The sequence below is a fragment of the Sphaeramia orbicularis genome, chromosome 17, assembly GCF_902148855.1.
Source record: "Sphaeramia orbicularis chromosome 17, fSphaOr1.1, whole genome shotgun sequence".
Classification (NCBI taxonomy): Eukaryota; Metazoa; Chordata; class Actinopteri; order Kurtiformes; family Apogonidae; genus Sphaeramia; species Sphaeramia orbicularis.
Genome location: NC_043973.1, coordinates 17,575,420 through 17,646,610, shown reverse-complemented (window position 1 = coordinate 17,646,610; position 71,191 = coordinate 17,575,420). Strand labels below are relative to the sequence as shown.

The window sequence follows — 71,191 nt, the reverse complement described above, 5'->3', positions numbered from 1 at the left end:
TTACTGAGGTTGACATTTGACAGCATTTCAACGATCACATCCACACCTCGGCCCTCTGTGGCTTCCTGGATCAGATAAACACACTCACAGTTCATGTTTTTCTGTCATTTGACTGAGAGGCTCACAGAATGTTTGGCATCGCCGTACGCACCATGATTTTGTCTGTATAACCCTCCTCTCTGTGATTAAAGGCCAGGTGAGCGCCGTTATTCAGGATCAGTTTCATTCCCTCTGGTGTCCCCGCCGTCCCCAAAACTCTAAGACCCAGAGCACGGGACAGCTGGCACGCTGCGATACCAACCTAAACACACACAGGAGAGGGATGGCGACCATATTCTGTTTGATTATGTAATGATGAAAAAAAAGAACAAATAAAACTAAATGACTCACTCCTCCACTGGCTCCATGGATGAGAACTGTCTCTCCAGGTTTGGCATGAGCTCTGCAACACACAGCACAACACATCATAACATCAGGACTATGAGTCATGAACCCCTTCCAGTGGAGATCCAGTTACAAATTGCCTGATCCAGTAGAAATCATGCGCCTGCAAGCTTATCCGCTCCTTTTATAGATGCTTATCTGACTTCTTTGTGTGTCTTTGTGAACAATATGGCCTTAGATTCCAGGAAAAAGCTCAATGATTATATAAAACAGCTGTGATGGAACTGAAAACATGTTTAATGCCTACTTTTTTCCACACAGAAAACAGCAAAAGAATCAAAAATAAGACCGAATTCACCTGTCTACAATGTTTTTAAAAATCATCTGCCTTAGAGATTAAATGTGCTAAATCTTACATACTTTAATAAGATGAATTAGAAAACAAATGACACAGGCACTAGTAGACTGATGTTTTCAATGCATATGATAAATGTTATTGCACATATATTTTGGTTTATGTACATTTATACAATATATTTCAAGATTCAAGAATGTTTATTGTCATTATGTGCACATAACAAATTTTTTCTTAGAGGTACAGTAGTTTACTACTACTAAATAGAAAGAAACCTAAAATACAGTCTGTACAGTCCAGTGCAGTAGCAGTATGTGCTGTTAGGGTGCAGTTGTGTGCAATAAGGTACTAAATTTAAGGTACTATATTTATAGTTCCTCCAGTAGAAAGAACCTGTAAAGTGAATGTATTGTAATAGTCTGACAGACAGTGTTTTGAAGTAGATCTGGCAGCTCTGAGACAAACATTCCTTTTGAGTAAAACACATTCTGTTGTCATTTCTCAGAATTTCACAATTTGACCCATTTTTTTATTTATTAGTGACTCAAACTTGGAAGAGTTTTACTGCTTTTATTAAGAAGGCTGTTTACTTGTAGACTAGTGTTATTAGATTAAAAACTGATAGAATTAAATAAATTCCCCTTTTTAATCTGGGCAGGGCTCTTTAAAAAGGGAAAATCTGCTGTTTTTTCCTTCCTGATGAAGACCAATTCTTCATAAATTAAAAAGATAAATATAAACATCTGGTCTACCGTTGCAGGTGAACTTTAATGCTGCAGCAGTTGAATCTACACAGTATTTTTTCAGTGAACACAAAGATCTGCATCGAGGACATAATATAAAAGATGTCATGGTCTAAAACCCTCCGATGGGTGACGTCTTCCTGTTGTCTTACTTGTGGACCAGGGCTCTATAGGCGGTGAAGTATGGGACCCCTATAGCAGCTCCCTGGGTGAAGTCTAAGTCATCATGCAGTTTGTAGACACAGATGTCTGAAGCTACAGTGTACTCTGCATAACCTCCAGACTCTGTGGCCAAGGTGAAAACACGATCGCCAGCCTGAAACAAGCACACACATACAGTATATACAGTACTGTGCAAAAAATCTGAGGCCACTTCTATTTTTGTTGTTTTTACAGGGTTGAAATGAGCATTCATATTTATTTCTCATTCTCTTTTCTTCAAATAGAACAAGAAAATACTGGAAATATGTGCACAGCCTTAACCCTTTCATGCATAGTGGTCACTACAGTGGACAGCTATTCTACAGCTGTTCTCTTGTATGTACATGGGTTTGTTGTTTTAGTTCCATATCAGCCAACACAATGGACGCTTCTGCATCGTCCCATACACTGCAGTTCATACCATTACTGTAATTTTCCTGTTCTTAATAATTCCGATCTGCAGTAACATATTTGAGTGTATATCAATTGCTAATTGTTATCAGACTGTAATTAACAGTTTTGTTTTTTTGTTTTTTAACAAAAACTTGTTTTTTGTTGCATATTATCTGAGTGAGTAGTAAAAGTATTATAGTATGTTAAAATGTCAGAAAACATCAGATTAGCAGCATTAAAAATATTTTTATTTCATAGTTTTTACACAGTATGTCAGCATATGCATGTTTCTTTGCTTCAAAAATAAAATTCTTAATCTGTTCTGTTGTTTGTACATGCAACCTGTTCTGCTACTCATTCTGTTTGTGTGCTGCCTCTTGGCCAGGTTGTTATTGTAAATGAGAATCAGTTCTCAACCAACTTACCTGGTTAAATAAAGGTTAAATAAATAAATAAATAAATAAAAACGTATGGTGTCCAGCTGTGGGGACATTTTTTTTACTCCATGAAAAGTAGGTTCATAAAAAAAAAAAAAAAATTTCAATTACATTGTTTTTTTTCCATTCGTAAAGAAGAATAAAAACAGTCAGGAAAAAAAAAAATCTTGATTACAGTTCTCATAATTCATGCATGAAAGGGTAAAAAACACACAAAAAACTGAACTAAATGTCTTCTAAAGGATTATGTCATTATTTAGTCTGACCCCTGACCCCATGACAAGATGCAGCACAAACAGTTACAAACATCTGACATGTGTTAAATGAAACCTGGTATAAAACATTAGAAAATTAATGCAATAAATATCACATTGACATTACGGTCCTAAAGCATGGCTCAACTAGTGACAAAGGAAGGAACATGTAGAAAAAGAAAAAAATAAACAGAACACATTTAAAAGGGGGCATAAATGTATTATTGGTAATAATGTAAGAAAACATGATAGATATTTGTTTAAAATACTATTAGCACCCTGTAAAAAGGCTATTACAAAAAAATGGTCCAGATTAGAACCACCTACAACTAACGACTGGCTACAAATTGTGAATGGAATATTTGAGATGGAGATTCTGACCCATAGACTGAGGACTGAAGAAGAACAGTGTCATGATAAATGAAACAAAATGGACAATTTTCATTTCAACGTCACATTACTAAAACAAATCGTTAGTCACAAAGGTTTTTTATGGTCAATGTATCCCAAATATTCCTTATATTTGTTTTGTATTGTACAGAAATCAAACAATAAAAATAAAGTGTAAAAAACGGGGGCATAATAACAATAAAGTAATAAACTGTGAAGGTGGAAAGCCGAGGGTTTAAAAAAAAAAACAACTTTTAGCACATTCTGCTCCTGTCCTGGTTAAATACCTGATTTCTTTACACACATTAACATTTTGTCCTTTGACCTCATGAAGGATCAGTATCAGTTTTTTTCCTAACATTTTTATTTATTTTAAAAGCTACTGATAATGTAAGTTATAGAATTTACTTGAACAAAATCAACAGAAACTAAAAAATACTAGTATGTCATACATCACAGAAATATGATTAATATTCCTGTAATAAAAACAGGTTGGCGTTTACATGGACCTACTGTACAAAGTAGTTTTAATGTGTGAATACGTGCTGTAGAACTGGAGACAGGACATTTTTTACTGGGTTTTGTCTCTGCCTTAGACTCAATCAAGACCAGTCATGAATACAGCTTTAGGGAAAACATCAAACTGACAGTGGATTTACAGGTTCATTTGTTAACTTCATTACTGTGATTTGAAAAAAAAATCTTTCAAACATTTCTTTCCCGTGTAAAACTGTTTCCAATTGTATCTTCTTTCCACTGTGTCATTCACCTCACCCCCCACATCATATTAATCTATAATATTTGAGAAAACATGGCTCCTCTAATGCCCTTACTGTGGATCTACTGTTATCTGTAATGAGCAGCACCAGTCTACTGTACATCTACACGCCCTTTCTTGTTTCTTTAACATCCTGTTGTACATTTCATTCATAGTCAAACCTTTACTGTAGTGACCCCATCTCCAACATCTTCCACGACTCCAGCGACATCAGAGCCTGGCGTGTACGGCAGCGGTGGCTTACGGTAGAACGTCCCAGACCGGATGTAGGTCTCCACCGGGTTCACTCCACAGGCATGGACACGGATCAGCACCTACGTCAGAAATACATCACAAATAATCTCACCTAAACAAAATCATTTAGCAAAATTACCATCCAGTGTCACACCAAAAATATTTTAGAGTTTGATAAAACTTTAAATTAAGTTTATGAGGCTTTTGTAAGATAGATAAGATAGACTTAATATAAAGTTTGTCATTTGTGTACTTGCTCAGGTACATAGGAATTTCTTGTGCAAAGGACTCTCAAGATTAAAAGATACTATCAAGAGTAAAAAGAGAAGAAAATATATATAATACAATAATACAGTGACTTGCAATAAATATCTAAAAATAAATATTTAATACAAATGGCACTCATCTCATTCCAACAATGAAATGATTTTTTTACATATATATTTCAGCTAAAATTTACTTAGGGGGTCAAGTGAGCGGCCATTTTTGTCAAAAAAAACGTTGTAACAAATGCATAGAACTGTGTTGAAATAATGCTAATACATTTGTGCACAGACTACTGATATTATTTGACAGTAGAAGCTATATTTTGAGAAATATTGGATTTTGAATAGCACGTGTATGTGAAAACTTTTGCTGGTGGATGGACGTGACATTACCCATGATGATCTGGTCAGTACCAGTACTTTATTAGTAACAAACTTATATACTTACTATTGCTAATTCTCCTCTTATTCATAAATGTTAGTATTGTGGATCTAAAACAATAACAGCTGACACAAAAACACAAAATGTGGCAGTGGACGGATGTGACATGGTTGTTACAGATCCCATCATACTGATGCTCGGCAGCCATGTCACCGTTTCCACAAATGATCCCTGTGCAAAAACTAGGATCAGAATTATTTATCATATAGTTTATCATTATAATAAAGAGTAAATAACAATATAGAATTGTTATTTCTGTATAAAAATGCTTATTAATAGAAAATTGTTGATTTAAAAAGTGACATGTGACATTCTTAATGTATGTATTGGCGTAACATAAGCAGGATGGATCAGCACCATACTCCATATTGCAACCTGTAAAAATAAAACATGTGATATGTAGGATATAATCTTGTAAGAAAAATTTGGGAATCTAAAAGAAGAGAATATTTGTTTTTCAGGTAAATTCAGTTAAAATATAACTTGGCCATTTGTGACATGAAAATATAGCATTAATTGTGATGAAATTGGACATTTTTGAGCTGAAAACATAGTTCATATGACCATCAACATGTTGCAACAGAACTGAAATCCTGTAAATTTGTATAACTTGCATTTACCAACACAAAGTTCCTTTGGGGATTCACTTATATAGATTTCTTATGCACAGAGACAGAAACAAGACCTCTAAGCAAATTTTAGCTGATTTATATTTATATATGCAGCGGTGGAAAAATGTTTTTGGACACCCCATGAATCATTGAAAGTTGACTCTTCTCTTTTCTGTAAGTAGCTTTAACTGTTTCTCCCTTTGAGTAGTTTTACTGTAGTTCAGGTTCTTCCAGTGTTACGTAACTGACCGTTTGGCAAAGATACTTCAGCTTTAAATGAAGTAATATTTAACTTGTTACAAAATAGGTGCTGTGGTAGAATTATTGCACAGAACATGACTACTGCACTTCAGCAATAGTACCTAAACATTTAATAAATGGCAATAAAAATATCTAAGGTTGACTGACACTTAATATGTTCCAGGTTTAACTTTATTTATTCAGATTTAAAAGATGAAAAACTTTGCACAACTTTGTGCAAAAGCCTAAGACCCTTTAGCATTGCTGTTTTAGATTTACATGTTTCTTTCTGGCCTTGAAATGAACATACATAATTATTTCTACCAGGAAATAAGTGTGCATCATTAAAAACACAAAAAGCTAGAAATAAATGGCTACAAGAGGGGCTAAAACCGTAAGAAACATCTGATGTAAATAAAAACTGTAAGGAAACACGAGAAAAATCAGTGTATTAAATCCAATATTTTCTGAAAAAAAGGGTTACAGATATGTTAAATGAGAAGTTTATAGTAAATATTTGTCACTTTGATAGTCATTTCCTGAAACCTTTGTTTTAATCCTTTCATGCACAGTGGTCACTCCAGTGGACAGTTATTCTCCAGCTGTTCTCTTGTATATTCATGGGTTTTGTCGTTTTAATTCCATATCTGCCGACACAGTGGACATTCATGCACCATCCCATACACTGTAATTCATACCATTACTGTAACGTTGCTGTTCTTCATAAACCTGATCTGCACTAACATGTTTGAGGGGAAATCAGTTGCTTATTATTATGAATATTATTATTAGACTGTAATTAACAGTTTGGGTTATTTAGACAAGCTTTTTTTCATATTTTCTGTTAAAATGTGAGAAAACATCAGATTAGCTGCATTAAAAATGTTTTTATTTCATACTTTTTACACAGTATCTCAGTAAATATGTTTCTGTCCTTCAAAAATTAAACACATGGTTTTCAGCTGAGTGGACATTTTTGCAACTCCATGAAAAATAGGTTCATAAAAAATGTTTTAATCACATTGTTTTTTTTTTTTTTTTTTAAAATGCCTGGAGGAATAAAAACACTCAGGGGAAAAAAATCTTGATTAAGGCTCTCATAATTCATGCAAGAAAGGGTTAATGCCACATATATCCAATACAGCTAAAAATATAAACACAGATATATTGATAATTGCATGTTTATGGTCATTATAACTTTGCAGAAACAACAAACTTAATAGTGACCTCAAACTTTTACAGAGTACACAGCACATATAATGATGCTTTTATGGCCCTGAACCAGGGGTGTCAAACTCATTTTAGTTCAGGAGCCACATTCAGCTAAATTTGATCTGCAGTGGGCTGAACCAGTAAAATAATAACATCATAATATATAAATAATGTCAACAGTTGACATAGAGAAAAGTTTGGAGTTGACAGTCAACTCCAAACTTTTCTCTATTTTAGAGCGAAAAAAGTAAATTTACATTATGAAAAGGTTTGCATCTACAAACTATCCTTTCAAAAGATGTGAATAACATGAACAAACTGAAAAAATAAGTGTAATTTTAACAATATTCTGCCTCAGTTTATCATTTCCACATGTACATTATAACTTACAGATCACAGTGGATCTACAAACACAAAACATTTAATAACAGACAGAACTAGAAAAGCACTCGGAGAGCGCAGACCTCCGTCAAGGCTGATCAGTGCCCCCCCCCCGTGGGCCCCCCCACGCCGAGGAGGTTATGTTTTTGCCAGGGTTTGTTTGTTTGTTTGTCTGTCTGTCTGTCTGTCTGTTTGTCTGTCCGTTACTGTGCAACATAACTCAAGAAGTTATGGACAGATTTTGATGAAATTTTCAGGGTTTGTTGGAAATGGGCCCCCCCACCCCCGATCACCACCAAAATGTAATAATTTCTTCCTTATCCCATTTCCAACAAACCCTGAAAATTTCATCCAAATCTGTCCATAACTTTTTGAGTTATGTTGCACACTAACAGACAGACAGACAGACAGACAGACAAACAAACAAACAAACAAACAAACAAACAAACAAACCCTGGCAAAAACATAACCTCCTTGGCGGAGGTAATAAACTAAACCAAAAAAACAAAAAACAATTGCTTGTTATTGTTACGAAACTGCAATTAACTGTTTTTTGGGGGGTTTTTTAACAAAAAAGTTGGGGTTTTTTGCATTTCATTTCCATGAAGTGAGTAATGACTAGTATTTGAGTATGTTAAAATGTGAGAAAACAGCAGATTAGCAGCATTAAAAAAATTTTATTTCATAGTTTTCACACGATATATCAGTAAATCCATGTTTTATTTGCTTCAAAAACGCATGGTGTCAAGCGGACATTTTTGGAACTCCATGAAAAATAGGTTCATCAGAAAATTTTCAGTCGCATTGTTTTTTTTCACGCCTCTAGAGGAATAAAAACACTCAGGAAATAAATGTTGATTAAGGTTCTCATAATTCATGCATGAAAGGGTTAATATCTTCAGTGTAATTTTTGTATTTCACTCATTCATCCTGCGGGCCGGACTGGACCCTTTGGCGGGCCGGTTTTGGCCCCCGGGCCACATGTTGGACACCCCTGCCTTAAACTGTATCTGCACCAATCTTATTACTTATTAACAGCAGTTTGTCCCTTATGTCTCACTCTGAACATGACACAGTTGAATAATTTTAGTAATTTTATTCAACTTCCTGCAAAACTAGTATCAACAAACACATGGACAGGAGAGGATTATGAGAGCAAATGTGGATCTGCAGACTGAGGTGGGTTTGTTTATTTAGTTAACCCTCAGTTCTATAGTTGTCACAGAATCCTGGCCCTGGTCCGCACGGGTTTGCATCTGCATGTCCTCGTGCTCCTCACCTGTTTGTGTCCAGGTTTGGGGACTGTCACTTCCGGGCTGAGTTTGAGGACCGACGGGGCTCCGAACTCCGTCACCCGGATGGCTCTCATCAACCTGCTGCCCGACATGTCTGCACGAACACGCACTGTGGACTTTCGATCCGTGGATTGATGCACTTTGTGGAAACTTCAAACCGCAGCCTACGCCCACTTCCCCACGGAACCAACTGTTATATTCAGAGTAGGAGCGCCCCCTGGTGGAGTGGAGGTGAACTACTAATGAGTGAAACAGCAGGATGGTACACTGGGGGGTCAAACTGATTTTCTTCCAGGGGCAACATTCCGCCCAATTTAACTCTTTCATGCATTAATTATGAGAACCTTACTCAATGTTTTCTCTTGAGTGATTTTATTCCTCTTTAGGCATGAAAAAAAAAAAATGCAATTGATTTTTTTTTTTTTTTAATGAACATTTTTTTTCATGGAGTTACAAAAATGTCCACTCAGCTGGAGATCATGCATTTAATTTTTGAAGGAAAGGAACATGTATTTAAAACCCAACATCAGAAAGTAAGATAAAATAAGATAAGATAAGATAAGATAAGATAAGATAAGATAAGATAAGATAAGATAAGATAAGATAAGTTAACACTTTCATGCATAGTGGTCACTACAGTGGACAGTTATTCTACAGCTGTTCTCTTGTATATTCATGGATTTTGTTGTTTTAGTTTCATATCAGCCAACACAGTGGACGCTTATGCACTATCTCATACACTGCAACTGATAACATAACTGTAACTTTGCTGTTCTTGATAAACATGATCTAACATGTTTGAGTGTAAATCAATTCCTTGTTATTATTATTATTAGACTGTAATTAACAAGAAAAGTTGCTTTGTTTTGTTTTGTTTTTTTGCATATTATCTCCATGAAATGAGTAATGACTAGTATTGAGTATGTTCAAATGTAAGAACACATCAAATTAGCAGCATTAAAATGTTTTTATTTCATAGTTTTCCCACAGTATGTCTATAAATGCATGTTTCTTTGCTTCCTCAAAAATTAAACACATGCTGTCCAGCTTAGTGGACATTTTGTCAACTCCATGAAAAATAGCTTCACAAAAAAATGTATTTGCATTGTGTTTTTTAAAACCTAAAGAGGAATAAAATCACTCAAGAAAAAATCTTGATTAAGGTTCTCATAATTCATGCATGAAAGGGTTAAGATAAGATAAGATAAGATAAGATAACATAACATAACATAACATAACATAACATAACATAACATAACATAAGATATACTTTATTGATTCACCAAGGGGGAAATTGAAGTGTATACAGCAGTGCAAGACAGTATGCGTCAATACAATAAAAAAAAATAAAGAGATAAAAATATAAACAAGTTTGTTAAAGTGGCTAAAGTGACAAAAATAGCAATAATAGCAATAATAAAGTTATATACTGTGTGAAAACTATGATATAAAAACATTTTTAATGCCGCTAATCTGATGTTTTCTCACATTTTAACATACTCTAATACTAGTTATTACTTCCTTCATGGAGATAATATGCAAAAAAAAAAAAAAAAGATTGATTTTTAATTGATTTACACTAAAACATGCAACTGCAGATCATGTTTATCAAGAACAGGAAAGTTACAATAATGGTATGAATTGCAGTGTTTGGGATGATGCAAAAGTGTCCACTGTGTTGGCTGATATCCAAATAAAACAACAAAACCCATGAATGTACAAAAGAACAGCTGGAGAATAACTGTCCACTGTAGTGACCACTATGCATGAAAGGGTTAATCTGAAGTGGGCTGGACCAGTACAATAATTTTCACTGAATTTCATTTCATTTATTTTGTTCATGGTTGTGCATGTCATGAGCAAACATTCAATAATCATCAAGTGAACAACATGTACACACCCATGCTCGAAAAGGAGCAGGATGAAGAAAATCTTATGTTTCCTTCTCCCTTCCAAATAATAATAGCCTTAATGGTTAGCTATACACAACTAGCTACAAAATCGTATAAAGTCAGACAACCAATCTAATTACATCCAAAGATTTTACAAAATAAATACAAAATGAATACAGAACCAAGTGCAAAACTACATGTCCAGGAAATACAAAAAACCATAATAGCACGATAGCCAATAAATAATGACAACTCCAAATTGTTTTTGTGCAAAAAATAACGTTCAGTTACGCCAATATTTACATTTACAAACTATCCAAACAAAAAGGATGTGACTAACTTGGAAAAAATGGAATTTGTTAAGAAATATAAGCACAATTTTATCAATATCATGCCTCGACTTATCATTTATACATATGCACAAAATATTTAGTAACAGGCAGGAAACTGTTCAAATTGTGCTTAATTTTCTTTTGACATTTCAGGTTGTTCGTATTTGTTCAGGTTATTCACATTTCATTGTTAAAGGATAGTTTGTTAATGTAAACATTTTCAGAATTTAATGTTTTTTGCACTAAATCAAAGAGAAAAAAATTGGTGTTGTCATTATTTATAGGTTATTATGATATTATTTTTGAGTTTGATCCCCTAACTTGCACTTAGTAAATTCATCCTGCATCCTTTGGAGGGCTGGTTTTGGCCCCGCATGTTTGACACCTGTGGTCTAGTGGTACAATAAAGATGACGAAGAAATTAATAGAAATGTTGAAAAATAAAGCAGTTTGTGTTGTGCTCCATGGCGAGTGTGATTACATTTTACAACAGATTATTTTCATCTCAATCTGAAAATGATTTATATATATATATATATATATATATATATATATATATATATATATATATATATATATATATATATATATATATATATTTACATATGCAGTGGGGAAAAACGTTTTTGGACACCCCATGCATTTGAGATATAGTGCATTAAGAATCACCCCTAAGTTACTGAACCCGCAAAGTATTGTTGTGTTGTGTTCCATTGTGGAAATTGTGCAGATTAAACCACAGATATCCATTTATAGGTTATTCATCTGTGGCAGGTAAAAAAAACAAAACAAAATTTGACATGTTACCCTTATTATTTTGTCCATTTTGTCCTTTTTATTGATTATTCATTACTGATAATATTTATTGATTATGATTCGTCATTTGTTATTTTTTTCATTTGTTGATTGTTTTCTTTATTATCTTTATTATCATCATCATCATCATCAAAGTTTTCTTTAGTATTTGTTGATTTTGTTGACTTGATGCCATAATTTTCTCAGAGAGTGACAAAAAAAGTTAACTTCTCTGTACTTATGCATCTGATCTTTACATTTACATTTATGCATTTGGCAGACACTTTTTTCCAAAGCGACTTACAGGGGAAAACCAAAATAAAACAAAAATATATATAATAAATAAATAAAAATAAAATAAAATACAAGAATAGATTAAAGACATAAAGCAGCTGTACAGTTCAAAACAGTGTCGTACAGAAGATTAAAAAGCAAAACTATAGACTAAAAATACAAGAATAGATTAAGAAGACATAAAAACAGCAGTGCAATTAAAACAGCGAAATAAAAATACCAAGTAAAACAACAGAATAACCATAATACTGTAATACATTTAAAATGGAATTTTTAACTTTTACATTTAAACAGACAAAAAATGCTACGATACATAGATGTAAAAAATAGAAAAGTTACAAGAGTTTATACTGAATTCATCCAGGTTTTTGTCCCATAGAGTCTCCTTTCTCTTTTGAGTCCAGAGCTGTATAAGTTTTAGGACCATGTGCACAGACTACGGTTATGTACTACCCATTCGACTGCGCATGTCTGTTCAATCGACTGTTCTGCAGATAGACTTGTTTAGCCTGGTGACGTCATGACGTCTCTCCGCTCATGCATCTCCTTGGTTGATCTCCACATGAGTGTGGCCTATCAGTGTGGCCTGTGAAGTCCTAATGAGGCCCATCCACATGGACAGAGATCAGTGAAGCCGCTCTGGACCTCTGATAACACGGAACCAGGACCACATGAAGTAACAGCGGACAGCCCCACACCCTGACCCGGTCCGGAGACCCCATAAGCCGCTTCTCTGTGCGGTATCAGCATCTGGATGGTGATAAATGTGTTAAAAGTAGAGACCCTCCACAGTGGTCCGTGTGTGTGTTAGCAGAGCTCCATTCAATGTGGACTCCTGGATGTGTGTGATAAGACTGGACCTGGTCCTGTTGGGTCCTCACCTTGGATCTGACTGACCATGTTCACCTATAGCAGACTGCTGGTCCACACAGTGTTAGGTGGACTCAGGGCTCACTGTGTCCGGACCCGGAGCTCAACTCTGACCTTAAGTCAAGGACGGCTGTGGGTGAACCCTCAGACCAGACTGTGGAGCTGCTCCAGGACCCAGACTCCAAACACAGGTACTTCAGGGTCTGCAGTAAAGAATCCTTTTAACCCTTTCATGCACAGTGGTCATTCCAGTGGACAGTTCTTCTACAGCTGTTCTCTTGTATATTCATGGGTTTGTTGTATTAGTTCCATATCAGCCAACACAGTGGACACTTATGCACCATCCCATAATAATACTCTGACATTCAGACCATTACTGTAATTTTGCTGTTCTAGATAAACCTGATCTGCACTAACATGTTTGAGTGTAAATCAGTTGCTAATTGTTATTAGACTGTAATTAACAGGGGTTTTTCTTGCATATTATCTGAGTGAGTAATAACTAGTATTACAGACTGTTAAAATGTGAGAAAACATCAGATTAGCAGCATTAAAAAGGTTTTTATTTCATAGTTTACATACACTATATCACTTTCTCATGATGAATTTTAAATACATGTTTCTTTGCTTCAAAAATTAAACTCATGGTGTCCAGCTGAGTGGACATTTTTGGAATTTCATGAAAAATAGGTTCATAAAAAAATTTCAATCACATAGTTGTTGGGTTTTTTTTATGCGTAAAGAGGAATAAAAAACATGGGAAAAAAGTCTTAATTAAGGTTCTCATAATTCATGCATGAAAGGGTTAATATAGATGAAGACTCTGTAGACTGGATGTGTGTTAATACAGACTGATTTAGCCTGTAGAATGTTATTATTATTGTTTTGAGTTTGGGTTTTCTTGTACCTTTTTCATCTTTATGCTGCATGCACATTTTGTCTTAACCCTTTAAACCAGGTGTGTCAAACTCATTTTAGTTCAGGGGCCACATATAGACTAATATGATCTAAAGTGGGCCGGACCAGTAAAATACTACAAATAATAGGATAAGAACTTATACATAATATCAACTCCAAAGTTTTTTCTTATATTTTTGAGTGAAAAAAGTCAAATTCTGTAATGAAAATGTTTACATCTACGAACTGTACTCAAATCGGACATGAACAAATGTGAACAACCTGAAAGTTCTTAAGAAAAATAAGTGCAATTTTAAGAATATCACGCCGTAGTTTATCATTTATACATGTACATCACAGCTTACAGATCACAGTGGATCTACAAATACACAAAACATTTAGTAAAAGGCAGAATGTTGGTACAATTTCACATACTTCTCTCAAGACATTTCAGGTTGTTCACATTTTTTGGTAAAAGGTTAGTCTGTAAATGTAAATATTTGTGTAATTTTACTTTTTTTACACTAAAACAAAGAGAGAAATTTGTGGTTTTCTTCATTTATAGGTTATTATGATAGTATTTTACTGGTGTGACCCACTTTAGATTAAATTGACCTAAAATGATTTTAAAATCATTGATCGTTTATAACTTAAGTGTAAATTTTGCATTTCACAAATTCATCCCAGGGGCCACACTGGACCCTTTGGCGGGCTGGATTTGGCCCCCGGGCCGCACGTTTGACACCTGTGCTTTAAACCCTAAGCCTAAAATGGTCCATCTGGCCTTTTTTTTCTTATTTTGACCATAAAAAGGTTAGAAAATGTGCTGTGAGTGAGCCTGTTGCCCATTTTTCCAGAGCCCTTTTTTCCAGATCTTTCAAAATCTAGCAATCATTTACAATTTCCTGCATGTAATACTACATACTGCTAAAATGGCTTCTTCTCCAGCTTCTAGTGCAGGTGTGTGTGAAATTACCATAATCACCCAACAAAACCTATAGAATGCAACGTCTCAGGTTTCAGAAACTGTTGGAATTTTTCCAATTACACAAACAGTGAACGAGTTGCATCCATCCAAACTGCATAAGCGCAGGGTGTGTCAGCCATGACATGTCAGGTTTTAAAGTGTTAAATAGTGAACTTCCCTATTGTGGGATCAATAAACTTTTATCTCTCTCTTGTCTTGAAACCAATCAGTGGTGATTTTTTTAGTACTCTTTACTCAAGTTGTTAAGAACACAATTGTACTTTACTGCAGTATTTCCACATTATGCAGTTGCATACTTCTGTTCCACTACATCTAAAAGACAAATATTGGACAGCGTTAGTTATTTTTCAATTTACACATATTCATCACCTTACTTTCCAGTGAAAACTGTGTATTTCCAAATATAAGACAAATTGTATTGATCCCACAACAGCGAAATTCACTGATAAAGGCAGCATCACAAAGTGCAGGGCAAAGAAGATGTGCATGCATAAAGATAGTGCACAAAACAATACAAAAATCATACTAAAACTTTACAGACTGTATAATATTTAAATAAGAAATAAAATTGCAGTGTGTCAGACAGTACAGATGAAGAGTATGTATCAAAAATGTGTTGATTTTGAATCTTTGTGATAAACCAAGTGAATTAACCCACTTGTATTAGCTGAAAATCCAATCTCACAAAGTCCAGTTTTACAAAGTTGTGAAAAGTTGACTACTTAAATGATCTTGATGACTGTAGGTTAAACTGAACAGTAAATACAGTTCCTCAAATGAGCTCAATATTGAATATGTACATCAATAAAATACAATGTACACATTAATCAAGCAGTCATGTGATGACAGAAACATAATAAATAATAGCAAAACACTGATAAGGACCATTTTACTGCACAATCACCTCTAACTCCTCACACTTTAAGTTAATTTTCATATTTGACATCTATCTCACTCGTAGTACTGAGTCATACCTTTCTGAAAGTTGGTGAATCATTATTGCAGCAGTAATTCAGTATTTTCATATCTACTTATTTACAAATGAAAAATACACTGACTTTCCAGCAGATGTTTGCAAAATAAACCAATGCATCTGTTTATTACAGCTTAATACAGTAAGTTATCTATGCTTACATCCTCTCTGTGTGGTTTTCAGGTCCCAGTAGTCTGTCATTCAGGACTCACACCTGTGGAGAACTCAGATCAGACCATGTCGGAGAGAAGGTCACTCTGTGTGGATGGGTCCAGTATCTCAGGTCTGTTATGACTGTTTATAAAGAACTGATGAAGGAATTATTTCATATCAAACAACAAATAAATGAAGATTAGAAACATTACACAAACAAAACAGTAACTGTGTTTTCTGTTTCACATAGACAAGATCTGTTCATCATCCTGCGAGATTTCAGTGGCCTGACACAAATCCTGATTCCACAGGAAGAAGTAAGGATATGAACTATTAAACTCTACTTACCAATGAAAATATAATATTTACCCTGCCCCCTGAAGGGGAGGCAAGGGGTATTGTTTTTGGTTCGGTTTGTTTCTTTGCTTCTTTGTTTGTTAAAACTATAGCAGCAAAACTATTGGTTGAATTTAAAAAAATTTTTTTTCCCATTTACCTATAATGATCAAATTTCAAATCACTATAAAAACATCAATTTTACCTCAATTTACTTAAAACATAGCATAGATCTAGAGATTAATTTTAGACATCACTCTGCAAAATATCTAAGTGATGGCTTGTTTTTGACATTTTTGTTACATTTTTTAATCTTTGTCTTTTCCCATTTACTTATAATGGGTGAAATTTCAAACATCTATAAAAATATCTTTTTTTTTTTTTTTCAATTTGCTTCAAACTTGGCACATATAATTTTTATATTTTAACAAATATTGAAAATGGATGAAAGAACTGATCGATGCCAAAATAAGCTACAACACATTTGAGGGGCATGTTTTGTTGTGGCTGGTACCACTTGTAAATATTTGAAGTTTTATTAACAGTCATATGAATAACTTTAATGACAGGCTGGGATTTTCAACTTTATTCTATTGTTTACTGGTTTCTTTTTTTCTGTGTTTTAAGTCTCCAAATGACTTGAAAGCAGTGTTGTGTGACCTCACAGTTGAGTCTGTGATCATGGTCAGAGGAACAGTGACACGGCGACCAGCGGGTCAGGAGAACAAGGTGTGGACATTCACTGGAACAGGGTTCTTCCTGTACAGAGAATTACAAGAAAGCCACCTCCATCTGACTCTTCACAAAATTCTCACTGGTCTTGTGATGAGAAACACTATTTTACAAGCATCACACTGTGGTTATTTAGTTTCTAAATGCAACTGAAGTAGCTTTTTGAGTTTATTACATATTTCAATCACTTCTCGTCATTGTTCTGTGTTCACACCAGAACATGTTAACAGGAGAAATTGAGGTCCTGGCTGAAAATGTGGAGATCTTCAATGTGAGCAAGAAACTGCCTTTTGAAATTAAAGACTTTGTAAAAGTGAGTGGGTCTTGTGCTCATTTAACTCCACATATCCCAGAAATGGTGCTGGGTAATGCAGTAGAGTATTATTGATAACATGTTCTGTTTTATTTTTAACAGAAGTCAGAGTCTTTGCGGATGCAGCATCGCTACCTGGACCTGAGATCATCTCAGATGCAGAAGAACATGCGACTGAGATCTGAGCTGGTGATGAAGATGAGAGAGTACCTCTGTAATGTACACGGTAAACATTTATTATCTCCTGTTCACTTATTCTGTGGGAGGACTGTGTTTTGGGATGAAAAAAACAATTGCATTTTGTTTGTTCTTTTTTATAATATGACACTTATCATGTTCTGTTTTTTGCAGGATTTGTTGATGTGGAAACTCCAACTTTGTTCAAAAGAACACCAGGGGTAAGATCTCCTTATCAGTGTTATATTTACTGCCCTCTGCCGGGACAGATCACACAGAACTGACACATTTGTTTCCATTGTCCTTTAAGATCCAAATATTCATTCATTCATTCAAGCTTTATTAAGGACACAAAACTTGGTCCATAGGATAGGATAAAACAAAAAAGAGAGAAAAAAAAATAGTACAAATCCATATGTCACTTATACATAAAGGCTCGATCACCACTGAGACCACATTTTAGATGTAAACCTTACAGAACTAATCTTGGGACAGACAAGGGCTTGTACAATTGAGTTTGATAATTTTGTAACTCTGCACATGAATGAATAAATAAAATGCTGTATAGCAGCCGCGCAGCATCGAACATCACAATTCACAAATATCTGACTGGCACTATAATGTCTTGGGACCCTCAACAGTATCCTCATTGAGTCATTATAAGCAACCACCAGTTTGTGCATGGATCTCTTTTTGTAGCTGCACCAGAAGTGTGCAGTATACAGAGGAGAGCAGAAGGTTCTGAAAAGTGCAGTTTTTACATTAGCAGAGCACATATGGAACCTACAGACGAGCATGTTTGCCTGCCCATACAGTTTACATTGCTGCCGGTAAATGTCTCTGTCATCAGTGAGGCCACTCATAATATAATGTCCAAGATACTAACATTAAACTTTATAATAATACTGACTGATGTTTTCCAGGGCATTAAATAAACATAAATACTCTCTCAGTGATACATTTGTGGAACAGTTACAATATATGATCAATCAGATTCTCTAATAACATGATGGGCTGTTTATTCTTCTGCGTTTCAGGGAGCCAAAGAGTTCATTGTTCCTTCCAGAGAGCCAGGCCGGTTTTATTCTCTCCCACAGAGTCCACAGCAGTTTAAGCAGCTCCTGATGGTGGCAGGAATAGACAGGTGGGTACAAAGACCATTACTCAACTCTGTGACTGAATTCATTTGCTCAAAGTTGACATGTAATGTTACATGTATTTATAATGAATGGACTTAATATGTGTGATGTGAAAAAACTACTAATGATGAACACATACAGCATATGAAGAGGCTGCCTGTGTCGTCATATGTGGACATTACATTTTGAATTTTCTACTTCTTATACTTTAGTCCTCTTAAACTCTACCTGTTTCCCTCTTTAGGAGACACTTTTGACAACATTTAGGAAAGTTACAAGCTAGGACACTGTTAATTATCAAATGTTTCTGTGAGGATGATCATGAAGGTGAAGAAAAGTTATTGATAAACCATTGTGTTGCAGAGATCAGTACTGAGAGCAGTGTTTGAAATATAAACAGTGCACTATATAAACTTATTTACATTGGACTTCTCCCTCTTTAAAGTGTGTGAAGCTGTTTGGGTTTGGGGTTGTTTTCTTTACCGAAAAATATCTGTTAAAATGTGACTTTATTACTAAAACAAGTGTTCAGAGAACGCAAACCTCCGCCAGGCACCCCGAACGGTGTGCATGTGTGGATCGACTATTTCTTTTTAAACTATGGAGGTGCAAAACAAATTTCATAATGATATTTCACAAATTGCATTTTTTATGATTTTTGAAAATGGTGCATAAAAAATAAAAGTTAACAGAGCGTAACGAAAGAGAAATGGAGTGGAACGATGTTTTGTACAGAGTTGAAGCTTGGTACCGGTCATGTGTTTGTCAAATTATATTAAATTCCAATCAGTATTTGTTGAGTTATAATGAAAAATGTGTCATAAATGGGATTCAAGTGTTAAATTGAAATGTCCACAGAGTCCACATTCCAAAGTGGATATGGACAATTTTGTGCCAGATACAAGATAATGTTATAAGCTACGGGTGGATCAAATTGGAGGCTAATCGGACTCGTTTTGAATTTTTTATGAATTTTCAAAAATAGCTCAATGATGAGAGATAGGAAAATTGTAGATTTTGTGACCTTAAACTTTGGCCTACTTGGTCCAAAATTTAATGGGTTGGTCCCAGGGCCTAGGCCTATCTGTGGGTACAATTTGGTAAAGATGGTTGTAATAGTTTTCCCGTAAAGTTGCTAACAAACAAACACACAAAGCAAAGTGATCACAATACCTCCTGGCAGAGGTAATAAACCACTCTGACCTGTATTAAAACTGTTTAAGCATCATTTCACAGAGGCTAATAAATTAATCTTTCCAACAAAATAGATATTTCTGCTGTGGAGTACAGGACAAGGCAGATCTGAACAGAATGTGGAACAAATTATGGCTTTTAGCTTTATTACCTGGTTTGTGATTTTTTTTTTTTTTTTAATATCCATATTCACCCACTGAAATGGAGAATTTTATTAATTTTTACACACCAGTGTTTTACCTTAAATAGACTCATTGGACCCTCATATGAGGACATGTGATTTTATGTGATTTTGTTTAGGTTTTACATATTTGATCCTATTAATGTAACAGCCTGGAGAAATTAAAAATGCAGACAAATTCAGAGCACAGGTATCAGGAGGGTGCAGACAAAACTGTTGACTAGGATTTAGGAGAAGATGATTTTGCTTTTACATTTTTCAGGTGTTGATGAACGCAACACTAACTCTAAATGAATGGTAGTTAATCAGGTGAGAGAATCAATTAGCGTTAGCATATATTTAAGCTAGCAGCTAGCTTTACTTTAGAGGAAAATTCTCAATTTATTCTCTTAACGTTTCAGCGTTAGATCACAATTAAACACATTAAATTAAGTTAGATATCGCTCTAAATTAAATGAAATTAGTCAAATGTAAATTATGTAACTTGATACATGTTACTGACATTAGCTTGAGACTGTTTGTGTTTGATGTGGACATTATTGCAGGTATTTCCAGATGGCTCGATGCTACCGAGATGAAGGATCCAAACCGGACAGACAGCCCGAGTTCACCCAGGTAAAACGTTAATGCTAGATGAACTTATGTATGGGATTATTTATGTTATTAAGAGTATTGGTAGACATGTACAATTAGGATAGAGCAGGTCACTGTACATTGCAGACACAATTTCGAAACAGGGTCAAAAGTCGTTTCCACACCGGGAGTTGAACCCGGGTATCCTAACTGCTAGACCATATGGGAAGATATGCATGTAGTTTTGAATAAAGGAGGTGGACAGAAATATATTAATCAAATAACAACGATAAGAATGATGTGATTAATAAATTAGCTGCTGAAGAATACAAACAGCAACTCAGGTTTCCTCTTTTGTCCTTATTTTCCTTTATTCACTCCAGATACTCTTCTCCAAAAGTCAATAAAGGTTTTATTAGTCCATTTTCACCACTACAAAAATAACCAAAAAACTTCAGTAATAAATACTGCTAAATAGGGGGAGTTTGTTCTACACGGGGGCTGAATTAATACAAAAATAGACACTATTTTTTCTCTTTTTAAGGTTTATTTGACAGTATATATCGCATAAAATATACTGTACATCTTGATATATTTGGAAGTAAATTAAAACAAATAAATAAATACATACACCAAAGACAATACAAAAATTATAAAAACATCATTTAAAGTTTAATATCAGAGCTCCTGAAGAAATGTATCCAAAATGAAAATAGTTTTATTCCCTTTTCATTTTTAACACTTTTATTGTGATGCCATAATTTTTCAGTTCTTGATAAAACAGTTATAAATAAGGTTTAGTGTCCGACCATGTCTTCATGTGAATGTGCAGTTTTCTTGGCAGTAACTTCAGCTTCTCTGCTAAGTCAAGTCTGGAACTGAGGCGCATTCCCAGCGTCTGGTTTTCTACAATGTCCATCCTAAATATTTTACATACATACAGTATATTATGAAAATAAACCTTCTTTTCTGCAGAAATTGCAAGACTACCAAACCCACATCTCTGTAATAACATTTATAGTCTTATCTTTGCTGGATATATTTGATTCTGAGACTAATGGATTAGTGATAATTAGGCTATCATTCAGGTTTTACAAATTTGAAAAAAAATTGAGGAAATATGATGAAAAGTCATATGCTGCTTTAAATGAAACCTCTTTATATTCTTTCTAATTGTTTAACATAAATAGAAGCTAAATGAACTACTAATTTGAGTGTTGAATATGAAACCCTGTAAATTAGTATGTATTTCGATTTGCGGTTCAAATGTTTCTATTTGTCATAACATGATCTCTCTGAAAGTTGATCCCAATGTTTTCATTTGCCTTTATTACTACCATTACAGATATTGTGTCTATTTCACACGAATGAGAATAATTTTTAAAACTTTATACATAAAATCATCCTTCTTTGTTGTGGCCAGCTCGTTAACTTTTCTCTGTGTGGTTGAAATTTTATATGATTAAAATAATTATTTTTCACAGTTTTTACGTTCTTGATACTACAGAATATTTTGGGGGGTGGGCTCATGTACATCACCTCTTCTTCATGTCATGTCTTATACTACATTAGTCCAGTTCTTAATCCAGTTAGCCTTTGAACCTGGTTCTGTTCTCCAGGTGGTTTATAGTTTGAACCTGAAATATGAATGCATTGTTGAGAAATAAATTATGTTCTCATTGTTTTTCTCAGGTAGACATAGAGATGTCCTTTGTGGACCAGTCTGGTATCATGTCCCTGGTGGAGGGTCTGTTACAGTACTCCTGGCCGGCAGAGAAAGGTCCCATTCAGGTCCCCTTCCAAACCATGACATATGAAGAGGCCATGAGGGGCTATGGTGTGGACAAACCTGATACCAGGTTCAATATGAAGGTAATTGTCTGCTAATGTCTCTTTGACAGCTGCATATCAGGATGTTAGTTATGCATTATTATAGGATGATTTTTTCCTTCTTCTGCTGTTTTGGATGATATGTTTCCTCATTTACATAATTTGACATACAGATGTCAAAATGACACATACCACAAACAAATCACCATCGTCACACATCATTTAAAAATACATGCAGAAAAGGAAAAAAGTGTGATAAAGGGGCTCTTTAGTAGGAACACAAGATGTACAATTTCAGCACAATTATCCTTTTTCAGAGTGTGTGAAAGCTGTTTAGTCAAAGTGTTTTTTTTTTCTTTTTTTACATAACATTGTTCAATGTTGTAAAGCAAGAAAAGACCACTCTGAAATATCCAGCTATGAAAGATTTAGTCTGCATGTCCACCAAGATTTACATGAGACTGCACCTAACTCATGATTTAGTAGTATGACAATTATCCTTTTTTTTCTCAAAAAGAACAAAGCATTATTGACTTGGGAATATTTTGGGAAGAAATTACGTTTGTTCTAAACATTCCTGTTCAGCCTTTCCAGACCTCAGTGGTGATAAGGGATGTAAAACTGTTGATATTTTGTTTGTAATTAACAAAAACATTGCTGTTACAGAAAAAAAGGCAGGGTTTCAGTATATGTCAACGTTTTATGGTGTATTGACATGTTTTATAGATCATATATGGCTTTACCAGTTTTGTAGATGTTTATTTTAATACAGAAGGACACCTTGGCCTTGCATTTAATTTTAATCACAGCTTGTTACAATAAAAATGTTTGTGACATTTCATATGTAGCTTTAACTTGTACCTGTATCACCATCCAGCCTAAAAACACAGCGATATGACCTCTGCTCTTTATCACCCAGTCATATTAGATAACACGATCTTTGCATTTATAAGAGACATGGATACATCTGTGGGACCGGTAGTTTCTCCATCCTTTTGACCAGTTCTTTGTCCTCATATCTGTCCAGTTAATTGACCTCAGTGAGGTTTTTTCATCCACGGAGATTGAATTTCTCAGATCAGCTCTTGCCCAACCAGGAGGTTCTGTTCAGGCCATCTGTGTCCCCAGTGGAGCGGTAAGAGCCACTTCAGCACTGCATGTCCTAATAGACTGTTAAAATTCTAAAGATCAATCTAATGAATTAATGTTTCATAAATGTAATTAATTAAGTTCATAGTAATATGCCCTTTAAGCAACAAAATGAGACACTGGGATGTGAAATACTTTATTTTCATAATGGTCTGACATTGCAAATAAACTCTTCCTGATGTCTTGTCTGGTCAAAGTTAGCTTGCTAAGACCTACAGCAACTCTAATTGGACAAAAATGTTTCACAACACACTGGACAGAGTAATTTTAATATCTGTCTCAAATTTCTTTCTCTGCTTTTTAACTTCAGAAACTTTTTACAGCTAAAGATTTAGAAGAACTGAAACAAGGAGCCAGGACTCAGTTTGACCAGGTAAGTTGGTTTATTACCACAGAAAGAAAACAGTAAAAACAGTCATGACCATCACCATGACGACCCCAACAGAACAGATGAAGGACAGATGTGTTGATGAAGTTTTTGTCCTCAGGAGCTGAGTCTGGTGCTGGTCAGGGCTGACGGGTCGCTGAAGTCTCCTCTGAAGAAGCTGCTGTCTGTCTCTGCCACAGATGATCTATTACAGACAACTGGAGCCAAACCAGGAGATCTGGTGCTGATGGCTGCCGGTTCTCTCCACACGGTGGTAAGAGATGAACTGATTGTTTTGCTGTAATGGTAGAAGGAAAAGGAATGTGTTACATGTAAAGTCACCATCTGCTGTTTGTCTTCTCTCTCTCTCTTTTGTCTCTGTTCATCACAGCGTCCTTTGTTGGGTAATCTTCGCTTGCAGTGTGCTGAGCTCCTGAATTCTCGTGGTGTCACACTCCGCGACCCCTCAGTCTTCCACTTCCTCTGGGTGGTGGACTTCCCTCTGTTCTTACCCAAAGACGATGAGCCGGAGCAGCTGGAGTCAGCACATCATCCATTTACCGCTCCACTACCAGAGGACACACCGTTACTGTACACAGAGCCACACAAGGTAGTCACTTTGTGTTTCTGTCATACTAGATATGTTTCCATCTATTTGGATCCATGTGTGAATCCTCCTCTGTTGCATTTTCTCTGTCAGGTACGAGGTCAGCACTATGACCTGGTGCTGAATGGCTGTGAGATCGGAGGAGGCTCCATCCGCATCCACAAAGCCTCAGAGCAGCTCCACGTGTTGAAGAACATCCTCAGGGTCTGTAAAATACTACTCACTATAGTATTGTAGTTTGTTAGTGTTTTTATTTATTATTTCAGCCCAGAAGGGGACTGATTATCTGTAGTCCTTATGCCTTACTTTTGAGTTCAGCCAGCGTTGCTTCATTCCTGATTATAATTGGTTTCAATGTATGTTTTGGCTCCAGGAGGATCCTAGCCTTCTGTCTCACCTGCTCGAGGCCCTCGACTCAGGAGCGCCACCACATGGAGGCATTGCTCTTGGTAAGTTTAGTTCAAGACTCCAATGTGCTGCGCATTTTCCCTCTGAACTAGTTCATTATTGGTGTTGTTATTTAATTCAGTTTTAGCAAATGAAATCAAACAAATCAGTGACTGGAAGCATCAAAATTGTCTCCAGATTTAAAGATCAGACCAAAGCTCACGTCCACTCTGTGTCTCTCAAACATAAGAGTCTTGGTCATTCTGGACCTGCACTCAATTTCAGCTGCCTCATTAGTTTGTACGTGTTCTTCCATTAATGGATTTAATGCAGAGTGTGACATTTCACACTGGAAACTATTTATAGATCAGGCAAAATTAAAAAAAAAAAAAAAAAAATTACCTGATTCTGGCAAAAAAAAGATTTTTCAATAATTTGAGGTAGTTTTTGTATTATTTTACATAAGTGCCCATAACAGCTGTTTGCTGCATCTTCTCAGATATTCTGGTGAAGTGTGAAAACATGTCTGGAACGGCAGGTAGTGTAGAGGTAGAACTGATGATCTGTCCCTTCCAGGAAAAAACACATCACCAGCATTTTAGATGGAAAACAGTAGAATGCTCTACTTCATCTACAGCACCACCTGAAGTCATACAAGGGTGTCTCTGTGGCACAGATGGTTAGTGCACTAATGCCCCTTTTCCATTGCATGGTACCAGCTCAGCTCGAATCATTTGGTACAGTGCCTTCGCTTTTCCACTGCAATTGGTATCACCTCAACATGAATGAGATGGGTGTGGTCAGTGGAGCCAAAACTGCTGTGACGTCATTTTAGGCGACATAAGGCTCACTTGGTATAGTAAACAGTAAAGACAATGGATGACATTGAGGTGATGCTGTACGTGTTGCTCAGTCTGTGGCTTTTTGTCACAGAAAAGGTAAAATGAGAGAGTCAGAAACAGATACAAGCGGTGAGACGAAACATGCTTGAAAAGCAAAGGATAGTTATGAAAGCCATACAGAAGTATGAAGCTGAAGACCAGCACGTGTGACGACACTCCCTCTGACCAATCAGTGGCCGGCAGTGAAGTTTCAGTGCCGACTCAGCCTGGTTAGAACCTTGCCAGAGGTGGTACAAAAGAAAGTACAGTTACCAGGTACAACCCCCAGTGGAAAAGCGCTAAAACCGTGTAGAGTCCAGCTGAGTCGTGCTGGAGAGGTGCAGTGGAAAAGGGGCATAACTTTTTGTTGATTGAAAGGTTGGTGGTTCAAGCCCACCCATGGACAGAATCGTCTAGGGACTGCTAAGAGGTTGGACAGAGGACGTGTGGAATTTTTGGCCCTTGACACTTACAATCACTACGACTCCGAATAATTGGAATGGGTTTTTATACACATTAGATGTATAAAGATTCTTAATTCCTGGATATGCACCCCAAATTAGTTTGTGAAAACACACGTAGTTCACATTTTCAGTTTACAACTATTCAGATTTTTGTCTAATTTGAAATTGAGGTATCTTTGGACCACTGGCTTCTAAAACACTTTTTCTGTTTACAGTATGTTGTGGGGAATTTAGCTGTCTTGGTTAGAGAAGTGTTTTCTAGTTAATATCTAAAATGTATTGCAAGTAACAGGAAGACACTGCAAAGCTTCCCTACATCTTTATTTCCTGTTGATATGGTTATCGTTGTGGTCTGTTCACAAGACTTTAAGAAGTTCTTCTGAAAATCCATGTTTTTCAAATTGTTACTGCCAAGATACTGACAAAAATATAATAAATATGACCACATTACACCACTTCAGAAATCACTGAAGATCCACAAATCAAGCAACTGAAGAGCAATAAACGAAACATGGATTACTTGTGTAGAGGTTTAAGTTGTCTTATTAATACGATATTTCTTAGGTTTGGACCGGCTTGTCTCCATCATGGTTGGGGCTCTCAGCATCCGTGACGTCATCGCTTTCCCCAAATCCTTCCGGGGTCATGACCTCATGAGCCAGGCCCCTGACTTTGTGTCTGAGGAGGATCTGAACTGTTACCACATCTCTGTCAAATGGCCACCAGAGCAAGAGGGAACAGGAACGGCAGGGAAGTGAGGAGGATAAGGATGACAAGAACTACACAAGGAAGAGCCGATACCTTCCCATAACTCTATAAATTTGAGGACACAGAAACAGGAAGAGAAGCAGACAACCAGTTTGTTCAGACGTTGGCAGAGACGAAAAGGAGAGAAAATGAGGAGGAGGTGATGCTGTAGTTGCATCTGAGAGCTGTTTGGTTTAAAGTGGGAAAGAAAAAGGCACTTGGAAATAGCCAAGATAAAGATACTTGTCATCAGTGGTGAACGGCTTTCTGTAATAAAATATTTTCTCAAAATAATTGACTTCTTATCAATTGAACATGAGCAGTGACTCAGAGCCTTCCCTTCCATCCTGGTCCAAACATTGGTTCTCACTGTGATCCACCAGAAAACCTGTAACCGGATAAAAACCATGTATAAATATACTTAAGTTTATTTTCTAAAATCCAGACATTGAAAGATTCTGACTTGTCTGTGTTAATTCAACAGAATAGTTCAAGTGAAAAGTGTTTATGCTGAGGTATTTGTGAAGCAACTCCATTTTTTTTTTTTTTTACACAGCCTCATTTCATACTAAATTCATAGCAAATCCCAGATAAAAGTGAAATTTAACAACATAACATTACATTAAAAATGAATTCAAAGTAAATCAACAAGGTGGTGATTGAAAAAGCAGTGACCAGCAAGCAATATCAGGTTTTTGGGAATGTTTAAATACATTAATTCACATTGTTTTTATAGGAACTGAATGTTATTTTCACATTATAACACGAATAAAACAAAGACTGGAACTTCATTCTCAGATGTGCAGTTATTACACAGATTGATTGTACACAATCACTGTATAATCTTCAGGTTGGTTCCAAAAGATCAACAAATGTATGTACTTGGTCATTGTTTATCAGTTAGGCACTTACATTTCTTTCCATTAGCAATATCTAAATAAAGCATAAACAAATTGTACACAATTAATTTGATTAATTTACTTTTCTAAGTATGTGTTTTGTTTTTTACTTTTTGTATATATTTATCAATAAAAATGTTCAAAATACATTAAACGGTCATTTTTTAAGTAATAATCAGTAAAATTTTTTACATAACTAATTATTTTTGTAGATTAATAGCTAAACCAGTAAACATCCTAAAATGTTTCTATATCAAATTAATATAATTTATATATAGGGCATATTATAATTGTTGGTGATACAATATTTGTATTTTTTATTTATTTCTATTTCAGTTTTTTCCAATCTTACACCCCTTAAACCACAGGTGTCAAACATGCGGCCCGGGGGCCAAATTCGTCCCGCCAAAGGGTCCAGTCTGGCCCTTGGGATGAATTTGAGAAATGCTAAAATTACACTAAAATAATAATCCTTTTAGTTCAGCTTCCACATTCAGACCAATTCAATCTTTAGTGGGCGGGACCAGTAAAATACTATCATAATAACATATAAATAATGACAACTCCAAATTTTTCTCTTTCGAAATGTAAATATTTTCATGTATGTACACTAAAACAAAGTATAATTTCGCAAAAAATGTGAATAACCTGAACAAATATGAACAACCTGAAATGTCTTAAGAGAAGTAAGTACAATTTTAACAAGATTCTGTCTGTTATTACATGTTTTGTGTGTTTGTAGATCCACTGTGATCTGTAAGTTATAACGTACATGTGTGAATGATAAACTGAGGCAGAATATTGTTATTCTGCAGAACATTGTTATTCTGCAAACACTTATTTTTTCAGTTTGTTCATGTTATTCACATCTTTTGAAAGGATAGTTTGTAGATGTAAACGTTTTCATAATGTAAATTTACTTTTTCACTCTAAAAAAATAGAGAAAAGTTTGGAGTTGACATTATTTATATATTATTATGTTATATTGTTATACATGTTATATTATTTTACTGGTTCGGCCCACTTAAGATCAAATTTAGCTGAATGTGGCCCCTGAACTAAAATGAGTTTGACATCCCTGCCTTAAACTTTTAGCAGTTTTTTTTTATTTTTTTTTTTTATAGTTCGTCCTGGCAGTTTGCTTTTTTTTTCCAACTTTATTGAAAACATTTGAGTATACAGTACAAAAATTTAAACAAACAAGATATCAAAAGTGAAAAAGCATTTGAACATATAAGTTTAAGAAAATAAAGCATAGATTTAAAGATACAAAGCATAATATACAAATAATAGTATAAAAAGTAAATAAATAAAAATGGCAAATCTGACAAATATAAATAAATAAATGCAACAGAGTTCAGTCAGTATTAAAGAATTGTTTATTAATAGCCAGGGTGTTAGAGCTTTTTTTTTTTTTTTTTTTAATAAATAAATTCTAAAGATTTGATATAATTTTCAAATTCCAATAGGAAGATTTTGAAATTTGGGTGTGTTTTAGTATATTTATTTTTATGTATATGAAACTTTCCAAATAAGATTAACAAATTTACAATAAATTCTAAATTGTTAATATCATGTTTAAAATATGTAATTACATTTTGGGATGTTATAGTTATTTTATTGTTACTTTTAGGTATGATATATTTTTCAATTTTGGACCAGAAACGACAAGAATGTTCACATACAAAGGATAAGTGTTGAGTAGTTTCAGATTCAGAATGACAAAAGTTACATATTTCTTCCACATCATAGAATCGAGACAAAATAGCGTTGGAGGGATATACGTTATGTAAAATTTTGAGATGTAAAATTTTTATTTTTATTTTTTTGGTTTTATAGATTTTTTTTTTTATTTGAACAATTAACATTGAACAATAAATATACATAATAGTATACAACAACAAGGGTAGAAAGTTCCATAATTCACAAAATCTTTTACATTATATAGAGAAATACATGTAAGTAAAAACATTAGGAAAGAAAAAATAAATAAATAAATAAAAATTATAAAATTAAATAAATAAATAAAAATATGTAATAAAAATTTAAAAAATTGCTCGAGGAATAAACAGAAATTATGCAAACTGAATAAGATTATACATTTGACATATTTTTTTGTTTTATTTGCTTTAGAATTTATACTGTTTCTCAAATTGTCTACGTAATTGGAAAAAAGGGCTTTGAAAACAATGATGTTTGGACGTTGATGTGCAAATTTGGAGCAATGAATGTGAAATTTGGCAAAAATAATCAAAAGGTTGATAAGTTATCTTTTTTCTGGAGTTATTTTATCAATGTGTGATAGGCCATATAAAATGTGTTGAAAGTTCAATTTACACGGAGTCAATTTTTGTGTTTATAAAATGATTTAAATCAATCCAAAATATATGTGTGTAGGTGCAATCCCAAAATAAATGACATTGTTTCCTCTGCGTTGCTGCAAAAAGAACAAAGAGTATCAATATTTCTTTTATATTTAATCATATAGGTCTTCACCGGATAACATCTATGGATCAATTTAAAAGTAACTTCTCGTACCTTATTAGTGAGATGTAAAATTCTGCCTTAAACTTTTAACAGTGTTGGATAAAAGCTGGATCTGTGACGTCACGGCGTTAACCCGGAAGAGAAGCGGTGGAGCTGTGACCTCTGCGTACGTAGAGTAGAGGCAGGAGGAAAATGACTGAACAGAGATGTGATTGTTCTGCTTTCACTTCGACACCTCTCAACACTCGGTTCAAGTCAACGAGTTAAACAGCGAGAATAAGGACAAATGAAATAAACGCACGGACGGAATGTCGTTACGAAACAAACGCGGCTGTCATTTATTCAGAGTGTTTCGTTACACCGCTGTCGGACGATGCTAAACGGCTAATTATCTGATGTAAAATCACCTGGTAGACTGTCTCCTGTGTCATTTGACAGCTGTAGTTTGTTTTTTGTTTTTTTGTGTTTTTTTTTTTTGTTTTTTTTTTTTGTGTCAGTCTTTTAACCGTTTCGACGTGTTCATCTGAAAACTAACCGCCAGGTGTGGAGCGGTGGACTCGGATCCTTCAGCCACGTCAGCTAGCTTTTACCTCTGCTGTTTCTTACTGAGAACACGGCTGGGCTTCTCATTGTTTTTCCGGTGGTTTTCTGTTTACACGACACTATCCTGACTTAGAGTTTTTGCGGCCATGGCTCCGATGGGTATCCGCCTTTCACCGCTCGGAGTGGCGGTGTTCTGCCTGCTTGGGGTCGGTGTCATCTACCACCTGTATGCCGGGGTCTTCTCCAGCCGCCTGGCTGCTTTCAGGTAGGGGTGTTGTGCCGAATTCTGCTCCCTGCCGAAAACTGCTCCCCCTTCTTAAGTCAGCCATGAAGAGGACAATATGCACCAAATTCACCCTGTCACAATTTACTGAGAAATGCTCCCTATTCACCCTGGTTCATTATTTTTTCTCTTTTCTGACTGTAGGGTATGAAAGTGAATGTGAATTATGCAAGCTCTTAACACCATCATAGCTGTCTGGCAATTAAGTAATTAATAATATTATTATTATTTTATTTATTTATTTATTTTTAATTTATCTTTTTATGAGCAATGTAACAGTACATACAAAGGAGCAGAATTACAGTGCATTCATTATACATTGCCTTTTATATGATTTTTCCTCATGCCCAATCCAACCCCAAGGCCCTCCGAGAAGGGGCAACAGCAGAAACAAGAACATCAAGTAATTAATAATATTATAAGGCAGGGGTGTCAAACTCATTTTAGTTCAGGGGCCACATACAGCCTAATATGATATAAAGTGGGCCGGACCACTAAAATAATCTAAATAATAGGATAAGAACTTTTGAGTGAAAAAAGTAAAATTCCGTAATGAAAATGTTTACATCTATGAATTGTACTCGAACATAACATGAACAAATATGAACAAGCTGTAAATTCTTACGAAAAATAAGTGCAATGTTAACAATATTACACCGTAGTTTATCATTTATACATGTGAATCACAACTTAGAGATCACAGTGGAGCTACAATTACACAAAACATTAAACAACAGGCAGAATATTATTCAAATTCTACATAATTCTCTTAAAAGATTTCAGGTTATTCACATTTTTTGTAAAAGGCTAGTTTGTAAATATTCTTGTGTAATTTTACTTTTTTGCGCTAAAACAAAGAGAAAAAAATTACAGTTTTTACTATTTATAGGTTATTATGATAGTATTTTACTGGTCTGATCCACTTTAGATTGAACTGACCTAAAATGATTTTAACATCCTTGATTGTTAATATCTTCAGTGTCATTTTTGCATTTCACAAATTCATCCTACGGGCCGGATTGAACCCTTTGGCCCCCGGGCCGCATGTTTGACTCCTGTGTTATAAGCTATTGCAGTTATGTGTTTTTATCTGTTTAATATTTAAGAATGCGCAAACTGTAAGGTATATAAAACTTTCAAATGTTAAATCCTAAATAGAAAACACACAATATATATAACAATAAAAACAGATACTGCCGAAAACTACATCAACCTTGGCTGGGGATGCAGTTTTCGGCAGGGAGCAGCATTTGGCACAACAAGGGGGACCACTTTAACTCTGCACCCCTAACAGCACAACCTTTACCTATACATTATGGATTGACATTGTGTCCACATTTTAATTTGGGGAATACGAGTTCAAGTAGATTACAGTCAGGCTCCTGATCGAACCATGTTTTAGACAAATGGTCAAAAAATCAACTAAAGAAAATGACCCACCCATCCAACCTATGCATGTCATTTAATATTTGAAGATACTAACATATTATTAGTTGCACTGTTAAAATATTACTTATTTTATTTGATGACTTTTTTTTCCAGCCATTTAAACCCAAAACAGTAGTGTCATGCCGCTACTGATAATGTATCTTTTTTTAATTTTATTTTGATGGTTAATTTGTTTTGTTCATTTTGAATTAATGTGTGCTGGCTTTCACAATATGAAAGAAAAAATAAATAAAATAAGTGCACTGTTGTCATTATTAAGAGAAAGAGAACATGTCAGGTAATGTGAAGTAGATCTGAATACATAAATCTATGGTTAGAATGTGTGGTCTGTTGCTGTGAGATCCTCCTGTCATTACTGTGGGCTGTGTAAAGTGGCATTTTCTCTTATTCTGGATGTAGTGTCTGCAAGTGGAAATGTCTTAGATAGATGGTAAAACTAATCCAGCATTAGCTGCTTGTCTTAATGTTGGCTAGTAGGTATTGTCTACCATTAATCTGTTGGTCCCATGTGACATTAATGTAGGGCTGGGCTTAAATTGAATATCAACACTTTTTTTTTTTGAGTATTAAATAATGCCTGCTATTGTTTAGTATTCTTTGTGGCTAAAAACTCTCTCCCCAAATGGTGTTCTAGGCGAGGCAGTGTTCATAATGGTTCAGGTGCTTTATCTAAGCTTTATAATGGTAGGGAAAGCCTGTGTTAATATTTATCGAGTTGGTAGATATTGCTGCAGGGGTGTGTGCAGAGTCATATCAGTAGTAACGTTTGCATTTACATTTGATACTAAAAGACTACACACAAGAGGGACATCCTGTTCTTTCTTATCAGCTTCACTATTGTATTACATTTTTTATTAATTTGCTGATAGTTATCCTCCGTGGTATGCCTATTTTTATGTAGCCTCACCAAAAACCTGACCATGTTCATCTTAAGTTGACACAACACACATTATCTTGCATCTTTAAGGAACAGTTCAATTCAATCGGTCACTTTTAAATGATGGTAGATGTATATTATCTTCAGATAGGTTTTTCTGGTTTGCTGTCACCTGTTAATAGGTTGCAGTTTAACAATAAAGGTGGAGAAAAACTTCTAATGTTTTATCACGGTTTCATTTTTTACATGAACCTACCGTTTTAACAGGCAGCATAGACTTTATACATCCACTGTATATCAAGCTGACTTGAGATCTTTAACCTCACTTCTGTGTTGGTTTGCTGTAGTTAAAAGTCCTCCTTTTACTGTAGCTTTTTACCAGCCCTCCAGAAATATGAGCATATCTCCAAAAAAGTTTTGATCATGGTACTGAAGCAGTAGCATCAGAAGTTTTCCTGAAAAAATAAGGTTCCCTCATATACTGTCCACTAAACCTGGGTGTGTTCATTTAAGGGATTAATGTAAACTATCGAAGACCCAAAGTGTGTTCAGGAGTTCAGGACTTAAAGTATGAACAAGGGGTTTGAAATGTTGAATTCCTCAGCTTAATCGCATATTCTGTTAATGTGAGGCCGTTTTGGAATATTGTAATACCACAGCTTGAAACAAATAAACTGAACCACTATGTGTGATAGACAGTGTGAATGCATATTTTTTGTACATCACAATTGTGGAAGTCTTTTGTAATGCATTTATTGTGCATGTTCATATCACACTGGTGATGACAAATGCAGTTTATTGGTCAGCACCACTCTGACCCCACCCTGAAGCCACCCATAAGCAGTAAATCCAGCTCTTAATGCACCATCCCCAGCTGAATGTAGAAGACATTTGTTTCATTGTGAGACAGTAATAAGTATTTAGTATGATGTGTTAGTTTAATCTGATGAAAGATAAAGTTTCCTTTTCAGTCTGTGCTGGCAAGTAATGCAGATGGTGTTTTGCTTTGTCTTTGCAGGCAGAGGAGGAAAGTGGATCTGAGGGACCTGCTGGCTCTGTCAGTGGAGGCTGCAGTATTGGGTGGTAAAGAGGTAAACATACTGATATGACTAAAACCTTTAAGCATGCTTTATAAAAGTCTCAGGAATAGTAAGTAATAGGAATAGCTTGCAGATCCTGTAGAAATAATGACAATAACCAACAAAGATAAAATTCATATTCACTTTAATTGCACACATTCTGACTTGAACTTAGCCATTGTGTCACCTTTGACCTGAAGTGGGAAAGTGTGTGTGAAATACCATTGTTATAGTTCACCTCTAACAGAGTTACAGACATTTGAATTATTAAACCACATGCAGTTTAGTAAAATGATTTGCACACTGACCACATGTGCATATTCTGGTACGCGTCAGGTTATGAAAGTTTGATGTGTTATTTTTCTATCTAGGTGAAAAAGGTGCGTGAAGAAAATGATTTGAAAGAGCGGTCAAAGGGCAAGACAAAGGAGGGGGCCAATGAGCTGCTGACAATGGGTGACCTGCAGTCCCACAGGAAGATGTATAATCTTATGAGGAACACATTCCCTGAAGTCACGGTGAGGACTGTTACTCTTTTTTTTCCCCCTTAGTTTCCACTTTGCATTATTGCATCAAAGAGCTGCTTTTCAGCTGCAGCTTTAATGATCATATGGATTACCTGCATTAATGGTATGTCTCCAGAACTCATTATTCTCTGTACTTGTGTTGACTCTCAGGTGAATAGTGAAGAGCGTGACGACGTAGTGGATAAAACTATAACCTGGAGCCGCAACATCCCAACTGATATTGCAAAAAAGATCCAGGGGGGAAAGGACGTTCCTGTTGAGAGTGTGACTGTATGGATCGATCCTCTAGATGCAACGCAGGAATATACGGGTAAGTTTGATAATAATAAAGGAGGCAGAGTCTTTTCCACGGACTGACTGGAAAGGCTGCTGATCAGTTTTAAACATGTTTTTTTGTAAAAACTAAGACTGTTAAGTTCTACACAAGTTTTTATACAGTTTTTTTTTCTAATTATTTTGGTGACAAATATTAGTATCAGCTGATATCTTGACATTTGATAATCAGTAAAGAGAATGACTGTAGTTTGGCCATCCTTACTGAAAAATTACTGAATTAATTCTGAAAATAGCTTCAATTTTTTAGTTAATGGTGGAAGCTCTGGTAGATAAATGCCTTGTGCAGTACTTTACACCTCATTGTTTAGTTTCATTGTTACCTCCATGAAAGGGGTTATGTTGTTTGTCAGTATAATTCAGCCAAAACTACTGCACCCTTCTTAAATGTCAAGTTTCTTCCAGCAGTATGTATTTCTCAGCTTTGTGTCATAAATAGGTTACTCTACTAAGGTTTCTGTAAGAAGTGTCTCATTGTTTTGCAGAATGAGAAGCGATATGAAGGAAATGTATATATTTTTTCATTCCTAATTCCATGTTACTCACAGCAGACTATTTACCACAGTTCCATCTCTGAGGCTTTAACGTATGTATGTTTACTCTTTGCGGTGAATAACTCTAGAGTTTGTAAGGTTCCTTCTGATGAAGCACACAGATGTGCACAGATAAGGATCTCCTGCTCTGAAAGATGCTTATCTCTCCAACCTTTGTTCTCCTCCATTTCCCACCCATATCCTGTGGCCTGTATGACATCTCAGACACCTTCCTCTGATTCTGTTCCTCTGTCTCCTCAGAGAACCTGCTCAAGTATGTGACCACTATGGTATGTGTGGCTCTAGAAGGTAAACCAGTTCTTGGGGTCATACACCAGCCGTTCACGGGGTTGACCGGTAAGCAGACTGACAGGATACGAGATATTTAAAATATCAGATGGTTAGATTTCTGGAAAACATCTTGTAGCTAATCACAAAAGAAGACATTTCGCCTGTTTTTATAAACATTCCTGTTTTATGTTACAGTTTAGACAATCACGATTTTGTAAAATGTCAATTTAGTTTGGCAGAGCAAAGTAAAGAGTAAAGAGTAAAGCTAAAATATGCTGAATAATCTTGTATTGTGTGTCACTCACCATCTCTCCCTCAGCCTGGGCATTTGTGAGTCAGGGAGCAAATGTACAACCCCGGTCCTCCTATAGCCTTACCCCTCCAAAGGTGATTGTGTCACGTTCTCACTCTGGAGATGTAAAAGCATTTGTCCATAATGCTTTTGGAAACAGCACACCAATCGTAGAAGCAGGTGGAGCAGGTAAGGAGAGAATCCATTTACATTTATATTTTTAAATACAGTAATGTAGGACAGGTCTGTTTTCTTGTATACAAATGTTCATATCAGTGCATTTCTGTCCACTTACAACCAGCCAGTATCACAGACACTAACCATATCTGTGTCTCTAAACAAAGAACTGAATGGGGAAGTGTGGGACGAGGCCTACAGGAGCTAAAGATTTGACTAGTTCAGTGGGATGTGGACTTGAAAATAGCATATTTTCACCAAAATATCTTTGTAATAGGCAGTGATGCAGAGTTGAAAAGATGCCATAAAGCTCTGCAGAAAGGATGTGTTAGTGATTTCATGAGAGTTTTCACTCAGGTTTCAGTCAATTGTTAACATAAAAGTATTGATTAGCTTTAAAAGCATTATTAAAACCAAAACAGCTGTTGTCAGCGTCTGTCAGTGTTTGACTCAGATACACAGGTAAATTTCAACCACATCAAAAAACACAGATGGGCAAAAAGAGTTAAAACAAATAATAATCTTAGTTTACAGGACAAGGTAGGAGCATACTCTGGCAGATGTTACCAGAGGTGTTACATGGTGTCTAACTACATCTGATTTTATTTTCTTTCTTCTTAGGATATAAGGTGCTGTCACTATTGGACATGCACACGAGTGAAAACATGGACCAGGCAGATGTTTACGTCCACATCACCCATATTAAGAAGTGGGACATCTGTGCTGGTCAAGCACTAATCAACGCCATGGGTAATGCTATAACCATTACTCCATATCTTTTCTTTTCAGTTTCAAGCTCAAGTATTAGTCCCATGTATTAGTTTGTTTTGGGCTGTGAAATGCAGTGGAGTTTAAACGTTTTTCCATTCCTACCCTCATTTATTTGTTATCAGATTAAATTACATTAGAATCCATTTTGTTTTGTTTTTTAGAATAAAACATCAGTAGTTTTATAGTTCTATTTTTACTTTTTTCACTTGGCTTTAATTGTATCATCACTATTACCGTAGGAGGACACCTGACCACTCTAAAGGGAGAGAACATCAACTACAGTGACACTCCACTCAACACAGGGGGACTGGTGGCCAGTGTAGGTGTGGACCATAAGGCCCTGCTGGAGAAACTACCGAAGTTGGACTCTGAAAAGCACTGAAAGACAAACACAGAGCCATTGGTCGTTTGGTCAGGTTGCATTATGGGCTCCTTTCTGCTGCCCTTCTTCTAAACTGAGAGTTGGCTGCAAGTGCGAGCAGACCTGTGTGATTTCACCATCCCACAGCACCAGACCGCTGTCACCAGCACGGGCGCCTAACAGGAACCGACAGTGGATACCACAATGGCTCTGAGTGCACAATCCCCTACATGCATACATACTTACTGGTAGGAGAAACGGTACATCTTCTCTTCCATGTGGATTCAAACACAGAGACATTTTCACAGTGAACACTGGACCCTTCACCTTCCCTTCACCTGCAGAAGACTAAAGGAGGACTCGCCTGTGAAGTGTTGACCCGAGGAGCACAACGCTGGATACAACAACACTCGGCTAGACTGACCGACATCACAGACATGACAAACTCTTCACCATCTTCATCTCCTTTGTCATGACTCATAATTAAAATGATGTTTTCATAAAGAGATAAAATAACACCATGGATTCACAGGAACGGTTTCATGAATATGGTGATGTTACAGTCAGTGAAATACACACTTTTAAATACTGGGACAGATCACCACATGAGAGACTGAACAACTACTGGCATTGGTTTATACTGGCACGTCACTTTGGCACTTGAACACAGCCAACTAATAATCAAGCCCTTCTCTTCACCAGCACTGTTACATTAAACTATTCCTTTTGGTAAAGTGTATTGCAGCTCTGCAGTGACAGTAAGCACCCTGGCAGTGTGTTTTCTGTTCGGTAAGCAGATGGTACGTTTAGTGTACAGTTCAAGCTGGTGTCACAAAAAATATATATTTTAAGAGGTCCTAAGGTTTTTAGTTTTAGGTCATCTTTACTCAAAAAAAATGAAAAGACCTGCAACAGAGGAGACATCAGTGGAACATTTTGCTCTTGTCCTAATCTTTCTCCTTCTCACCTCAGTGAAAAGTAATTCAGTTTAGTGAATAATTACAAATAGCATGTGATATGACAAGAATGGTGAGTATCCTGGAGTATCAGAACAGAAAATCATGACAAAATGAGGACAAGCTTGACAGAATAGGACACCATGAAACTCCAGTGTCGATGTACTGGGTCCTAAAGAGGACATTTCGTAAACAAATAGCAACTATTTTCTTTATCTAACCCAAGACCATGTGAATATATATTGAAGAAGTCATGGTTGTTCATACAAAACTATCACTTCTCCATTGCACACAATAGTGGGAGGGCTGTCAGATCTCTGTGCGTTATGGAACCAGCCTAAAAAAGAGTTGTTCTTCCTATAATGTTATGAGAATAAAAAATAATTCCACAACCATCATTGCTTTTAGGGCTGCAGATGATTTCTATTGTTTGCTTTATCATTTAGTCTGATGCAAGTAGTCCCTTAATATATCAAATATGTGCTGTAAGTTACCATAGTCCAATGTTTAGTAAAATAACTTTTCTTTCTTCACACAGGGATCCAGAAGTCAGAGACATCATCATCTGACAAAGAAAAACCTGCATCTTTGCCTGTAAATGACTAAAAAAAAAATTAAGTGATTGTCAAAACATCTAAAATGGCTTCAATCCATTTATACTCACAACTGTGAAGGTGTGAAATTTAATTCATCACAAATTTCAGAGGTGTAAAACCCACAGCTGTATATACAGATTGGACGCTGTATTTTGATTTCCCATCCACCTTCACAGACTTAATCTCTGATTATCTGCTGATCCCTGTTCTGTTTGACATTTCCGCAGTTAATTGCATCGTTCTCAGAGACTAACACTGACCTAAGCTGGGCTTGTTTTCTGCTGTAAAACCATGTGAAATATGGTACGAAAGAAAAAAAAAACAAAACACCAGCAAACACAAGGTCCTGCCAGTGTTTTTCAAGTGTAAAAGTGACCTGTTGTGTGTTCAGTTTGTCTCAGCAACCTTTGTATTGTTAATAAGCTTGTACAGATAAAAAGAAAATACAGGTTAAGAGATAAGTCTTTATATAAGTTCTGCCACAGGCTGAAGATAATAAATTCAGAAAAGCTGTTAGAGGGTGAAAGGTCTGATCTGGAAAAGAGAAAATCTTAGCTATCCTACTTTTTAAAGATTGGACCTTTTATGCGCTACACTAAAACGAGTGCCTTTTAATCTGGACAACATTGTTTCAGGAATGAACAATGGTGCATGGTTTCTGTGGATGTTGCTATGGTAATAATGGTAAAGATGCAGTAGCAGTGGATGGAGCATTATGGCTGCACTATCAACAAGAGTACTGTTTGGTGTGAATGGATATTATGAATCCTGTGCGCTCACCTTAGTCTGTATGAAAGAATCAGTTGTGCTTATGAGATAATAAAACCTTATAATCGAAGACCAGGAATGGATATTTTTTTCAGCTCCACTGGATATGCTTGTTGAATAATTTCACATTTTTGGCCACATGAATAGGAAAATTGGTAAGTTTACTACTTCCACAACTTGTAAAACAAGTCTTGGTAGAAATTTTTGTTGACTTTAGCCCCTTGCAAATCGTTGACCTGAAACTTTGCAGAAAGGCGGGCTGTTAAAAAGATAAAGGTCTTTTGAATTGGTTCAAATAGGAGTATGTTCAGTTAGTCAGTAGTGGCTTCTGTTGATCTTATGTTTCATGGTACTTTTTATCCATTTTAAAAGCCTCCTGCCATGTATCGAACCACTGCTACATGTAAAAGCAATAAAGACAGGCAGTGTTCCCTTCTGTGAGGGGGTGCTACATGGCCCTAGGCTTGAGCTAAAAATGTAAATCTGTTTTGTTTTTTTTCCCATTTGATTGAATCATTTCAGTAGGTCTTTAAGTCAGATACCTGTGTTCTTACAAATATTCAAGTTCAATGAAGAAGAAAAACTTAAAGGTTATATTGCTGTGTGCCATGTTGTTAACAGTTTGTATGGATTTCGGTTTCTTTGTGTGTGAACCGGCTGTGCCTGTCAGTTGGTCTGTGTCTGAAAACCAGGTTGTTGTACAGCTGCTGTGTCTCTCATCCTGCTTCTGCTGTGAATTTCCAATAAAACGTCAGTGTGCATGCTGGTATGGGCTGTGTCCGCTGTGTTTTTACTGGAGCAGGAGACTGAGGTGAGTCAAACAGGTGACTCCCTGAAAACACACTAGATGAAAACAAAGGAACTCAGCAGGTGAAGTTTCTAAAGTTAGAGAGAGGTTATTATTACATATTCAAGCCTTTCATGCATGAATTAGGAGAACCATAGTCAAGATTTTTCATCTTTAGGCATGAAAAAAAAAACCAATGCAATAGAATTTTTTTAATGAACCTATTTTTCATGGAGTTACAAAAATGTCGACTTAGCTGCACACCATGTGTTATGTGTCATTTTTGAAGCAAAGACAAGTGTATTAAAATGCAATATCAGAAAAGGATATACTGTGTGAAAACTATGAAATAATATTTTTAATGCAGCAGATCTGATGTTTTCTCACATTTGATCATGCCGTAATACTAGTTATTACTCACGTCATGGAGATAATAAATATATACAGGGTGGAGAAGCACAATTTACAACATTTTGAGGCAGGGATTGAAAGACAGTGTATGACCAATTAGTTTATTGAAAGTCATGAGAATTTATTTGCCACAAGAAAATTGACATAATAGAAAATGTTTTTATTCTATGTGTCCTCCTTCTTTCTCAATAACTGCCTTCACACGCTTCCTGAAACTTGCGCAAGTTTTCCTCAAATATTCGGGTGACAACTTCTCCCATTCTTCTTTAATAGTATCTTCCAGACTTTCTCGTAATAGTTTTGCTCATAGTCATTCTCTTCTTTACATTATAAACAGTCTTTATGGACACTCCAACTATTTTTGAAATCTCCTTTGGTGTGACGAGTGCATTCAGCAAATCACACACTCTTTGACGTTTGCTTTCCTGATTACTCATATGGGCAAAAGTTTCTGAAAAGGTATGGATAATAGTGTTAGGTATGATTATGACATCAATATATGTTTGGTTTCAAAACAATTGACGTAGTGCCTGCTGAGAAAAAACAACTAAATGTTCATTGTAAATTTTGCTGCCCCACCCTGTATAAAACCTTTTTGTTTAAGTAACCTGTTAATTACAGTCTAGTAACTGAAAATTGATTTACACTCAAACATGTTAGTGCAGATCAGGTTTATCAAGAACAGCAAAGTTACAGCAATGTTATGAATGTCAGTGTATTATGGGATGGTTCATAAGTGTCTACTGTGTTGGCTGACATGGAACAAAAACAAAATCTATGCAACATGATATCATGATTTTGTGTCAATATGCATGTCACTTTTGATGGTAAATTGACGTGTTATCTGTTCGACATTATAAGCTTTTCACGTGTATATTGACCCCTGAATATACAAGAGAACAGCTGTAGAATAACTGTCCACTGTAGTGACCACTATGCATGAAAAGGTTAATGTTTGTAAGATAAGTTTCTTTAAATCATTGGCAGAGCTTACCACTCCACTTTCTCAGTATAATACAGTTTCATATGAGAGAATCTTTAAAAATATCTTTTAAAAAATCTATATATTTTTCAGACTAAAAGTTAATTATCTCTGTAAATAATTCAAGTCACATTTTCATAATCATTAGCACTAAAACCAGAATGCAGTTCCAGTTTATTGGACTGGGACCAATTTGGAAAAGCTGAGAACATTTTATAATAACACATTGTTGCCCATTAAGTTTGAATAAAATAATTGTATCTCTTCTCATGAAATGATTGTAACAATGTGATTTATTCTTGATACATAAAGTGTAACTGGGACTCAGTATGGAATCATTGCACCTCATCGAAGGTGATTACTGATGTGTATAAATAGGAATAAAAAAGAGGAATGTGTCTGAAAAGAAAATTAAAAGAGAAATAAAATGAAAAAAGGAAGTAAAATTGCTGACAGGTCACAAAAAAAAATCTTCACATAAAATGAAGCACATGAATTAACTCTTAACAATAAAAAATTACAAACTAGCTCTTTGTATAAGCCAAATTACAATAAATCATATTTAGAGGTATCTGTTCTGGCAAAAAATTAAATAAAGTATTCCTGGAGGCCTAAGCTGACAACTTGCTGATCATAGGCTGAAGTCTGTCCTCTAAATCCTTCCTCTGGTTTACATAGTCTGAGACCGTGGGATGTTGAACATTCTGGATCCAGTCAGACGTATCAGACATCACACGTGTCCAGAGTTTCTAGATGAACAAACAACAGATGTATGTTTATGTTGCTCTGTACCATTAAAGACAAATGCAGGGCAGACTATGCAAGTCTAGAGTTGTACTAAAAATTAAAACTGTTGAAATGGCATTGAATTCTAGCTTTCTTCATTTTATTTGAGTCATTGACTTCACACAGTGTAGATGTTGATAAAATGACAATTCAACTTTAATATAAACAAATTATAATGCAATTTAAACATGATGATGTTGTGAACCTGTACACAAGGAAAAGTTCTCCGTCTGGACCTCCTTAAATCATAATTAACCCCTGGACAAAAGGAAAATGAATAATCCTCCACACTTGTATTGATTTTATGATGAACTGTTCTTTAATGCTCATGATTTCTGTAAAAATACCCAAACAGCAAAGATATGGAGGATGTAAGCCTTGTAATGATATGTAACATGACCATAGTGGCACAAGTAATATGTTTATGACTTAATCAACTTTTTTTTTTTTTTTGGGGGGGGGGGGGGGGGGGTCTATGATTTGATAGATATTCATGGGCTACATGTTGGTTATTGTTATATATACAAAGATAAATCCAATTTACGCAGAAAATTGCTCTGATTCTAATATAGGTCCTTGTTTTACTGTAGAGATCTTCAGCTAATGTGACAAAGGAATATCTAAAAATGGTTGGATCAGTGGACTTTAGAAACAGCTGTGGCTCAAAATGACTTGTTTTGTCTTTTTGATTTAAAACATTGCAGTATATTCCATAGTCTGTTAAACGGACCGACATCAGCTTTTATGAATGCTGTAGTTGCCTGCTATCAAAATAAACTGGGGGACTATAAACTGCCAATATTCATTTATTTAAAGATATATATTTAAAGTTGAAGGCAAAATAAACTAGGTGTTACCTTTTCCTCTTTTGTCAAGCTCTTCTCAGACCCAGAGATGAGGTCTTTAACATAGGTCAAATATGATACCAGGTCCCGCTCCACTTCTGTACAGGGACAAACACAGGTTAAGTGGTTCAAGTGTTATACATATTTTTTCGTCTCTGTGCTCTAAGACTATCTATGCCATACAGTAAATATGCTCACCTGCCATCATGAGACAATCTGCACAGTCTGTCTTGGAGTATTTCCTGGCCAGATCTACGGGGCGCTCCCCTCTGAAGGTCTTGGCCTGGAGGTCGGCTCCCAGCTTAAGCAGAGTCCTCACCGTCTCCAGGTGACCCCAGCAGGATGCCAGGTGCAGGGAGGAGTAACCTGGAAAACACATAAGAGGCTCACATGTCACTGTAATGACACCTGTGATTGAATCATAGGATCGTACACCCCAGACTGAAACAGCAGCATAAAATTTACAGATATGTGATGGTCCCCTCTAATATTGTAACAGCTACCTTAAAAAGGCCTGTATGTATATAGATAAAACACCATTCAAATATGTATTGTCAATGTACAGCAGGGAACAGCATCAAAAAGTTCCTAAAGTGCCAAAAGAATGAGTGCAGAATGCCAGTTTCTGACTCATCTACTGTATATCAAAATGCCTAATACATTGCATTCATGTTGTCTCATTTGAATTTCTGCGTATAGGGTTTCCTTTAGCATTGTACAGCTTACATTCAACACTCAAGTCATTTTGGGCACCACCTAAGCCATTATGGAAAATATCAAAACTAACTATATGCCTTTTCATAGATCTAATAGGGCTGGTCGCCGGTGAATTTTGGCCTTTAAGCTTTTTGTTGCCACAAAAAACTGCACTATTAGCCTCCAGAATATTGTGGAAGATGTGTGAAGTAGAAGAAAATGACCATAGTCCTTTCTCAGAACTGTACTATTATTCATTAGTATAATAGTATATGGTATCTAGGTTATAAAAGCCAAGTGGCCTGTGTGTGTGTGTGTGTGTGTGTGTGTGTGTCTGTGTGTGTGTGTGTGTGTGTGTGTGTGTGTGTGTGTGTCCGGGGTTTCACACAAAATCCGGAAAGAGCAGACTGCTGCAGTTTAGCATACTCATGTATTTTTGGTCAAGGAATACAGTAGCGAAAACGGTAAGTTGATAGGACCAATATTTAGGGAGATAATAGTCATTTTGGAATACTACCCAGCCAGCATGTCCATGCAGGCCCCAGAAGGGTTACAATTGGGTTGCATATAAGGGGCCCATATGGGTTTGTCCGCAGTTTCCATGGTGGCCCCACGTGTGTTTGCCCAGATCAGAATCAGAATCAAAATCAAAATCAGAATCAGAATCAGAATCAGAATCAGAATCTCTTTATTGTCATTGTACCAAGTACAATGAAACTGAGGTAAAGCTCACAGGTTCAGTGCAAGAATTTACAGACAGACCACAAATATCAGTAAAACAACAACAAATATCAGTAAAAGGCACAGTTATTTACATTAAAAAATAAAAAGTCTTGCAAACTAAGATATTTGTAAAACATGGAATTTAAGTCGTGCAAATAACATGAGAAGTAGAGCAAATGACATGAAAGATAAATATCGTGGGATAAATAGTGTGAAGAATAAATAATATGAGATGTTCAGATGTCTGATTCTGAATCTGATATGGGCAAACACATGTGGGGCCACCATGGAAACTGTGCCAAACCCAAACGGGACCCTTGTATGCAGCCCAAATGGAACCCCTCTGCGACCCACATGGACATGCTGGATGGGTAATAGCCTTACAGTCACGTTGATCTGGCCAGAGCGCTTTGGCGGTGACTACTGGACAAATGCAGTATAGCATGCAGGAACACATAACGGCACGAAAACTACCACATCTGGAACCCTGGATCCCCACGGGTCAACGTGTTCGTAATAGTACACTGCTCAAAAAAATTAGAGGAACACTTCGAAAACACATCAGATCTAAACAGGGGGAAAAATGATCTTGAATATCTTTCCTGATAATAAGTAGGTGATGTATTAGTAACAAAATGATGCCACATAATTTGACAGAAATGAAAATGATCACCCTATAGGGGGGGAAATCAAAGACGCCTCAAAAATGGAAGTGAAAAAATGATGCAGCAGACTGGTCCATTCTGCCAAAATGTCATTGTAGCAGCTCAAAATGATTCTCAGTAGTTTGTGTGGCCCCCACGTGCTTGTACGCATGCCTGACAACGTTGGGGCATGCTCCTAATGAGACGACGGATGGTGTCCTGGGGGATCTCCTCCCAGATCTGGACCAGGGTATCACTGAGCTCCTGGACAGTCTGAGGAGCAACCTGGCAGCGCCGGATGGACCTAAACATAATGTCCCAGAGGTGTTCTATTGGGTTTAGGTCAGGTGAACGTGGGGGCCAGTCAGTGGTATCAATTCCTTCATCCTCCAGGAACTGCCTGCATACTCTAGCCACATGAGGTCGGGCATTGTCGTGGACCAGGAGGAACCCAGGTCCCACTGCACCAGCGTAGGTTCTGACAATGGGTCCAAGGATTTCATCCCGATACCTAATAGCAGTCAGGGTGCCATTATCTAACCTGTAGAGGTCTGTGCGTCCTTCCAGGGATATGCCTCCCCAGACCATCACTGACCCACCACCAAACCGGTCATGCTGAATGATGTTGCAGGCAGCATAACGTTCTCCACGGCGTCCCCAGACCCTTTCACGTCTGTCGCATGTGCTCAGGTTGAACCTGCTCTCATCGGTGAAGAACACAGGGCGCCAGTGGCGTAGTTGCCAATTCTGGTGGTCTATGGCAAATGCCAATCGAGCTCTACGGTGCTGGGCAGTGAGCACAGGGCCCACTACAGGACGTCGGGCCCTCAGGCCACCCTCATGGAGCCTGTTTCTGATTGTTTGCTCAGAAACATTCACACCAGTGGCCTGCTGGAGGTCATTTTGTAGGGCTCTGGCAGTGCTCATCCTGTTCCTCCTTGCACAAAGGAGCAGATAGCGATCCTGCTCAGGGTTTAAGGACCTTCTACGGCCCTGTCCAGCTCTCCTGGAGTAACTACCTGTCTTCTGGAATCTCCTCCATGCTCTTGAGACTGTGCTGGGAGACACAGCAAACCTTCTTGCAACGGCACATATTGATGTGCCATCCTGGAGGAGTTGGACTACTTGTGCAACCTCTGTAGCGTCCAGGGACCGCACCATGCTAGCAACAGAGATGTTGATCCAAGCCAAATGAAAAACTACAGCAGTAGAAAGTCAGTCAGTAAAAAATCAGCCAAAAGAGATGAGGAGGGAAAAAAAATGTATCAGTGGCCTCAACCTGGAAAACCATTCCTGTTTTGGGGGCTGTTTCATTGTTGCCCCTCTGATGCACCTGTTGTTGATTTCATTAACAACAAAGCAGCTGAAACTGATTAACAACCCCCTCTGCTACTTAACTGACCAGATCAATATCCCAGAAGTTTGACTGATAGGTTGCTATACTCTGATTAAAAAGTGTCCCTCTAATTTTTTTGAGCAGTGTATATAGTGGTATTCCACACTGTATATTTTCTATTTGACTGAGCTGACTGTATTGTTTTTGCACATCAGCGTTTTTACATGTAACCAGTGAGTTCTCAGGGCGGACCTGACGTTTTGACAATAACATTTGGACTTATTTAACCTTCCGGTATCCCGTCCAGCAAGGCCTTTACTAAGCGCCAAGTGTGCCTATTTTGCACACCTGTGGAATAATGTCAAAAAAATTTTCATACAGTTTGTTTTTAATTTTTTTACACTTTTTTCTATTTCATCAGCTTGAGCCATAAATAAAAATACCAAATTCCCAATAATTGTCACATTTTTTAACCCTTTAAATGCCGTGTTTGTGATGTAAACAAATCATTTTTTGGATGCAAAAAACAAAAAATTATTATTTTTTCCAATATACTACATAAAAAGTGGATCACACATTATTTGAGTTTTGCAGCCTGGCATATGTCAATGATGAACTCCAACATTGGTTAATTTGCATTATTATTTTTGGCGCTAGGTCAAATGTTCAAAAATACTAGCATCTGTCACCAAGTGTGTGTAAAATGCACACCTATAAATCAAACTATTAAATATTATATACTGATTTATTTTTCTGCTCTAATTTGATTTTATTTTTGTAAATCAAGGTCAGCCCTAATCATACATATCAAATGGAAGAAATAGTGCGTTTTAGGCACACTTGGGAGACAGATGCTAGTCTTGTAATTTTCTTTTATTTACAATGTGCAAATTTTAGTTGGTGGCCAGAATTCTAAAGATCATGCAAAAATGAACAACTTTTGAATTCTAACCTTATTTAAATTGTGAAAAATAATATGAAGTTTTTTATAAACAAAGTGCGCCTAAAAAGCGTACCCGGATACCGGAGGGTTAACTGAGTACTGACATCCTGTTTAAAGTTCCTTGTACCCACGCTCAGCAGTCCACCCACCTCCAGCTGTCTGCTCGTTGACCTGGGCTCCGTGTCGGACCAGTTCTCTGACGGCTGCGCTCCTTCCCAACACACTGGCCGTCAACAGGGCGTTTCTTCCAACTTCATCCTTTACGGAAAAATTATTTTCTTGCGACTCTTCGGTTCCAGTCTCACTCTCAAAGTGCTGCCTCAGTGTTTCCAAGTCCCCAGACAACGCACATTTAAAGACTTCCTCCTGTATTGATGTCATTTTTCACACGATCTCCTTCCTCCTGAATGGAGTTTACTGTTTCCATGGTTACAACGCTACGGAAACAGCGTAAAGGCTTTTTAAACGTTTGATCATACGAAAAGAAAAAGTATGAAACAAGTACAGTAAAATTAAAAACAGTATGTGCTTACTTTATTAATATAAATACTTCTTTGTTAATGCCAGAACCATATGGGGTCCCTGATTGTGTTGGTGTTGTAGCTTTTATGCTTGCATATCGGTTCCATGGTGTAATGGTTAGCACTCTGGACTCTGAATCCAGCGATCCGAGTTCAAATCTCGGTGGGACCTTCTTTTAAGAAGGAAATTATTCGATAACGCAGATGCTGGCAGTGAAACTTTCACGTTAATTGACACTTCTGACTGAATTAACACATCATCTCATACTCTACGAAAATTTGCTATGTAAAATTCGAAAGCGTGTGCATGTTCTCAGCAGGCTGTAGATCTGTTAGATATCGTAGGTCAAGTTGTAAAAAAGTTTCATAATTATATATGCAGACTGATTGATTGCTTTATACCTCCTCAATTTTTTTTTACCTCTTTATTTTAATTCACTTTTACGTTTAGCCTCATGTTCATATACCCGGAAGTGAAACTTTACGTCAGGCGGAAGAGGAACAGTTAATCGATGTCAGAACGACAGCGTGTATTGAACTTTTAACCTTATAAAATTTGGCATTTTGTTCCTTTAATACAATCCAGCAAGGTTTCATCTCGACGGCAGACCTAATGATGTTCAACAGGCAGACAAGTTTATGGATGGGTGATGTATGTATGACCTGTTTAAATGCTATCTGTTTCGTCTTGCTAACGATAGCTGTTAGCTTAGCTTCTTTGCTAGCTCGTTTGTTTGATTGACATATCGTTAAACTAGCAATGCACCAAGGTATTTGGTTAGTAAAATATAGCAAAACTCATTAATCCCACCAGATCTGGTATTAGTATTGGGTATTGTAATGGTCCTCAAATATATCTGTAACAGTCTGTGAGACCTTGCTCGCTTTTTTTCCTCCATGTTAGCTAGAAATAACTGTGTCTATTTTGACAACTTAAAATCTTCAGGTGTCATATAGTGTCATCTAAGTGCTGTATTTATATGTTTAGTGAAGTGACAGAACTAATAATAAAGTAAGTTATAATTTGCTCAACTCAGTTTTGATGACAATTTGGCTTTTCGAGATCGGATAAAAGCTGAGTTGTAGCTAATACTTAGGGTTTCTGAAATGTTGGGAGACATTAGTGGCAAATTGAAACTTTTATTATTTTGTAATGTGTTAATGCTGGTGAATATATTTGTGAGCACGGATAAAAATAAAACTGACTGTCATGTCGAAGTCACTTGTTACCATTCTTAGGAGCCTTAGTAAACCAAGCCACAGTTTGTTCCTTCTATGCTGACTAGTATGGCTGGAATAAAAAATAGAATAGTCCAAGTATTATTAATAAAGTATTACTACCTTCCCAAGATTCCTACATTTGTAGCATTCTTGAACACTTTAGTTTATGGATGATGAGGGTTTTTTTTTTTGTTTGTTTGTTTGTTTGTTTGTTTTTTGTAATTTCCAAACAGTTGGCCACCATTATAACCATGTCCTTATGTTTAAAATCCACACTCCAGTTTCATTTAGTTGTGAGAAAATAATGAACTATGGTGTATCCCCAACAGTACATACCTTTGCGAAGGCCAAACGGTCATACAAATTAAACTTCGTCAATGTCTTGTTGTTTTTCCAAGTTTATCAAAATTGGGGTGAATGATTTTGAGTCATCCTACTGAGAGTAAAACTTATGCCAACATATTTTACTTAACATAAGTAACATTTTGTGACATGTGTATGTTTAACCAAGACTAAATTTAATGCATGTAAAATGTCTTTGTGTGTGTAGTTGGACCCATACATGGATGAAAATTTCATCAAGCAGGCCTTCAGTGCTATGGGAGAATCGCCATTTGGAGTGAAGATCATCACCCATCGGATAACAGGGTAAGATAACCAAAAGTCACTAGCCTTCAGTTATGTTCCTGTGCTGAGTTCCTGGCTTGAAATAGAAGTTTGGTGTTAGTCTATTGACTATTCTAGTACTACTTTTTATTCTTTAAGCTATGAAATACGTCTTTACCTCAGGTTTTACATAAATATTCTTACAGGTAGAACCAGAGAACAGTTATATCTGCTGCATTAATCATGTCAGTAAATAAATAGCATGCCTTAAAGGGTCAAATCTAACATGATTATGGAATTTTGTTTGTAAACTTTGTTGTTCTGTTTTCATTATTGTCTTAACTTGAGGGTTTTCTTTGTGTACAGTGGTTCAGCAGGATATTGCTTTGTGGAGCTGGCAGATGAAGCAAGCGTAGACCGCTGTGTCCAGCGTCTCAATGGAAAACTGGTCCCTGGATCAAACCCGGTCAGTTGTATTACATTATTACAAAATATTAACTTGACATTTCTCTGATGTTATCCTCAATGTATTATGATATGTTTCTACACTCATATAAATCCTACTGATTTAATACCACCTTCCTTCTTTCCAGTATTGGACAAAATGTATGATCTCAGAAATATTTGATTATTGTTCTGACTGTGGATAGAGGAGCTCAATTAGTCTTGGCCTTCCATTTTCAAGTGTAGCCTACCCTTTTAGTGCCAAATTATAACTCTGCTGTTGGTGTTGCTTTTGCTACTTTTATTTAGTGTCTCTCACAAAGCTTACACACATAAGAGTAAAAATGAATTACAAGTGAATCCACTGCTAGAAATCTTCTTGAGGGACTGGAGATATAAAACAACAGTGTGTGAAGTGGTGAGCTGTAGCTGCTTGCTGCTATTTGAAATGCTGTTGGCTCTGAGAGCTGCCAAGCCGCTGGGCTCCCCTGTCCACCAGCCTGTACCTGCTGCTGAAGGTGGCTAAGAGGCTGCTTGTACATGAATGTACTTTGTTTGAAGCTGGTGAATAGAGTCTCTGGTAGGAACTAACTGAGGAATGGGCTAAAGGCTGGTCTGGGTGGTAGAGGTATGTAAACCTAAATAACAACCATAATAACTTAACTCTCTATTTCCAGCAATATCAGTGCTATACTACACGGCTTTGGTTCTGTGAGATTGGCTCATTGTATGCGTTTTCTTCCTCTTTTTGTATAGCCCCGGAAGTTTAAACTAAACTATGCCACCTACGGCAAAAGACCAGAGGCAGGGTAAGTGATGATTTGCATTGTTTTTCATGTTAATATTAGAAGTGTCTGAGTGAATTCTAGAAATGCTATGTACGTTTGTACACTGTATTTTATGTAACATTTCTGCATTAACGTACCTAAAAAAACAACTATGAATGTTTTGTTAATATGTGCACATACACTACCTTGCATGAAATTTTTACACTGATGTTCAGATTCAGCGTAACAATCAATTACATTTGGTCATACAGTGTCACAGAATCAGACTTAAGTATTGCACCAAATATTTTCTGCCACTCTGTGCTATTTTTTCATGTCATTTTGCAACAGTGTAATCTAGTCGAGCACCAATTTTTGATATACCTAAAAATGAATCTTGCTCACCACCATTTGTCACTAGTTGTTTATGCACTATCATCATATGTATTGTAATGTTAAATGCTAAGTTGTCATTAGACAAGTTGACTCACCTGATAGTGACTTGGGTAATGGGGCTATTTCAGTAGAAAGAAATGATAATGTGTGAATATATTTCACTAGATGTAATGTGACTAAAACTTTATTACTTCACTTCTAAATATACTTTTTGCCTGAGACTTATTAGAGTTTCATTGATACCAGTGATGAAAACATCAAATTCCATAATCCCATGCTACTAGTGACAGACATCAAATACATTGATTTAATTTATTACATCTTTTTCTGTTTCCCATAAGTAATTTGTCATAAAGGTTATTTCTTCATGTTAAAATGCTTTCTAACACAAGGCAAAAACAATGCCCAGAACATTGAGCTTTGTACTCAGTCCCGACACTTTCCCTCCCTTCTCTCAACAATAAACAAAGCTACATAATAAAATGTCTTTTATTTAGTCACACAAGTTTAGACATTCATTGTGTTTTGTGCACGTATGCTATTTCTCAGGCCGGAGTTCTCAGTGTTTGTGGGTGACCTGGCCTCTGAGGTGGATGACTACCAACTGCACCAAGTCTTTAAGAAGTATCCCTCCTGCAAAGGAGCCAAAGTAGTAACCGACCAGTATGGATACTCCAGGTATGTCAGCTCATAGAGGCAGATAGAACAAAGCTAAAGGTACCTCTTTGAGCTATCTGATGTTTTTCTTCACTTGATAGGTTCTATACTGTGAATGAATATTTTTAAAGAAATGTACATTAATAGAGTAAAATGTGCTCTCTGTGGTGTAATATTTATCTGGATAGGGGTACTATGGACATTGACCACCAGTGCATCTTCATCTATTTTCGAAAAAGGCTGAAAAAATGTTTTCTTGCCGTCTTATGCTGAAACTATTGTTTTCCCCATATAGGCTAAGCAAGAGCAACTCACAATTCAAGTGATGCTACCTCATGTTAAAAGTAAAACAACAAGTTTCAGTTCTATCATAATAATACCCATTATATTCTGTTTCTCATTATAAGTGGCTTTTTACTACCAAGTATGGAGTGTGTACTTGAGAGAAGAGGAGGTCTGACTGTTGTCTGATTTGCAGAGGCTACGGTTTTGTCAAGTTTGGAGAGGAGAGCGAACAGAAGAAGGCCATCGAGGAATGCCAAGGCACGATGCTGGGGGGGAAGCCACTCAGACTCAGTATTGCTGTAGCAAAGAGGTGAGGGATGTGCATGATACACATTAGTCAAAGTATAAAGACAGCAGATAATCTAGGATTGTTGATTAAACACATTGTTTACAGACACATTACAGTTTCAGAAAAGGAAGATCTGTGTTGAATTTATGTAGGTAGCCTCATAAAACTGAATGTATTTTTTTCTCATGTTACAGCCAGAAGATGAGCAGTTACCATGGGAGCCAGGGCCAAAATTACCATAGCAGCTACAATCAGACCCAGTCAAGTTACTACGGCAACTACAGTGGCGGGGGGCAGGCTGGGTATTACTCGCAGTGGGGGGGTTATGACCAGTATGGCGGCTACAACAGTAGTGGCTACAGCACTGGGTATAACGGCGGGTACAACAGTGGGTACAATTATAACTATGGGCCCTATGGATACCCTCCACCTGGTCACATGATGCCGCCACCTCCCATGGGGATGCCACCCATGTCCGCTGACATGACAGGAGGTGTAGAGGTGAGTGAAGTGCCTTTACACCTAGCATACAAACCTTGGTCATGTTGGGATATGTGACTGTTAGAGTTGAGACAGGCTGCGTGTTTAGCCCAGTTTAGATAAAGTGTCAGAGGCGTGGCACACGGCTCTGTTTTGAGCTACATGCTATTATTAGTTTGTTAACATGCTTCCAGAGGGTCTGTCAGTGCCAGTGTTGTACAGTGGACTGTGGGACCCTCCACTGTTCTGAAGGCCATTACAAAGCAGTATTAGGAAGAGTGCAGATTTAGACTTCATGTGGGAATAGGGACATGGCCATTGATTCTGTTAGATATGTTTTCTTGAGATTGACTTCAGTCTTGTTTTGCTTTACTGTAGTTCCACCATTATCTACTTTTTTTTTTTTTTTTTTGGTAGAAAGTTAATGATTTATTAATCCAGTATTATATAAAAGCTAAACAAATGAACAGCTAAGTGCCCATTACATTTTGTCATGTGTTTGCATTTCTTACATTAGCCAATTATCATTAAAAACTAAGAACAGGTTAGGCTGAAGGACTTACTTAGAATAAATTGGACAAAATGAAGTGAATTTAAATAGAAACTGAAATAATCCAGATTAATACCCAGAATGTACAGCAATCTAATCCCAGAGGAGATGAGATCAAGATCATGGAAGATCACCAGACTCATTAGGATTAATCAGCCCAAATGAAAACTGATCATGGCAAACAAACAAATCAAAGCTGTGTGTATTACGAACAGAGGAGCACTGATGAAATGACCTTGAAAATGCTTTGACTATTCTAATACTGGATGGCTGGATATGAATGTGTCATTATACTTCATCTAATTTATTGTTTTCTGATGAAATAAATGAAGCACTTTTGAATTAATTGACTTGTTTAATGTGTTCAAACAGCAGACTCATGAAGAGACAGAGGATGCAGAGGAGGATAATGCAGAAGGTAAAACTCTCTTCATTCATTTTTTGTTTTTTGTTTCCATATGGTCTTCTGTTGCCCCGTAAGGACATGAATTCTTGGGCTTCACTCTTGGATACCTAGTCTTATAAATTACTGCTCTAGTTCCATATCCATATATTTTGATTGGTTAATGGACCCACAGCCTTACTAATTTTTTTCCCCTCATAAAGGCAACCATTTCCGTGACGTCCATCGCTGAGGGTCTGTTATATTTTAAACTCCAGTTGGCAGGTGGTAGTCGTGTGTCTGGTTTGGCTCTGATCTGAATTTTGACTCGGAAGAGAAGAGAGGGGTTTTGCTCTTCCATTTTCCGTTCAGCCTGACGCTGCAGATTTGCGCATTCTTTGAGGACAATGTGAAATTAATCATAAAACATTCAAACTGGGGACGGCGTGTTTGTAAAGTACTAGATTCTACATTCTTGTTCCAGAAATGTTATTCTTTATCCCTTTCAGACATATTAAAAGGGTCTTGTACGTCATTAAATTTGTACTTAAAATGAGCAGATGTAGTGTAGTTTAGATGTTACTGTTACTTGAGTTTCACATGTGGATTCATATCGCTGTGTTTTCCAGAACCCATCCCTGAATGTGACGTGGACCAGTGGAACAAAGACTTCATGCAGCGCAGCGAGGAGCTCTACGAAGCCATGATGAACTCGCACTGGGAACCCCTGGACTCCATCACCTCCCCCATCCCTTCCATGTTGTGATAACTCCACCGCGTGATCCTTTCACTCCTTTAAATCTTAGCCTTTTTTAAATACACCCTATAATCCACCCCAGTTTGAAGCCACACGGACACCTTAAAGAGGCAGCTTCACTTAGAGTTTAGGTTCTCCACTGGGCTGATGAAGTTGCCTTCTTCTGTAGCATTGTTAACTGGTTTTCTCAGAACCTTTCATGCTTTGTGTTGAAATGTTCACACCAGGAAAAGCTATTTTCTCATCAAATATGCCCCAAGTTCTCTGAAGACTGAAGGTCAGTCCAGTCTCTGCCTTTATTTTAATTTTCCATGCACTGTTAATCACAGTGATCAGTAGATGTACTTGTATATAAAGATGTCAGTTTTGTCTTTTAAATGAAGGAATGTTTGATGAAATATCCTTCTGTTTTTTTTTTATTTCTGCTGGTAAAGATTTACTGGGTAGAATTTGCAGTATAGGGAAGGATATCCCACAAAACAGCCACAAGTCTAAAGTGTTACTGTTCTCTATAAAAAATCAGTTTTTTCTATTTAATAGATAAATGGTACACTCTCCATATACATAGAGCTGGATGCAGTGACTGAGAGGCTGACAGCCTATCAGATGTGAAAGCAGCATTTATCCGCTGCTGTCTGATATTTTGTACATATTTTCTTTCTGGAGATGTTTTATCAATAAAACGAATTTCAGAGCAAAATGGTCTTTTGTCTGTCATTCTGAGAAAAAAGTGTTTTCAGACAGTTTTAGTTTTATACTTTATTAAAACATTCATCTATTTTAAAATGAACTGTTGTAACTTCAATTTGAGTAAATGAATACAAAAAAAGCTACTGTAACTGCTTTTCCTTTTTTCCTGTTTTACAGTGGTAGATACTAGCCATGTCTTAGTTTCCAAGTTAAGGCATGTGTATATAAAGTTAACAAATCCCATGAAAACACCAAAACACAAAGCTTGTCTGTACGAATTATACATTATGTGGTGTTCCTGAGTTTACAGTGTCATTATAAAACATGGATTAAAGTGTCATTCATTACCATTTTTACCTAATATTATTTGAACTGTTGGAAACTGCTTTTACAGGTGCTATTTTCAACTGCAATTTACATTTAATTTACTCTTTGTAGTGGCTGCATGGGTTGTGCAGGTTTGAGCTGAAATAAACGTGTCCTGCATTTGAGAAGTGTTTAGATTTGTCATTGAAATAAATCTGAAGTAAGCCCAGTGGTCATGCATATGGGTTTGTTTTATAATTTTGTCATTGGATGATTATGATGAGTAAGCAAGAATTTCATGATATTTCATAATTGTTTTTTTAATTCATAAAGACCCAGTGCTGCTTTTGCGGCAGTTCCCAAATTAATTTTTCTCTATTTTTAACCTTTCTTAAGTGATTTATCACCATTTACTCTAATATCATGCTCTGTATTTTGCATTTTTAAGTGAAAATCAGGTATTTTCCTATATTTAATTTACTAATTATGTAGATGTTCATTAAAGCTCAGACTGAAGTTGTGGGTTATTATATCCAAAACAGAGAAAACTGAAGAATTTTTTTTTTTTTTTTAATGCAAAATATATTGTTAAACTAAACACAAAATAAGTGTCTCCATCCACTGTCATTGATCCAACTCCATGGGTTTTACTGGTGAATCAATGTTGTAGAAGATGACGAGTTTTCCACATTCACTACAGAGCCTCTGAACATCCAAATAGGTCATATCTGATGAACATGAAAAGATGACAAACTGCATTTTACACTAATTATTTATATGTACTGATAGGATTAGTGGATCAAGAGGTATTAAACATTTTATACCCGTGAATGATTTTGGTCAGCAGTGGATGTTTGGGTTTTTATGTATCAAACCATCTTTTTTTTAAATAACGATCAATGAGTGTGTGAAACGTGAGAATGCTACTTATATTGTGCATTTGATAACTGTTAAATGGACAAATGCAGTTCTTACTGTTAACTGCCATTCTGCACACTCATAGGACAGATCAGTTTGTTGATGCAGTTAACATAACTGCTGGTTTTGGTCCTTTCATGTGGTTAGCTGGACAAAAAGATCAACAATAATAACAAGTACAATCGTGGAAAAAATTATTAGACCACCCTTGTTTTCTTCAGTTTCTTGTTCACTTTAATGCCTGGTACAACTAAAGGTACATTTATTTGGACAAATATAGTAATCACTCATGAGAGTTTAATTTCAGAGCTGATATCTAGCCATTTTCCATGGTTTTCTTGATAATATCCAAAATCACTTCAGTTCTTATATCAATATCTATGACATTCTACTGCCAAAAACAGTGCTTTTAGGCATTCCATGTTTTCTTTTCTGTCTGTTTTAGTCACATGACACACACAGGAGTTAGTACTTGACTGCATAACCACTGTTTTTGATGACTTTTCATGGTCTAATAATTTTTTCCACGACTGTATATTGATGAGGATCTTCACTAGCAGATCTCATCCAGAAGAGATGGTTGGTTTCTGACTGTATTTTTCATTTTCAGAGACTGTCAGCTAGATTTATTTTTATAAGAGAAGAAGCACTGTCATTCTGGGATTATGAATATTCAACAATTGTTCAGATATTGGCTTATGCAATTCCTAAAACATGTTTGGTGATGTATTTTGGATGTATTATTGGTAATAATGTAAGAAAAAATGATAGATATTTGTTTAAAATACTGTTTGCAGCCTGTAAAAAGGCTATTACCAAAAAATGGTGCAGATTAGAACCACCTACAACTAACGACTGGATACAAACTGTGAATGGGATATTTGAGGTGGAGATTCTGGCCCATAGACTGAGGACTGAAGAAGAACAGTGTCATGATAAATGGAAGAAATGGACAATTTTCATTTCAACGTCACACTACTAAAAACAATTGTTAGTCACAAGGTTTATTGTAGTCAATGTATCCCATATGTCCCCTATGTTTGCCTTGTTTTGTAATGTACATAAAATAAACAATAAAAATAAAGTTTAAAATAAAAAAAAAAAAAAGAGAAGAAGCACTGTGATAAAGCGTTAAGACATTATGAGACTGTTAATGTTTTAATGTCAGGTTAATGATCCGATCAGAACAAACTGAAGTGGACACAAATCTGCAAACATCCACCCTGAGCTCACAGTGATACAACCAGTTTAATGGTCTTTGTCTTTGACTTCATTACAGTGGTCTTGGTTCACTTGTTTGTTCTCTGGTTCAGGGCTGGAGCAGGTCTTGGTGTTGAGTAGTCCCAGTCCTGGTCTCCCGGGGCAGTACCAGCTGGGCCCCAGACGGTACCAGCCCTGGTACAGGACTCTCCAGCTCAGACACCCCAGTGCTCCTCCTATCAGCTGGGTGGGGAACTGGGGGAAGTAAGCCAAGAGACAGAGCAGCAGGAAGATCCAGAGTCCGAGCAGGAGAACGCAGAACATGAAGAGGATCCTCAGAGGAGCATCTGAGACCCCGCCAAGGGTTAAATATGGGCCAAACACAGCTGTTTCCTCCACTAAGAGCATGCAGCAGAGACAGAGGAGGAAGACGTCCTCTGAAACTTCATACCCCCTCCACAGCATCCCAGCCCTTAGACACTCTGCCTTACTCTCTCCCTCTCTCAACACCAGGAGGGGCCCGTTGGTGACGTCTGGACCAGAGACCAAAGGCTCATAGCAGCTTCCGGTGGCGTTCTCCAGCAGGTCCAGGAGTTTGCAGAAACCGAGCCACAGTCCTCCTGCCAACACGAGGCGGGTGAGGTGACGGATGGACAGAGAGATGGAGCGACGGATGGAGAAGGAGAGGAGGAAGACGAAGGAGCCAACGAAGATGCAAGTCCAGCCCCAGCCAGAGCGCAAGAACACCCTGGAAGAAGAAAAAGGAGGGACATGACAGCTGATACAGTGGAAGAGAAGATGGAAAAACATTCACTGACCCCAAAGGAATTATGTTCATATGTGTACTGCAGAGAGTCAGTGAAACCATCAAAGACCCTCACACCCTGGACACCCCCTCCCCCCTCTGGAAGAAGATTCAGGACACTCAGGAACAAAATAAGCAGACTCTGCACAGTTTCCTAAATTATCTGTATATATCATTATTTGTTGTACATATTTGTCATCTGTAGTATAGACTTAGCTTTTTGTATGTATCAACAGTTTGTAGTATTTTAGGGTCTGATCCAGTGGTAACATGTGGACACATTTTGTATTCAACAGTCTCTGTCATGTAAGCAGAGTAACTTATATGCATGTATTATACCAGTGCTTTTCAACCTTTGGGTCGGGACCCCATATGGGGTCGCCTGGAATTCAAATGGGGTCACCTGAAATTTGTAGTACCTGACAAAAAAAAAAAATACTAATAAAAAATATATGGTGAGGTGAGACAGATAATCACATACCTAGAAGACATGACAAACTGTGAGTGTGAAACTGAAGCACTGTGGTACTGTTTATCTTTCAAATATTCATTGTGGTCAGTTTCAGATGCTGCAGCTCTTTCATAATTCATAGTTTGAGTTCTTGTTTGTTCAGTATTAATTGTCAGCCTTGTAAATCCAAGCTGGACTGACTGTACATATCCTGACCAAGGAAAATCAAATTCTCACTTTGTGCAGTAATCTACACCTGGCTTTTCTGCCTCCGTCCATAGTAATATACATTATATAGACTAAATGTCATCTAAAATTAACGTTTATTCGCAATATAGTATAGTAAACTATTACATGATCAAAAACAAACTAATTTTAGCAAAAAAAAAAAGTCTCTGTTTTGAATGTCTGGGGTCGCCAGAAATTTGTGATGTTAAAATGGGGTCATGAGCCAAAAAAGGTTGGGAACCACGGTATTATACATATTTGAGTAGGTATTTATAAGCACTTTATCATTATATATAACAAAATTTGGTGAGATAAAATTTCTAGGTGAAAAATGTCAAATTACTGCGGTAACACGTGGACTTGAAATGAACCTTAATTTTTTAAGCTTTACGGAAATATTCAAAACATGCGGTTCTTGGCAGAAATTGATATCAAGTAGGACAAAACCTTTTAGATATTATGTTCAACTATGCTGAAAATAAATTTTGGCATAAAATATTGAAAAGTCTCTGTTTTATTGACATGAAAATGTGGTAACATGTGGACAGGTTGCCATAGTGGACAACTCTTTACCATTGTATGCATCACCCAAAATATTGACTTATTTTGTAAAACAACCAGCCAAATATAATCCCTATGCTTTATTTAATGTATCTAATACTAACACAGTGTTATTTACTACTTGTGGTGGTCCATACTGATATAGGTAAATTACAAATAAAGAGTCATTTCTCAGTAACAGTTCACAGATGGTCTTTTTAAATGTGACAGATTGAATACATTTTCAAATTTTTTGAATTTAACTTGTAGCATCAAATTTGAGCTATATTTTTACGTCTGAGGCATGACTATGGTGTAAAAAGTATAATCGATAAAATCGGTTGAAACTTTTTTCTACAGGTGGAATTTTCAAAAGGATAACATAACAGTTCCATAAAATAGAGATCTTTAGCTAAAAAATGAGCCCACCTGATAAATGTTGTGTGCAAACTTACTTTTCATGTTGACGTTCACGTTCACTTGATCGGACCCTTTAGTAGCATATGTATATTTAATATTTTATCTTGTAGCTTTCGTATATTGCTTACATTTTTCAGTATTTTGTCTGATATTTTATACAGTCCTTTTTTTGCACTAATTGTTTTTGCTGCTAAATAGAACAGAGCTGCTAGACACATTTTTACTGTTCCTGTGACAGTGACAATAAAGATCTATTCTATTCTATTCTATTCTATTCTATTCTATTCTATTCTATTCTATTCTATTCTGAAAGACTATAAACACTATTCTTCTGTTTCATGTGAGCCTGATTTGGACTTTTTAATCAAAATGCTAAATACAAACCCACCGTTTATCACTTTTTGCAGCATTTACAAAGACCTGGATCTCAGTGTCATCAAACACAAACAATTACTCAAATCTCTATGAAATAAATACTAAATTATTCATACAAAAAATCAGACAGATTGAAGAGACATGGATCAGTTATCAGTTCTGAATATAGAGGAAGAGGAAGATGAAAGAGAGGCATAGTTCCTGATTAGACTCATATAACCATAACTGATCATGTTCTTTTCCATCACATGTCAATAACAGAAGCTGGAGTGTTAACAAGTCTGAACACTTCACATTAGAATCACACTCAAAACTGTATTTAATATTAATCTGTAAAATCTGAATCATTTTTATTTGCCAAGTAAATAAAACACATACAAAAAATTCTTTGCTGCTAGATGTTGTGTCTCTAGTTAATTATAAATCGTTAGCCTCATAGCATAATTGCCAAAGTCATATTTTTGGCCAAATTGTGATATCTGTGTTATTTCACTCTACTTCATTTTTTGCAAATATCACAATCTAGCCAAAAAATATGACTTTGGCAATTACGCTATGAAGCTAACAAAATACAAGATATATTTATAATTAACTTGCATTGTTTTTATTACATTGTTAGGTAAACTACAGTTTTATTTCTCTTGCTTTGCACTAGATCAACTGCTTGAATTTTTATGAACATTCCCAGGTCTTGGTAAAACTGCTTTCTCCAGCTGCAGATCACTTAAATCAAAAAGTTAATTTTTATACTGTTATGAAAGAAATATAGTGCTGCTTTACACAAGCTCTGTAGAGGGCTGTGAGTTATGGATATCACTGGTGTGGAATATACTTCTCTTTAATTTTTTTTTTTTTTTTTTTTTTTTTTGAGAATTTTGTTGCTGCAATTTTGACCAGAAAGAAGAGTTCATGTATCTTAGTGGACCCTTCAAGGCTAAATAAAGGATAAATAAAAAGTAACAGAAAATAATGTGGATCATAATAACTTGACATGTTGCTGTGCTGTGTGTACTGGTTTGGGTTCTCACTGTCTGTGATGTGATGAGAATCTGAAACTAAATCCAGACCAGAAACAGGATGTTGACAGAATAAAAGTGGACTGTTTCTTTATATACAGACTGTTTATCCTTCTAGTTTATATTGGTAAATTCAGTGAAAGTTAGTTACATATTTTACTGTACATGTATTTCCCCTCATCTATCCACCATCATTTATTGTAGTAATGTGTTATTACTGTCATGTTATGAATTGACCCCATCATTGTATAGTGATTATTGAGTAATTTGTGTTTGAGTTCCAGTATTTAATGGCATCTGTGTGAAGTTTGATGGCAGAGTTCAGTTTTTTATGTCGGATCATGTAGTTTTTAGTTTGGATTTGACATGAAGGTTTGATGTTCCTGAAGATTAGTGTGTTTAGAGTTTGGAAAATGGAGCATAAATTTCAGGAAATGTGTCTTAGTAATTGTGAAGATTGTATTTTAATCTACATTTATCACTAGTGAACACATGTAAGAGCATTTTAATATGGAACTTCATTAATGTGAAGCCAAACTAGGATAGTTTGTATGTTATTTATAGATTTGAAGAATCTTAACTTTTAAGAATTGCATACGTTTTTGGGTAACTTATATTCCACCAGTGCAAACACAGTTTACTATGCAGGTTAGTACATGATGCATACTTAATAATGGGATTACATCATGTGTATCTGGGATACATCTAAGGTAGGATCAAATCTGCAGCAGTGTCACTTTGGCAAAAAGATCTGATTTAACCCTGTCATGCATGAATTATGAGAACCTTAATCAAGATTTGTTTTTTTTCCTGAGTGTTTTTATTCCTCTTTAGGCATTAAAAAAACCCAATGTGACTGAAAAAATATTTATGAAGCTATTTGTCATGGAGTTGGAAAAATGTCCACTAAGCTGGACACCATGCGTTTAATTATTGAATCAAAGACACATGTATTTACTGATATACTATGTGAAAACTATGAAATCAAAACATTTTAATGCTGCTAATCTGATATTTTCTCACATTTTAACATTCTCTAATGCTAGTTATTTCTCACTTCATAATATGCAAAAAAAACAAAAAAAACAACACACATTGTTGTTAATTACAGTCTAATAACAATAACAAGCAATGGATTTACATTCAAACATGTTAGATCAGGTTTATCAAGAACAGCACAGTTACAGTAATATTGTAAATTGCAGTGTATGGGATGATGCATAAGTGTCCAATGTGTTGGCTGATATGAGACTAAAACAACAAAATCCATGACTATATAAGAGTACAGCTGTAGAATAGCTGTCCACTGTAGTAACCACCATGCATGAAAGGGTTAATTTATCCATCACAAACCAAATAAATGTGTCTTTTGTTATATTCACAACATTCACACCATTGCTTCATGTCATTTGCTGAGACACAGGCAGGCAGGTATTATGTATGAACACATGTGACTAAATATATGACAAAGTCAACCAGTGTGCATGAAAACAGGAAGTGGCCTCACCTGTAGAGAAAGTGTGTTCTCTTTGCAAAGATGCTGTGAGGGGAGACCCAGAGACTCAGTACAGGACCAAACACAACCACCCCTGACAGCCACAGATGGAAGTGCTGCCGGACCAAGGTGTTACCAAGGAAATGGGCCGCTAGGTCCGACAGGACCACGAGAATTGTGTTGAGGAACATCTGGACCCAGAACCGCTCCTTTAACTGGATCTCAACTTGTTGAAGATCAGCTGCTGCAAGCGTTAGATGCAGCAGTGTGTTTGTGTAGATTTTCCACTTCACCTGCTAAAAGCATGCAGGGTTTATGTCATAAGGCTGTAATCCTCAGCAGAATGCTCTTGACACACCAAGGATTACCTCTAATGCAAACAGGAAAAATTCTGCATCTTATACAATGTAAACACATATACTGACCAGAGGAATGTTGGACTCTACATGAACTAAATCATGTCAGATCCACTGATGGAAGACGTGTTCAGATCCTGCAGAAATCCAAAGCTTGAATAGTAAAAATAGTTGGAAGTCCGCTGCTGTAATTCAGTTAGTTGCTGGTACAGAGAAGAAGTAAGAGTGTGTAGTGTTTAACATGAATGAGGTGACAGCTGGTGTCTAACATTCCACAGACTGCAAATGTGTGCACACTGTGAAATCCATCTGGGAAAGTCTTCCTTCAGTCCTGAGTCAGTGCAGTGTTCAAGGCGCTTCAGTCCAGTCCACTTGTTTTCCACAGGTGTTCCATGCTCCAAACTGCACCACAGCTGATTGTTTGTAGAGTTTATTCAGCTGTAAAAAAAAAAAAAAAAAAAAAAAAAAGTGCATTGACTTTCTTGCCCTGTGACGTTATGCAGCAGGTTTCAGTTGTCGTCCACTGTCTCTGTGTTGCTTCTGTATAAGTCCATACTCCATCCAGCATTGCCTGCCGCTGTGTGATCCTGACCGACTCCAGTCAAAGACTTTTACCCTTCTCTGTCTGAACTGTCTGTCGCTGACACTGACACCCCCCCTTTAACTCACACACATAAAAATACAGAGTGTGTTCTTGCCTTGTCATATGTCCACCAGGCCGGGAGGTGTCAAATTGCTCCTACTGAGGTGGCTAAAGGATAAGGAAAGGTTGAACTAATGACTATCAGATTGGAGTATACATGACATTGACTTTATCTGGTGCGACTCCCAGCAGGCCACACTGCTGAGCTGAGAGTAAGACAAGCAGTCACACAGAAAAGACATAAATTAAATGTGTCAATAATGAAATGATATGAGAAGCACTGTGCTGCATTATGTGTGTATTAATAGCAGTAACCTTTGTACTGTATCTGGGCTGAGCCTCAGCTGTTGCAAAGGTTGGCTCTGTCAATCAGTGGACGCAGCAGACACACAGTCAGCTGGGAATTCACTCTAAGGACATGGACAAAGACCACTGCGCTAAAATTTATCATTTTATTTAGTTGTTGCAGCATTGATTGATTGATTGATTGATTGATTGATTGATTGATTGATGTATTTATTTTGAATATGAATGTCAAAACAGAAGAAAATAAATAAAAACACTTAAGCATAAGACATATAATACATATTCGACAAGGAGTGAGAAGAAGTACAACTTATAAACTCCCAGCCCTTGTCCTTATGTAATTAATAACAATAATAACCTTCCTAGTCTAAGCATATTTATACTATATACCATAACATGACTGATACTTACTATTAAATAATTTGGTTATATTATTATGAACAAATATTATATGATTTACATAAACACACAATACAATAACACATACATGTAAATACATATTCATACACAGATCTATACACCCACACATATACACATACATATATGTACACACACACACACATACACACCTATACATACACATACCACATACTTGTACATCTTTCTAACACCCAGTGATCCCCAACACCTCTCTCATCCCTGTACCTCTGAAAATTGTGTCTTTGTACCTCCTTTTAAATTCTTTCATGCTTGGACATTGCTTTAACTCATCTTTCACCTATCTTGTTCATAATATCATTCAATCAAAAATGTGTCACTTCATTACAGTAAGACATTTCCAAGGATATAGTGGAAAGGATTTGTCCAAGCCTGAAGCATGTTGACATGTGTATCAGACACTGTGTGCCGCTGTGACAGTCGGAAAATAGAGAATATTTGGGAGTTGATAGGCCAAGCATAAATTTGTCAAATTTTTCATCATTGTTAGAAAATTAGAGGATTGCATTATGATTTTAAAACCAACTTATCGCTACTCTATTCATATGTGAAACTTAAACTCCTACACAATCTAAAATGGTGCAGTGATTTAACCCTTTCATGCATGAATTATGAGAACCTTAATCAAGATTTTTTTTTCCCTGAGTGTTTTTATTCCTCTTAAGGCATGAAAAGAAAAAAAAGTCAATTGATTTTTTTATGAACCTATTTTTCATGAAGTTACAAAAATGTCCACTCAGCTGGACACCATGTGTTCAACTTTAGAAGCAAAGAAACATGTCTTTACTGACATACCGTGTGAAAAAATATGAAATAGAAACATTTTAATGCTGCTAAGATGATGTTTTCTCTCATTTTAATTTACCTGCATGGAAATAATATGCAAACCCCCCCAATTTTTTGTTTAAAAACAAAACTGTTAATTACAGTCTAATAACATTTAGCAAAATTTTTTTACACTCAGACATGTTACTACAGATCAGGTTTATCTAGAACAGCAAAGTTACAGTAATGGTATGAATTGCAGTGTATGGGATGAGCGTCCACTGCGTTGGCTGATATGGAACTAAAACAACTAAATCCATAAATATACAAGAGAACACCTTTGAACAGCTGACCACTGTAGTGACCACTATGCATGAAAGGGTTAAATAAAATTCTTTGCTCATAATTAAGCAATACCCTTCACTAAGATGCATCCACATATTGATCATTGCTAACATTTTAAGTATTTTAACTCCTTTTAAACTTTTCCATTTAACTAAATTTTTAATGTTATGTTAGAAAATGAATGAAACAGTATCTCAAAGTGCAAGACAGATGTAACAAACGATGACAAAAAATCTGAGAAATGAAGTAAACTGTCGGAGGGACTCTGTGAAAGCACAATTAAATGTTAAAACAGATATTAAATCCTGTTGTTTATAACCATACACAATTTAAAAATATGAGAAACACCAGACAGGAAGGACAGATGCTGAGGAGTACTGAGTTATGCACACCTCCATAAGTGTATGTGTGTTGAAAGCTCCAAAAGTTGTGTCTCCAGTTGGCATCATTAATACAGTGACTGTAAATTTACTCACTGATTTTCATCAAATGCAAACACTGTGTTACTACAAACCAAAGGGCACACCAAAAACTATAGTAAACTGTACGGAGGCAAAGGCAGATATGGTGGATGGGTCGGTCTGTTGTTACATACATTGACAACAAAACACTGACTTTCATTTTAGTTTGTAATTATATCAAAATTAAAGTTGATTTTACTGCCACCAGCTCTGCTCTCCTTGCAGCTCAATGTCAGACAACTGACATTACTGTGACATGTTCAAGTCCTGTTACTAATACATGACTAATTACTGCCACCATGTGGATCAGCTGTGACACTACAGCTCTGACGTCCAGCGTTCATCTGGTTCATACTGTCAGATAATGACCAAAACTGAGCTTAGTAGTGGTGGATCTGTTTTTGTTTTTGTTTTTTTCTTTCTAATTATTATTTGTGGCCTATGTTGTTTAAGTAATTAGAAAAGCAGATAAAAAGTTAACAATAGTGTGTTGGTGTGTAAATAATCTATACATAAACATATATTTTAATAGACCTGTTCTCTGCACACATCTACCCAGTTATTCATATTTATATTAGCTATTCTTAACCCATTGTTGTCCTTGTTTCTAGTCAAATGTTTGCTTATATTAGGTCTATGTTTAAGTGTGTTTGGGTTTATGTTGAAATTGTACATCGTGAGCAAAGAAAAAAAGAAGCCAAATTCCTTGTATGTGTCCACATACTTGGCCAATAAACCTGATTCTGATTCTGATTTCCTAAATGACTAAACCATAACATAATTTTGCTAAACCTAATTCTACTCGTATCCTTGTGCTTGACTGTATTTAGTGATTTTTCATCCTGAAATTCAACATTTTATTTCCCGCAAAGTTGAGTTCGAAGCCCACAGACACAGAAAAATATGGCGGCACATAATGCTTATACAACATCCTTAAATACTAACATTATCATCACTATTGAGGTCCGAACACCAGGTTGTGGCTTATTATATCCTTAATTAAATAAATTACACAAGCAATAGGCATAATAAACAAAGAAATGAAAATGAAAAGTGAAAAGAAACTACAAAAATAAAAAATAAAAATATGAGTACTTATTAACAATAGGCTTAATTTGTTGATGCTTTATTTATTGTTCATTATATTAAACCAGATTTCAGACATTTGCTCAAAGGGCTCCATTTTTTCCAAAACAAGTCCTGACATCATAAGAGTCTGAATCAAACATGTTCATAATGAAATAATAATATCAGTCCAGTTTTATATTCTTTTCCATTGTCCAACAATAATTCTCAAAATGATGATTCCCAAAATACATAGTGCTGCATTTTTAGAAAATAAATTACTTTATAATTCACTGGGATATTAGTACTAGTGTTGTTCTGAAACTGTTTGCAACCATTTGTCAAAAAAATTGCCATAGCTAATTAGCAGGTGGTAATATTTCCATATTGTGCTCAAAGAAGCAAAGTTGCAGATTTATGTTTCTTTAAAATACACAGAAGCAGCACTTAAATGGATATATTGATTGGAGATGATATAGTCCGAGAAAAACTCATATGACATGTTCACATTAACTCATAAAGACCCAAACAGCTACTGGTGACCAAAAGCATCTACTCACCTATAATGTTTAATAACTGTTGAACCACTAATCCTATTAAAACATGAACATAATTGGTGTAAAATCCCAGTTTTTGTGTTTTCACGGTCTTCAGATATGACCCATTTGGATGTTCAAATGCTCTGTAGTTACTGTGGAAACACTGTCATCTTCTACAACATTGATTCACCAGTAAAACCCATGGAGTTGGATCAATGACAATGGATGGAGACACTGGGTTTATGTTCACTTATTGAGATCATTGCTGAAAAAGTCACTTTTTCTTCAGTTTTCTCTGTTTTTGATATAATAACTCTCAACTTTAATATGAGCTTTTATGAACATCTACATGATCAGGAAACTGAATATAGGAAAACTCATTATTTACACAAAAAAAACAACACAAAATATAGAGGACAATATTACAATAAATGGTGATAAATTACTTAAGAATGGTTAAAGAAGGAGAAAAAAATTATTTTGAAAGTACCAAAAAAGTAGCACTGGGTCTTTATGGGGTAAATCAAAATACAAGCTATGTCTTATACATCAAGATTCAAGATTTATTTGCTATTTACAGGAATAGTAATGATAATGAGGTACAAGGGAGCAGCTACAGATATGACACAAAAACTGTATTCCATATATGTTAAAATATCATCATATTTCAGTACATCCTCAAATTATCCCATAACAGAAATAACAATGGATAAGACATGACAAAGATGACAAAGGTATGTAGGAAATAATAATAATAATAATAATAATAATAATAATAATAATAATAATAATAATAATAATAATAATAATAATAATAATAATAATAATAATAATTTTACTCTGGTTTTTTTGCTACCTTCTGAAATTGCGGTGGTCTAGATGTTAATAGAGTCATCTTTAATAACTAACTGCCTGTCATTATCAGTCACTGCCAATTACTTTTACTGCCTGACAAACCTTCATCAGTGGGGTCTGGGCATTGGATGAAAAGCCGTTCATGGCCCCCTGGTCAGATCCCACCTCAGGAACACTCTAGGGCTGGACACCACGCTCCACGCTGCACTTCTTCAGATGGGAGGAGACAATCTGCTGATGCACACAATGTCCAAAACAACACAAAGCACCGGGGAGGGGGGTTTCCCACAGAGTTTAGACTGGTCACTGTGGAGGGAGGTGGGGTGGGCAGGGCAGGGTCCACAGGACAAAGGGTAGAGGTCATCTGAAACTCAGCACCCGGGGCTAAGATTCAAAACAACAGGTTTGATCTGACGACGTAAAAACTACTTCAGACCAGGCTGCTGTGTGACAAGTTTTACACAAAAGAATCATGTATTTAAAAAATGAAAAGCATAAATCTGTTTTTACCACAAAAATCAGACTTACTTATTTTTATTCTTCCATAAATACAGTAAGAATTTACAAGTAAAGATCCTCCTCCATATAAATACAAATAATAATTTTACACCAAACATTAAGACCATTAAAACATTTCACAAGTTATGTTGCACTACAATAAAGTCCATAAAGCAGACTAATTAGAGACCCTGTCAGATGCTTTTTCAATAAGTCTAATTTATATAGTTATAGTTGTAGTACTATAACTACATAACTGTTTGTTTGTTTATTAATTTTGAATATAACATTAAAACCAAACCACATAAAGATTTATATAAAAAGAAAGAAAAACATTCAAAAAGGAGCAGGATGAAGTTTAACTTATAATTTCCCGCCCTCTTACCCCATCCTTTTCCCTTTCCTAAATTCCTGTGTCAGATCCCATAAGTAACTCAAAAGTCCTGCACATGTCAGACTAAATTCTGACTAAATACAAAACACAAAAATGCTATGCATGTCAAGGATAGACTCTGTCCACTTTACAACAGCATTTCACATCAAAATAAACTCTGTCCCTTTCGTAGCAGTAATAATACACATATCAAAACCAAAAATAAACTGTCCATTTCATGACAATAATACACATATTACAAACAAACAAAAAAACTCTGTCCATGCCACACAGAGTTTAGATCAGTCGCTGTGGAGGGAAGTGGGGAGGGCACGTGATATGTAAATATAGTAGTTACATAACAACTACTATAACTACTACTATACTACAATAATTTGTTAACATAAGAATTAGAGTTATGATGGTGGTTGATTATTCTTTGGAGATGGTCCTTTTCCTTTGTATTTCAGTAAATATTTATTAAGG

At 36.1% G+C, this 71,191-nt stretch overlaps 6 protein-coding genes and 1 non-coding gene across 10 annotated transcripts in view; 4 read left to right on the top strand and 3 right to left on the bottom strand.

The window, feature by feature from the left end:
* The window catches only part of cryz (crystallin, zeta (quinone reductase)), an 11,086-nt gene extending 2,292 nt beyond the window's left edge, over positions 1-8,794 (bottom strand). The window contains exons 1-6 of the mRNA XM_030161195.1: positions 8,601-8,794; positions 4,097-4,249; positions 1,635-1,798; positions 391-442; positions 152-301; positions 1-65 (exon numbers count right to left, since the gene is read on the bottom strand). The exon at positions 1-65 is cut by the window's left edge and continues 37 nt beyond it. Coding sequence (XP_030017055.1) covers positions 1-65; positions 152-301; positions 391-442; positions 1,635-1,798; positions 4,097-4,249; positions 8,601-8,708 — 692 coding nt within the window. The 5' untranslated portion in view covers positions 8,709-8,794. The remainder of the gene's footprint in view (positions 66-151; positions 302-390; positions 443-1,634; positions 1,799-4,096; positions 4,250-8,600) is intronic.
* Positions 8,795-12,545: 3,751 nt separating this feature from the next.
* On the top strand, positions 12,546-27,027 carry dars2 (aspartyl-tRNA synthetase 2, mitochondrial). The gene is made up of 17 exons (XM_030161190.1): positions 12,546-12,990; positions 15,841-15,940; positions 16,061-16,127; positions 16,774-16,875; positions 17,096-17,191; positions 17,294-17,417; positions 17,543-17,589; positions 18,406-18,512; positions 20,428-20,497; positions 22,148-22,327; positions 23,313-23,420; positions 23,745-23,807; positions 23,923-24,075; positions 24,193-24,411; positions 24,502-24,612; positions 24,782-24,857; positions 26,705-27,027. The coding sequence occupies exons 1-17, from the start codon at positions 12,828-12,830 to the stop codon at positions 26,896-26,898; spliced, it is 1,980 nt and encodes a 659-aa protein (XP_030017050.1). The 5' UTR covers positions 12,546-12,827; the 3' UTR covers positions 26,899-27,027.
* Positions 27,028-30,758: 3,731 nt separating this feature from the next.
* bpnt2 (3'(2'), 5'-bisphosphate nucleotidase 2) lies at positions 30,759-40,878 on the top strand. 2 transcript variants are annotated; one of them, XM_030161191.1, is made up of 8 exons: positions 30,759-31,080; positions 34,440-34,516; positions 34,876-35,022; positions 35,182-35,341; positions 36,159-36,254; positions 36,508-36,669; positions 37,279-37,407; positions 37,668-40,878. In XM_030161191.1, the coding sequence occupies exons 1-8, from the start codon at positions 30,963-30,965 to the stop codon at positions 37,808-37,810; spliced, it is 1,032 nt and encodes a 343-aa protein (XP_030017051.1). In that variant the 5' UTR covers positions 30,759-30,962; the 3' UTR covers positions 37,811-40,878. The 2 variants fall into 2 exon arrangements, with proteins under 2 accessions (XP_030017051.1, XP_030017052.1); XM_030161192.1 differs by having other exon boundaries at positions 30,759-31,081; positions 34,444-34,516; positions 37,668-37,810.
* A 1,856-nt stretch (positions 40,879-42,734) lies between these two features.
* On the bottom strand, positions 42,735-48,714 carry ankrd45 (ankyrin repeat domain 45). The gene is made up of 4 exons (XM_030161196.1): positions 48,412-48,714; positions 44,119-44,286; positions 43,933-44,018; positions 42,735-43,038 (listed from the first exon to the last, which is right to left on the bottom strand). The coding sequence occupies exons 1-4, from the start codon at positions 48,641-48,643 to the stop codon at positions 42,901-42,903; spliced, it is 624 nt and encodes a 207-aa protein (XP_030017056.1). The 5' UTR covers positions 48,644-48,714; the 3' UTR covers positions 42,735-42,900.
* A 169-nt stretch (positions 48,715-48,883) lies between these two features.
* On the top strand, positions 48,884-48,955 carry trnaq-cug (transfer RNA glutamine (anticodon CUG)). Its single transcript has one exon. It is a non-coding gene; the product is annotated as a tRNA-Gln (tRNA).
* Positions 48,956-49,273: 318 nt separating this feature from the next.
* trnau1apb (tRNA selenocysteine 1 associated protein 1b) lies at positions 49,274-56,317 on the top strand. 2 transcript variants are annotated; one of them, XM_030161194.1, is made up of 9 exons: positions 49,274-49,435; positions 50,555-50,652; positions 50,977-51,076; positions 51,811-51,863; positions 52,767-52,895; positions 53,353-53,469; positions 53,643-53,949; positions 54,854-54,896; positions 55,490-56,317. In XM_030161194.1, exons 1-9 carry the CDS (start codon positions 49,397-49,399, stop codon positions 55,624-55,626), a joined length of 1,023 nt encoding a protein of 340 aa, XP_030017054.1. In that variant the 5' UTR covers positions 49,274-49,396; the 3' UTR covers positions 55,627-56,317. The 2 variants fall into 2 exon arrangements, with proteins under 2 accessions (XP_030017054.1, XP_030017053.1); XM_030161193.1 differs by having other exon boundaries at positions 54,851-54,896.
* Positions 56,318-58,642: 2,325 nt separating this feature from the next.
* fitm1l (fat storage inducing transmembrane protein 1, like) lies at positions 58,643-65,018 on the bottom strand. 2 transcript variants are annotated; one of them, XM_030160948.1, is made up of 3 exons: positions 64,487-65,018; positions 64,074-64,357; positions 58,643-59,479 (listed from the first exon to the last, which is right to left on the bottom strand). In XM_030160948.1, exons 2-3 carry the CDS (start codon positions 64,250-64,252, stop codon positions 58,780-58,782), a joined length of 879 nt encoding a protein of 292 aa, XP_030016808.1. In that variant the 5' UTR covers positions 64,253-64,357; positions 64,487-65,018; the 3' UTR covers positions 58,643-58,779. The 2 variants fall into 2 exon arrangements, with proteins under 2 accessions (XP_030016808.1, XP_030016807.1); XM_030160947.1 differs by having other exon boundaries at positions 64,074-65,018.
* Positions 65,019-71,191: the final 6,173 nt, after the last annotated feature.

Bases quoted from the DNA above. Each gene is read 5' to 3' on its own strand.
- dars2 (XM_030161190.1), top strand. From the start codon at position 12,828: ATGTTCACCTATAGCAGACTGCTGGTCCACACAGTGTTAGGTGGACTC. The intron at 15,941-16,060 runs GTCTGTTATGAC...TGTTTCACATAG, and splicing joins GGATGGGTCCAGTATCTCAG to ACAAGATCTGTTCATCATCC. The intron at 22,328-23,312 runs GTAATTGTCTGC...ATATCTGTCCAG, and splicing joins ATACCAGGTTCAATATGAAG to TTAATTGACCTCAGTGAGGT.
- bpnt2 (XM_030161191.1), top strand. From the start codon at position 30,963: ATGGCTCCGATGGGTATCCGCCTTTCACCGCTCGGAGTGGCGGTGTTC. The intron at 34,517-34,875 runs GTAAACATACTG...TTTTCTATCTAG, and splicing joins CAGTATTGGGTGGTAAAGAG to GTGAAAAAGGTGCGTGAAGA. The intron at 35,342-36,158 runs GTAAGTTTGATA...CTGTCTCCTCAG, and splicing joins TGCAACGCAGGAATATACGG to AGAACCTGCTCAAGTATGTG.
- ankrd45 (XM_030161196.1), bottom strand. From the start codon at position 48,643: ATGACATCAATACAGGAGGAAGTCTTTAAATGTGCGTTGTCTGGGGAC. The intron at 44,019-44,118 runs GTGAGCATATTT...GTCCCTGTACAG, and splicing joins AGATTGTCTCATGATGGCAG to AAGTGGAGCGGGACCTGGTA. The intron at 43,039-43,932 runs GTAACACCTAGT...TTGTTCATCTAG, and splicing joins GCTTGACAAAAGAGGAAAAG to AAACTCTGGACACGTGTGAT.
- trnau1apb (XM_030161193.1), top strand. From the start codon at position 49,397: ATGATGTTCAACAGGCAGACAAGTTTATGGATGGGTGAT. The intron at 49,436-50,554 runs GTATGTATGACC...TTGTGTGTGTAG, and splicing joins CAAGTTTATGGATGGGTGAT to TTGGACCCATACATGGATGA. The intron at 53,470-53,642 runs GTGAGGGATGTG...CTCATGTTACAG, and splicing joins AGTATTGCTGTAGCAAAGAG to CCAGAAGATGAGCAGTTACC.
- fitm1l (XM_030160947.1), bottom strand. From the start codon at position 64,252: ATGTTCCTCAACACAATTCTCGTGGTCCTGTCGGACCTAGCGGCCCAT. The intron at 59,480-64,073 runs GTGAGGCCACTT...TTCTTCTTCCAG, and splicing joins AGAACACACTTTCTCTACAG to GGTGTTCTTGCGCTCTGGCT.